A 71,443-nucleotide genomic window follows, 5' to 3' on the forward strand; every position below is an offset into this window, starting at 1 on the left:
ATTAGTTTTCAGTTCAAACGCGGCGTTGCGTGAGGAGAATGAGGGGAATACCGCGGAGCTACAGTGGCGCCCCCAGCGGAGTATGCAGCGGCTACCGTCCCGTCTCTAACCCTAAGCTGCTTCGCATTATCGTGCGCGGAACCGCAGGTGTTGCCATTCGTTGCGCAATCCCGGAGAGGAGAGGAGAGTCGGAGAGGAGAGGAGGAATGCCTCGCATACTACTCAGGGTTCCCCTACGGGAAGATGACGACGGTGGTTGAACGCGAAGCTATCTCGTGATGGATTGTTTGGTTGGTCAATCCCTGGTGGCATCCTGCCACAATCATCATCAGCGGTGCCTGGCCAGGCATGCGCAGTGGGAGTGCGGACGGCGGACAACGACAACGACGAGGGAGGGATGGATTTTTTGGTTGGCCAATCCCTAGGGGCATCCTGCCACAATCATCATCAGCGGTGCCTGGCCAGGCATGCGCAGTGGGGATGCGGACGGCGGACAACGACGATGGAGGGAGGGACACAGCCCCGAGCATGAGATGCTTCGCATCTAAAAAAAAATGCTTCCACTGCGGGACGTAAAGGTGTTGCTGGAACCGTGCTGCTGCCAGAGAGCCAGATATGCTGCATAACGAACCGATAAGAGTGAAATCTTAATATAGAAACCATTTGCTTGCATCATGCAGTGCACTGGTTCTTGTAAATACCGCCATGCACAATACAAACAGCTGAATGTAACCGCGGGGCCCTACATGCCTCCATTCGTGTAAAATGCACAAGTCTCACTATTACCGTTTCGCATATCGCAGGGTTAAAAAAATCGGCCGTAACTGTTCGCGCATGGGCGGAGAAACTTAGTGAGCATTGCAGGCACTAATCATCCTAGGAGAAAAGCTCGAAATGTGCGCGGCCCACTGACGACCCCGACGTATGCTGCCGGTTAGAGGTGAGGTTAAAGTAAGACTATGCTACAAGTGCGACGTCAGGTACCCAGCCGGCAATGGCTATACATCTGACCCCACATATTCTTCAGGTACCGCCGTTGACATCTGCGCTGAGGCATGGGTTTAAAACACAATTCATTCGGGGTTTCCCAAGGAGGTTAAACAAAATTGCGTTTCCTTACACTCCCCCTCCCCCCCCCCCCGTTTTTTTTTTTTTTTTGCTCAGGCTAGCTTTTCCTGAAATAATCCCTCAATTTATAATTATTCTACAATTTATTTATTTATGTTTTATTTTTCGCCGGAGTGGAACGGTAAGTTTTAAATGGCTATCCAAAAAGGGCACATAAAGTACTGCTCTTCGCTTTGGGAACTCCCTCTTTCACGGCAACGACTCAATTTATTTCACTTGTACCCACATATTTCGAGAGGCTGGATACCTCTATGAGAGTTGGACGGTATACATTTTCGGTCACTACTGACACAGCAAGCATAAAACGCTCTTTATATTTCGGGAACTAACAAAGTCGTGCGTATAGAAATTCAGTTGCGCTGCTGAGCACGAGGTCACGGGTTCGATTCCCGGCCGCGGCGGTCGCTTTTCTGATGGAGGCGAAAAGCAAAAACGCCCGTGTGTACGAGATTTCGGCGCACGTTAAAGATCCCCAGGTGGTCAAAATTAATCCGGAGCCCTCCACTACGGCGCGCCTCATCGCCTGCGTTGCGTCGGCGCGTTAAACCCTACAATCAATCAATCAATAGAAATTCAGGCAGCATTACACGACGTCGACGGCCCACCTGCTTACATTTAATGAAGCAGCATCAGGTTAGGTTGGAGGAAGAGCTGTGCCGGAATAATCAATCTCGTTAACAGCCTTTTCGCGCATGAATATTCATATCGTACCCAGCTGAAATTTCTCCTTCTGCTCACTGGAGGGTTGAAGATTGGGATAGTTGGTCTAGCATGGCTCAAGCTACAGCTTTTCTTTTTTTCTTTCCGCTCTGTTGAGTTACTGGAGGGCTCCGCGATGCAGTCGGCGCTTCTGCGACCCTTCAAACGAGCTTGTGCACGAATGAACGCACAATGCCATCATACGCGCGCAAAAAATTGCGAAAAGTAAACTCCCTACTTATCCAGAGTTCAGTAGCGTTACCCCAGCGGTTCAGGTTGGATTGCATGCCTTTAAATTCACGGTGGAATTCATCGTCGATGAAGCGGAACACTGGCACAGCCTCGATACAGTTGGTAACAAAACTCATTTGCACTTGCGGTCAACAATAAGCGGCGTTTCTCTAACCAGAAGCAGCGTTCATCGCCCGGAATAAAAGCCTTTGCGGAACGCGTTTTTCCGTGCGGCGCGTTTTTCCGTGCGGCCCGCACGGAAAAACGCGTTCCGCAAAGGCTTTGACTTCAGAAAACGGACTTGACGAACTGCCTGCACGGTGCGGGCAGTTCGTCAAGTCCGTTTTCTGAAGTCCCTTGAAGGGACTTTTAGTTTTCCCGCCAGTTGGGGGAAAACATGGTTTCCTACCTCCATGTAAGGGCGTTATTTGTGAGAAAACACGGAAAAAAGGTTTCGTTTCCACAACCCAAGAGTTGCTGAAGTGTCCTCAGAGTTTTTGTTTTTTGGTGTTTATAAGTTAAAAAATATAATGATTTTCTGTTATTTTATTTTTACTGTAAGAAATATATCTTTTAAACCTTGGCTAGGTCAGGCGACATTATCCAAATCCACATCTATGTCGATCCACATCTATTGGACAGCGCGAGCGCTGGCCGTCGCATTTGGTGTACGCGGTTAATTTTATCCCGCGGATTAGGACGTTTCAGACACTCGAACGGCGCATATAAGCAGGCGTGTGTAGGAGAACGCCTGCCGAAGTTGTAGGTAGGATGACCAACGTTCCGGCGGCCGCGGCGGCCGTGATCGACACGGCGGAGGAGGACGCGTCAGAGCTTCAGTTCCCGAAGGAGTTCGAGAACGCCGAGACCCTGCTGGTCAGCGAGGTGCACATGCTGCTCGAGCACCGCAAGCAGCAGAACGAGAGCGCCGAAGAGGAGCAGGAGCTTTCCGAGGTGGGCACCGCGCTCTTTTGTCTATTCGACGCCCCTCAATTGCGCTGTCGGACGCCGAGGGGTGATCCAAAGTTCAACACCTTTTACGAAAGCAGTGCCACCTTTAGTTCCAGTTATTGGCCATGCTATGTCCAGCGATAAGCAATTTGCAGTGCCCCTTTCGTGGACCGGACTACAGGGTAATTCCAGCATTATTCTGTGGACCAGACCGCGGTGTAATGTTCCGGTTTATTCTGTGGAGGGTACCACGGTATAGTCGATCATTATTCGTCTAAAGAATGCGTAGAAGCGGATTAAGAAAGCAGTTGCAGTATCATTGTTTATTCGCATAGTGGCGGTGCTAGTAATCGTCGTCATATGCATCGAAGCACTGGCGTATTTTGTTTAGGTTGGTTTGTTTTTGCTTTGCTATTGTTATTAACATTAGTTGGTAATTTTTGTTTATTGTTATTTTCTCACTTCTTTAATGTGCCCCCCCCCGCGCCCCGAAGCAAAATCCCCCGTACACCACTGCATCGGAGAGGTCGTCGTTGTCTTCGTGGAAAGTGGTGAATGCAAAGTCATCCTTAGCATTGTAGACGTCCACCAGCTCAACTGGCAAAGCTTGGACTGGGTCGCACAAAGCTTGAACAATATGTTGAAGCTGGAGATTTCTTTCTACGTAAGCACTGAAGGACACACCTTCACGCGTTGCACTATGCTAGTAGTGGTCATCGTTATATGCTCCGATATCGTCATGCTCCTCGTGCCCAGCATTACATGCGCAATAGTGCTTGACGGCAGCGCTGGAGTTTATTTTTTGCTAAAGCCACTGCGCGAGCTGGGGACTTGGCAGTCGCAACGAGGCACGCGCCCACCGCTGTGCCGAACTTTCTTGGTATTTTTTCCTGCAACACTGAACTTACGGCTTGTACAGCAGCTCCACGGTTAAAAACTTCAGGAATCCTAAAACCCGAACCCAGGGTGCCAGTGTGGAAACCCAAGACTCTACCACTGCAACACGGAGTGTGATGAGCATGGCCCTTTTAGCAGTAGGCCAAAACAGAACATAAATCCCGTGGTCGCATCCACAGTATAAAGCGGAACGTTACCTTGTGGTTCGGTCCACAGAATAGGCAGTGCGAAACATTTGAATAAAATAACAGTGCTCGCTCCCATCAGTGCTAGCACATGCAAAACTAGCTGCAGCGCTTAGCTACACTCATTCCTGAATGTGTCGAGACAACCAGGACAGGTGGTGTAAATGAGAGCGTCCAATTAAAAAGCCCAATGTCAGATGCCCATATTAAAAGAGCTTGCAGGAAAGTAAGTTGCTGCGTTTAACGACCTCCTTATGTTCTGTGTTCGAGCGTTTCCAAGTCGAAAGGATGATTGCCAGCAAGCCCGGATGAAGGCCTTGTATAACGCGTGGGTGCTAAGTTGGAAACCGCAAAAAAAAAAGCCTGTCTGTGTGGCTGTACCTGTAAACCTTTACCATTGGGGCCACATAATTACCATAATTGACCTGAACAAGAAAACTCATTAGGGTGGCTCAGTTGCCAAGCCCAAGTTGTGCTGGTGAACACGATGCCACGATTTCGATCCCCAGCTGAGTAACTGGAGTGTTTTCTTGTGGAGACGAGAGAATCACCTTTGTGTACTGGTTTGATTATATTTTAATGTTAAACTGCACGTAAAGGACGGGAGTATGATGAGAGATAGGACAAGTAAATTTCATTGAAAATACAAACACAAATATGTAATGCATCTTGCACATGCACACAAAGCTTCGACCTGCTTAAGAATTAGCACTCATTCCCGTACAAAGTAATGGTAATAGTTGGCTCGTTAACACAATTTGCACAATTCTTGCGTGTAAAAAAATTATCATCCCGTTCTAAAAAGTTGAGAGAAACGCAGACGCTTTCTAACACCAAAACGGGGGTCAAAAGTGCATCAAAATCTTCACTAGAAGTGAATCGGTTGTCAAATCTTCGAAGACCCAAATCTGCAACAAAGAACAAACCCATGCGATAATTTTTCGCACGATGTCATATGTAAATCCATCTGCGAATGATTCCAACCTATACCGATACTTGGTTAATGATATAACGTCACGATCTATGCGTGTATTGTCATATCTAGAACTGCTCCTTTTTCACGACTTTTAAGTAACCGTTTTGAACACGGTGAAAGCCCGGTTTCGCATACACGCGTCGTGTGTCTAGCGATCTTATCAAAGCTTTTCGGTCGATCAAAAGGTCTGTGGGGAAATGCATTGGTTTCGTAGTTTGAGCTACACTGGCCGAGGTTGAGCAGTTTCGCGTGGCTCCTGGGGAGCCGTGCTGCGCATGCGCGAGGTCCAGTGACGTCACACGGCGCACAGAACGTTGCTCGCTGCCCGGCGTCTCTCACACACCCCAGGCGCCCAGCGTCTTCGCCGACCTCAGTCCTGCATGTGGCGGCCCAGTCCACTTGATGATCATGCGAGGGGTTGCCGGGTGTGGAACCGATGGCTCATGCGTCGCAGCAACACCGGCATGCGCCTGTGGAACCAGCTCAGCTCTGGGGCGATTGGTGACGCTGTGTCGGAGCCACTTGATAAATATACATGTCACGTGATGCGTATACCATGTGTGTGCCATTGAAGCAGCAGTAAGCATGACAATCAAGCTAATCCTAGACAACCAGGAAAGCTAAGAATAACCAGCTGAACCTTAGCTCACGCTACGTATATCCTGGCATAGCCGAGCTAAGCCACTGCAAATATTTTTAACAGGATGCCATAGGTCCTACTAAGAAAGCTTTCGGTTGAAAAGGCAGAATGCAGCACCAAGTAGCCCAACGACATGCTGTACTGGTTTCAGGTTGCACGTCACCCCCGTAGGGACTGTGGGCTTCTCTCTGAAGTGAGCTCCCTCCTGTGCAGGTGTTCATGAAGACCCTGGGCTACTGCCAGCGGTTCAGCCGCTTCAAGAACCGCGAGACCATCTCGGCCGTGCGGCAGCTGCTGGCCCAGAAGAAGCTGCACCGCTTCGAGCTGGCCCAGCTGGCCAACCTGTGCCCGGACAACCCCGACGAGGCCAGGGCTCTGGTGCCCAGCCTGGAAGGGCGCTTCGAGGACGACCAGCTCCGGCAGATCCTGGACGACATCCAGACGCAGCGCAGTTTCCAGTATTGATGACCACTGCATGCCGACCCTCCAATCGTTTGCTCTCTTTCTCTCTCTATCTCTCTGTACAAATGCTGTTCATTAAAAGGAGTCACTCGTAAAGTACGATTGGCACTGTTTCTTTCGAGACCGCTCTGATTGGCCGAGATTGGCCACAAAAAAAGCAGCAAGACTGACAAGTTTCACAGAGCTTACTTAAAAATTAAAGGAAGCTGTTTTAAGAGCAGTGTACCCCCTTAAATTCAACTCTCGAATGCAGGATTTCCCAGCTTTCACACGTGGGATGGCATGTCATAGCAGAATACCCACTCCCACCTTGTGTAACCCGCATGCATGTGCCAGCTGTCTCAGATTCTCGCCACGCGTCGGTGCCAGCGCTTTGTGGAGCGCAACGAATACACGATTGCCGTTTCCCTTAAACGATGGACCACACTCTGCCATGTCATCACGGCCGCATTTGCTTTTGCTTCCCAAGGTGCTTTTCTCCTTGGTAGCCATTTTGTTCACGTCTGTTACGTCTCAGCATTAGAGAAAAACCCGCAGCTTTTTTGGGGTAAAATTTGTCAAGGCAGCTACAAACACTCCATTCGCTGTCCCTCTCACAAAGAAGGCATTTTGCTAAAGATGGCCCTGTCACTCTTGTCCCGTGTCCTGCTCTGCTCTGTGTGCAAACTTGAATAAAAGCACCAAAGGATCAGCTTTCACTCCTAAATTTTGCAACGTTTCCTTTGGAGATGGTACAAGTTTACTCTGCAGTGCATTTGGAACATGGAAAGAAGCTTCTGAAGGGTCATTAAATAATAAGAGCACTTTATTCGGAATACAGAATGAAGTTTTGAAGGGGCATGGACAAAATAATAGAAGCGCTTTACTGGCTTTGCTCAGCCGCTGTTGAGAATTTATAAAAATTTCTGAAGTCTTCTCCCACGCTGTCCGATCATCTTAGAGTGGAGGGAAGAAATGGGCGCCACTTCGATCCTGATGCAGCGCTGAAAAGTAGCAGAAGCGCAGTGCTGTAAAATTATTCTTGCACACCAAAATTGTCTTAAGCAATGAAGCACCAACATCAGTTTTTTTTTAATCAGCCGCAACTGGTGTGAAACCTTGGATTTGCAATATGAGCGACTGTCATTGAATTCACAGCTTTTTTTGTGAAGTTGCTGCGGCAACAAACACTACCTAATGCTAATTTGAATGCATGCAACACTATTTTTCATAATTTAAGCTAGTTGGTACTGCATCATCAATAGTCATAAGAGCAATAAATTAATGCAGTTCCACTCAACGTGACAGTCATCGGAAGAGCACAGCAGTGATTCGCCTTATGGGCTGCGGCCCTGTTTTCTTTTTGCTAGCACCCTCCGCGCTCTTCCACTCTCTGGCTTGCAGCAATTCAATTTTCCCGCCATCGCAGAGCTCGCGTGCGTTCTCCCTCCTAGGACAGCTCGCATTCTTTTCTTTATCTTTTGTTTCTTGTTCTACATGGAACAGCACAAGCAAGAGTGCTGGTCTTCTGCTTGCTTTCATCTCGCGCGTGCTGGAGCCTTTCTGCGCCATTTTCAATGCAGCGTGTTTTTTCCCTTCGTGGCAGCCACTTTCTTTCACCATCGTAAAAACCAACCCAATGCACATTCCTAACTATTTTAAATAAATGCAGGGACTGCCAGTCAATTACATATATTTTGTACCTGCAGTTTCCTTTGCGCTAAATGATGGCGACACGTATGACCAGCGGTTCCACGAGTTCCGAACGGTTCTGCGTATATAAACCTCTTGTTCAAGTGCCCTCTTAACCCTTGGCCGGAAGGTTGAATCGAGGGTATCTTTTCGAAGACTCTGTTCGAGGGTGTAACGCCTTCGTGACTGCAGTGTCTAGAAAGCGTTACAGCAGACGAACTACTACGGCAAGCTGGGCCCTAAAGTGCTCTGCACTTAAAAATTTCATATGTAAGACGTGAAGGACAGGGGCCAAAAGCGCCTGTCCTTGTCCTTCACGTCCCACATTCAAAATTTTTCCTGCTTAAATTTTAAAGGTGGTTGATCAATCTGCTAGTTTCAAGAGTTGCATAAAGGCTAGAGTTCTGCATTCTCGGGAATAGGTAACTGCCATACATAGTATAACTGCAACAAAGTGAGAAGAAAGGAAAAACGATGCAGAGTTACTAAAACTCTCACACCAATCCCCACAGAGTGACAGTTTCCTGCGCGGACAGCAACCTCTGCAGTCCTTCCACCTGTTTGGATACTATCCCAAACTATTGGATACATACGATACATTGAGTGGAACTGCTTTAATTTTTTTCTATCTGTAATGCTCGAACTCTGCATTACTTCATAAGGAAAATTGCGGTTATGTCTGTAGGCAGCTGGGATTTCTCATCTAGAGAGCATTGACGGAAGCAGAAGCAGCTTGAGCACCAGAAGCTTATCGGAATGCAAGGAAGGAAGCATGGGCGCACAGTTGTCCCATTCCAAGGAGACGAGGGTCTCTACAGTCGTCTCCTTGTCATCTTGCCGCACGTCACCGGCGCGTTGCGGGGAAGTCTGTGGCCACAAGTGGAAACTTTCTATTACATTTTCGAACTTACAAATTTTTAAATACTAGTGCAATGAGATTTGAATCCCACTCAAACATCATGTCATTCACTTCAATATTCAGGAGTTTCTAACATTCTCACTGCCCGGTACTCTGTTCCATGCATAGCATGCAATGCAGTGGAAGCTACGCAAGTAGTACAAAGCAAGAAAAAACATTGTAGCACTCTGCCTCACATCGTGGCTCACTAATGTACAATGCTTGTGCTGGGGAATAGAACACGGGTGAAGGACTAAGGTTTGAAATGCAGCCCATGATGTTTTTTCGGAAATACTTCTTTTTAAGCAATGGTAAAGCTAAGAAAAGCAACAAGCAGACAAATTAATGCTGCCTACATGGCTTAAAGAAAAGGCAGCAGAGATGAAACCGGCTGCGTTATCTGCTCAGAGTTCGGGTAGAGTCACGTGCACTCGTCTCCACACTCTGCTTGGACATGTAGCACCATCTGAGTTCCTACTTTAACAAATACTGAAAGCAAAATATACTACAGAATTTTGCAGCAGTAAACAGATGTAAGCTCAGCCTGTTCAGGCAATGCTAACAAGACCCTAATCACAATAACTGAGTTCACAGTGTTTGCAATTTTGTTGCTTTGAGCAGCCTTGCGCTTTACATTTTTCATCACTGGAAACGCCTCATTGCGCTTTCTAGCCTTGGCTGCGTTGCACGCTATGTATGAAATGGAGTAGAGCGATTGCTATTTCCACATTAAAGCGGGTATGAAGTGAATAGGGGCTTTGTTTGGATAGCTTTGAATCGGGGCAAGCATTTTCAAATGTCAACTGCAAAAATTGAACCTTATAATTTCTTGAGTATGGTTCAATGATTAGGAATAACACTCTTATAAACACTTCTGTATAGTTTAAAAAAAAAAAAATTAACAGGTTGCTTTTATCCTGACTGCACTTTACGTGGGGTAATAATTGCTCACAGACAATTTGCCTGTAATATAATCAGAGTCAATCCACCTTTAAAAATAACTGCATAGACTGGACTTGCCTACGAATAATACCTGCCTTCGTGGATTCAGGGAGACTGGTCCAATCAAAGGTGAGCATTACATCCCTAGACCTTATTTCCAGGTTGTCTCTGAAGATTCAGATGTCACATTCTGCAGTCGTTCCAGCAATTCATAGTCAGCTTCATTTTTGAGACAGCATTACGAAATGTGCTATGGGACATAGTCTGATTTTTACGGGGACCGGTTAACTTGTAGATCAGCAGTACTGTTCCTTTTGACTGGGTTCTGTGACTTTTCCTGGTTATTGACTTCGACAAGGACATCTCCTGAGGTTGGTTCCTTTGCTGCACAGTTTGTGCCCGCAACACCTTCCACGACCAGTACTGACCTCAAAGTGGCCGGGCAAGACTTGTCCATAGATTAAATGACCAAGAAACAGGCGAAGTTGTGAGCAGGTAACGGCGACAAATAAACCTCGGTGCAGACCTATTTTGTGTCCCGATCAAATATGGCAGAGTTTTCAAAACAGCATAGAGTTCGGAAGAAATAAAGGTGGGAGTTTTTGAAAGTCTGTCGAGCTTATCACCACCCCTGCACTAAAGCAAAATGCTGGAAATTCTTGCCTGGTTGTCATGTGTCTCACACGGCAGAGAAATGAGGCTCGGTTTGAAGCATTGGATTTCCACTCAATATATTTACAACACCAAAACCTCAAACGAATGCGATCATAACAAGCTCACAACCATATCACACTACACAAATAAAAAACAAGCATGACCTCACACTACCAACACTCTACTCCTCAAGTCACTATAACACATTAACTGTCTCTGTCAGATTCAAACAAATCCTATCGCCGGTACCACGGTGCGATGCCGATGATGTGGCCCAGTGGGCTTACGCGTCACCCAACGTCGCCGAACGTCGCGATGGCCCGTGCTGGTGCGTCGTGGTCCGGATGATCGCGGTGCGATGCCATGGCTTCGCTGAGCAGCACGGCTCAGCAGGAGGCCAGCAGTGCGAAGCTGCTGGTAACAAGTGGCCCCGAGCTGCCCGCTGCCAGACGGTGCGATGCCGCTGGTGCGTCGTGGGGCACGGCTCGACGGGTCGCCGGCGGTGCGATGCCGCCGGTCAGCAGGAGGCCAGCAGAGCGAAGCTGCTGGTAATAGGTGAATCCGAGCTGCCCGCTGCCAAACGGTGCGGTGCCGCTGGTGCGTTGTGGGGCACGGCCCGAACCTGCCACCGTTCCTCCCAAGACCTCGTTCCACTCTCCCTACTCCAACTTCGTCCTCTTCCTCTTCACCTCGCATTCTATCGTGTGAGGCTCCCATTTGCGGGTCCAGCTTCCCTTCTCCTCATCTGTCACCCTGTGTGTCTTCTTCATTGGTCCCTTCCAAATCCTTCTCGCCATGCCGTACGGTGATTATTCTTTCACTTCGTCTTTTCTTCAATCATCGTCTTCTCAGGCCAATCCCCCTTCGGGTATGGGCTCTTCTTACCACGTGACACTGGTAGACGGGCAAAAACTGAACTGGACGGAATGTGACCCAAAGCCCTGACAGCCACTGTTCAACGCTTTTTACTTCTTCACCTCTTTAACATGAAGCCATGGTTCGACACAGCCTATGCATCTGGGTTTGAGTGTCAGCACTCAACGTCACCAAGAGAGTGCTGTTGGTGCAAACACTCACCACAGGCCAGTGCACAGAAAATACAACGGAAGCAAACAGAGGCCCTTTACCTTTTCAAAGTGGCCCGAGAGGTCTTCCTGCCACCAAGACCGTACATGGGCCCAAGCAACTCACTCTGTGATCCTGCAGAAAGAAGGTTTCACTAGAAGTGGCAGCAGATCTACAGAGCTAACTGAAACCTCGAAGGCAGCGATACACGGTTACAGTAGTGACCATGCACTGTGATGCACGCAAGTGCAAATGTTGGCTTTCAGCCAGCCACAGGGGTAGGATAATGAACTAGGTGGAACGCCCGTCGCGGCAGAGCACGGCACGTTGTAAATTTCTGGTGCAGGAAACTGTGGCGATGGTAACCAGGAAGATGAGGAGGAGGCACAGAGAACTGGAAGAAGGGAGGCAGAGGAGGATGCAGAGCGGCTCCCATTTGGATGTTCTGTGCGTCTCAGTGTTCCGCCAGGAAGTCTTGATTGATTGTGGGGTTTAACGCGCCGACGCAACGCAGGCGATGAGGTGCGCCGTAGTGGAGGGCTCCGGATTAATTTAGACCACCTGGGGATCTTTATCATGCACCAAAATCTCGTACACACGGGCGTTTTTGCGTTTCGCCTCCATCAGAAAAGCAGCCGCCGCGGCCGGGAATCGAATCCGCCAGGAAGTCGCTCCTCCATTGCAATACAGTACCTACACACCCAATTCTTTCTCCTCCTAATAATATTCCTTGGGCTACTTTTTGGTCTGCATGTCTGCCTGTGTCTGTCCATTGATTCAGCCAACCGGCGAAAGTTGAAAGATCTCTTGAAGAAGAGGTTTACACAGGCAAATCTTTTCCAAAAGGCTAAATCTGAAAATGCTATATACTTGTCAACATTGTTAAGCAAAAAGAATAGTTGAGGCATAACATCAACACATCACTGGTAGTGCCAATGTTCTCTTGAATGAGAAAATATGTCTGCTTGACTTTCGCAAATAAGAAAATAGATGTTGAGAATAATCTTCCGACCCAAAAATACCAAATCACCCGTGTCTGAGCCGAGACATTGTGGCAGCATTCCAAGAAGTCCAACAGCAATGACAGGTCCCAACAGATGGCGTGTGGACAGTGTAAAACGGAAAAACTGAATTGACTTGAGCAAAGCTCCACCACGTTTATCGTGAGACGAGTGAGATGAGTGGGAAAAAGAATAGAGGCATTTACGAAGCAGGAGCAGCAGATGAATATCATCTTTTGAAAATATTTATAGTCAATTGAACAGATACACGTCATTTTTTTTTTTTTTTCATTTTTAAGGTTCTTCTATACATATGCCAGATTGTTATGCAAGACGAAGGCCTGGGATAACGGTACTAAAAGGCCTTGCAAGAGCAGGAGAGGGGTAGGGGGTTGCCCCATCCCAGGAATGTCGTGTCTCTCAGAGGTAGCTGCGGTTTTGATTTCAAGGTTGGTGCATGCAGAAACCACATGCATGTTCCTTCAGCTTTCGAGCACACTAGAATTAAGTCGTCATTACTAGGGGTGTGCGAATACCAAATAGTAACTTTCAAATCAAATATCGAATCAAATTTGGAAGAAAAAGCCAAATATCGAATTGAATATCGAATATCATTTTTTTTACAGGCCTCAATTTTTCATAGGTTTTTGTGCAAAAAGCAGAAGCTACTTCGAATGTTTGGGAGTCATGACATTCTTTTTTAAGCCAGAGAACGCACTTTTCAACTCGCATCAGCAGTACTCCAGGAATATGCGGCGGGCACGATACGCATTTGGAGGGAAAAAAAAAAGACCTGCACTGGAGTTGCTGTACTGTAATCAAAAGCAAGGACTACACAGCGCCCGGTAACTCAGAAGCGAGCACTTTGCAGGCATGAACAGTAGGACGCGAAACACGGCACACGATGAGGCACTTTTCGGAAGCACATGGGCAGCATGAAGCGTGAATAATAGGTAGCGGAAGGAGAGCTCACGCTACAGTCGCTGTGGACAAGACTGTGCCATAAACTGCGGCCTAAAAAACAAGTAAACAGCAGTAACCATACACCAACTGCATTAAAGACAGGCAGAACCACTTTTGATTTTAAACTTGCGGGAGCGCTGCCAAAACGTCGAAGGGTCTTTACCAGAAGCTGGGTCATTCTGCCCGCAGGCTTTTTTCTCGCAGGCTTTTTTCTCCCAAAGTGGAACGTGTCAGCACGTGCTAGAACCGGCTGCAACCGGCTTCACAAACCGGGTATCTGTAGTGCAAGCTGTCTTGTGCTCCCCCTTTGAGGCGCGGACGCACGTGAAATGCTTTCTTGGCATTATTTTGCGAGTGCCACGTGCATGCCTGGACGACGCCTGGCGCTCCTTGTGAGGGGTGTGCTCCCGTGTGCGGTAAACAGTGGAAGCAACTTTGACCCAAGGTATTCTGATGAAGCCGCACACATTATGGTCAGCAACAACTGCTTTGCTGTTAAAAACATAGTTTGCGATCGCGCTGGGTGCACCCAGGCTGTAACGGATCACAGCAGTACACCAGCAGCGGGTGACGGCTGTTTGCACAGCACTCTCACCCCTGCATCCTCACTAGGCCTGCCAGTCCCAAGAGAGATAGATGGCTGACAAAAATTCGCTTAGGCAGTGCAAATGCAGCGTCCAGCAGGTGTGCTCAGAGTGGGCCAAAGTATATACTCCTCCCTTCTGCTGGAGAGGACAAGAGCATTCCACACTCTCTTGCTCAGGATAGGGTCCTTCATCTCGAAGGAAATAAACAGCAACAGGAGTGGTGTCTGCTACGACTTGCGATTGTTTAAGCAGGACAACAGGTCAGCCAGTTGCCCCCTTTTACTCGCGCATGGCAACACGTATGCAATTGGGAAAGTCGGCACAGCTGCAAGTCTCAGACACTTCGTTTCAGAAACCCCGTGTGCTGAAACATATTTTGAAGAAAACAGAAAGGCAACAGGGATTAATTCGTGGTTTGTTGCCTCCTACAGCTAATTGGCACCTCGTCAACCGTTCTTAAACTGCACTGGTCTTGTCGTTGGTAATGTCAAGTGACCGGCTACCACAAAGTCAAAGGGAATAACGTGGATGTACAACAATTTGTGTCCACTCCTTATGTTACACCTGGGCTCTGTAATACCACAAATCAAAGCGTGGGAATTACACAAGCACGGGTTGACTGCATGTGCTGACTGCAACAGAGGGTTTCTCCAAACATGCTTTTCAATTGTGGGCCCAAATATAAAGCAGCCTTCACACTCCCAAAATGCAATGTGAAACTGTGCATTCAAGCAGCAGGCAATACAGCAGCTAAGGCCAGCAACACAACTTCCATATCCCAGCCAAAAAAGCAAAGTTTCAGCTTTCCACAACGTTTTGTTGTTTCTCACAAAGCCCATTTTCACTAGTTGAACCGAAACCCCACGATTCTTTTTGTATTACTACCAAACAGGAATAAATCAACAAAACTACACAGAAACAGGAATGCACAATCGTTTCTCTGTGACTGGAATCCCACTGGCACTCCCAAAGTGGCCACAAAAAATTCCAATCACCGCTTTCAGTGCCAAGGGTCTGGACTACAAGATGTGCTGCAGAGAAGGAACGCAAATTAATTCACACCACGTGAGGACCTTCAATGAGTGGCAGAGCCTCCAACACTAAATGCCTTTTCTTTCTAACCAAGATTAAATCCCACCCCTCCCGGCAAAGGCTATTCACAGGGGAAAACTTGGAGAAAGAGACTTCCTAAAATTATGACAGCAAATGGAGTATTTTTTTTTCTGCATCAGTCTTTAATACATTCTCGCCTTGACTAGTAGTGCAGATGCAATATTGTACAAGTACAGCAGCCCCATACAAGTATGGCACTGTCCTGCTCAAGGCATTGTTGGACGTACGGTATTTTCACGCAAATAAACCACCCCTGCATATAACCCACATCTCCACTTTCCTTTGACGAATAAAAAGAATTCATATCCTTGCGTATTGCCCCCATATTTTATATGTAAACGGATGGGCCAAAGCTACTACTCAAGCAACATTACACATTTGTTTATGCAAAACAACTTACCTAGTTGACTACGTAACTAGGTGACTTGGTGCATACTTTTTTTTTTCAGGTTGGTATATTGTTGAGCTGTGTGTGCAAAATAAGCACTCTAAATGGGATAACAGTGGCTTAGCCGCTGTTACTGCTGCAGGGGTATTACGGCCCAACGCACATTGCAGTGAAGCTACACCAAAGGAAATACCTCCTATACAATCCGCACCTCTACTTCAACCCTGAAATTTTCAAATTTTTGGTGTGGGTTATACGCGAGAAAATATGGTAGATTTACTCCAAGCTAAGTGATCAACCTTTGCCACCCCGTTCGCTGCTCTTGCAATGGTAGTACAACAACTGAGCCACCTCAAAAAATCCGTCTAGGAGAACTGCTCACTCACTCGCACTTAAATTCTGCACAAAGGTCACACTTCACTGTCCACTTTGTTTGACGTCAATATTTGGAGACCAGTTAATTTGAAAATCAAGGAAAAAAAATTCTGTAGGGTTGCCACCTCTCCCCGAAAAAAAAAAAAAAAAAAAAAAAAACGGCTCTTTGGGGGGGAGGGGGCATATAGATTTTTTAATTTGTGTTGAAAAAAAGACGCCATGTTTTTGACATGCAGTGCCATTTACTGTAGTGTTTTCTTAGAGAGAAATCAACAGAACGTTTGTACTGAAAGTGATATACAGCTTGGTTATTGCTCTGTATGTGCTTCACTGAAAAGTAATTGCAACTGCTGACCGCGGCGGCAGCATTTCATTGTTTTGTTCCTCCCTTAGGTCCCCCTCCAAGGCAGCGTGCTCGGCTGTGTATTTAATGCGCTCGTGTTTCTTTGCGTAGCTTGTCAACACATAATTATCATCTTAGTTGAATTGATGCGTATAAAATGCCACGATGGACATAATCATGGTATTAGGGCCAAAAAACCGGCCAATGACGGCCGGTTTTAAGTATGGACCGGCAACCGGCCCGCTGTTTAAAAAACCGGTTGGGCCGGTCCAAAACTGCGCAGGTGGCAGCCTTAAACTTCTGCCTCTTGATGCCTTGGCTGCAGAGATGGGTGAAAGTGCTCCTTGAAACGGAAGCGATTCATGAGAGGCAAAGTGTTTCATTTTAGCCATGACAGATGGCACTGCTGTTTTGAATATTGTTTCCCGTTCATCCACTATTACAGCTGAGGCTCCCGATGGCAAACTTGTTTTCCCTCAATTTCTAAATGACTCAGTAAGCACAGTCTCAAAAATCCAAGTGTCAAACTTGATTTTAAAATGTGCCCTATTCACAGAATTCAAGCGTAGACAGGTCAAACAGGGCCATGATTGTCAAGCACAATTTGTTTTACTTCACTGAACTAGCCCGTGGTAACAAGTCTAATCCAAACCCAAAAAAAGAGTTTTTTAACCGAACAAAAGTATTGATTACCTGACATTTTGCCCAGCTTGATGACAGCCGTGATGCAACGCAACCGGGGGACTTCCAAGAACAGAGTTGCCCGTGTGTTAACTGCACACGGCATTCGAGTGCTGTGACCAAACAAAACCACAGGCGTAGTAAATACAAGATTGCAGAGACATGCTTTCAAATGGCATTGGTTGGCAGCTGACGACTGCTGACGTCATGGCGTCCTGGCGAGAAAGTGGGTGGTGAGTTGCCACTCTTTAACCAGTGTTCCTCATGACTTAGATTTGGAAGTTTGCATTCGTATAGGTGCCAGTACTGTTATTGAGACAAAGCCGTCTTCTTTTCAATAAGCCTAACTTTAGCCCTGGCACCCACTTCAATGTGACTGCCCTCTGTTGAAGACCCTGCCTCTTCCACTGAGCTTGTGGTCGTTCAGCAGTGCGGGTGGTCCTTCGTAGACACCGGTTTAGAGAAGCGACCCTGCCTCCTTCTAGTCCTCACCTGTGCCTGTGTGCGGGTCTCCCCCTGAATGTTGGCCACCGGGGCCTTGTGGGTGGAGGAGTATCCCACCAAAGTCGCCACACACACCCACATCACGCTTCAAACAGGCATCTTGACCTGGGAGCTGTTGGCCACCACCTACAGGTGCAGAACAAGAGGCACCAGGGTGCCCCGGTTGGCCGGGGGAAGGTCCGACACGGCATGCCACAGGCCGCAAATCCGGTCTCCGCTCGGAAGCTCTGCACCAGCACAAAGAAGACAACTCTTCTCGCCTCGCTACACTTCCATAGTTTGCTCTGCACGCAATGTGTCCTACACAGACATGGCGTTCCACTATTGAAGGCAAAGCAGCTAAGGCTAACAAAGTTGTTCATGTTCACGCGTCACCTCTATTTGGGGTGATGCAGCTCCAGAAAGCACCTTGTGCTGGCAGTGTGGCCAACCAGGGCACAAAAAGAGACTGAGCATCTCGTTGACCGCCATTAGGTATTTGAGCAAAGCTCCCATCCAGTGCAGCAACTAGCCCACTGTTGGCACGGTGTCAGAAACTCGCAGCCCTCCACTATTCTGGCTCTTCTGGGGCTCAGGGTAATTGATGGAGGTCCCTCGCAAGGACACTGGGACAGCCTTCTGAAGGTAGATGTTCCTCAAAGGTGCAAGAGCACTAGTGCTACCATGTAGGGGCGTGATTGCAGTACTAGAAACGTTGAAACATTGGAAGGAATAGCACTATCCGATTCAGCCTCAAATCAAATAAGCCCTACAGTAGAATCTCCATGATCGGAATCTCACGGGACTGCGAAAAATATTCTTATCCAAAACTCAAATGAACCAACAGAGCGACAAAGAGGGGACAGAGAGCCTGTACGTTGCTGTCGCTTGCTGGCTCGGCAGTCGAGTGCCTTGCCGACTAGTTCGTATCATCCGCTCGGCCACGCAGGTCCGTTCGTAACAGCCGAAATTCTGCCCGTTGTAAACAACGAAATTTCACCGGGACTTCCCAGAAATTCATATCACCAAGATTCCACTGCATTTGAAATAGTCAAAACTGCCTACCCTTTTTGACTGCCGTGGATCCGGCGTAATACTCTCACCACTCATACTGCGGTGGATAGTTCCTGTCACCTTGCGTCTGTCCCATGACCACTGCCCTTGCTGACAACTGACCCGCATGAACAGTTGTCCAACTAAAGGAAGATCTGCGTTGCGCCAAGAGCACTCTCATCCCACCGTGAGGAACAGACCTTCCCAGTGGGCTCACTCGCTGGGAGGAGGTCCTGCTGCGTAGACTTCGAGTTGGGGTGGCCCTCTCTCCTGTGGTAACTTGGGCGTGGTAACCGCGATTCCATGCCCCGTTTGCCAACAACTGCCCCTTCTGCACGGCTCCTGCCGAAGACGCTGACATAAATCACTTGATATAGACGTGCCATTCCCTGACTTCAGCTAGATCACGACAACTTCGCGGCACAGGCCTGCATCCTGGGAGGCCCGCATACCTCCTGCAATGGTTGTGGGGGCCCCGCCACCGCTCTGTTCTGGACTTCCTTCAGGAAAACTGTGCAAACCTGTATCTTTAGGACTCTAAACTACGCCAAAGCGCATACTGTCACCATTAAAAAAAAGAAAAGGCAGCTATTGGTTTCAGCAAATTCAGGTACTTGAAATTCGGGCTTCATTAAAAGCAATCAATACCCCCAAGCACATGCCAAATACACTGTTCACAGCGACTAGTTCAAACCTGTTGAACATATATTTGGTGCCTGTGGGCACCAAGTACAGTATGTTGAGCGTTTAAAGGAGCCATAAAGACAAAACACAAGTCTGTGTTATTCGAAAAATTTCGCATTTTATAGTGCCCCCAGCGCTTGTCCGAATGCAAACGATGCTTTATTCACTGAGACATTAACTTAAGTTAAAATTTTGATTTTCCCACTAAATCGTGCGTTTTCGTGGTCTACAATGACATCACAGGGCCTTGTTTACCGCAAGTCAAACTAGATGGCGCCACCACACCGCGGCAAGCCGTTTTCTGCCTTTGGTTTGTTTGTGAACGTATTTGTATCTGACTTGTTTTGTTCATGGAGGCAATCGTTTCGTGAAGCATGGTGCTCGCTTGACAAATACGGTCGCATAAGACATCGTCGCTTGTGTCAAGCGGCCAGTGTCGTCTGAAACAACCCCAAAGCCCCGCAGTCCTGTGCAGCTAAACCAAGCATAGTGCACAAGTACCAACTGCAGTATACGCATCGGTACTTCTATGTTTACGTGTGCTTTCGTAACTTCCACTGTTTGTCCCACCATTCTTAGGGCTTTAAAAAGAATGTGCCCTAAATTTAAGAGCAAATAGCTCATTTGGCACGCTTATAAGCTCTGCCTAATTTGACTTCCCTTTTGCCACCAGCCACCAATCGCAGAGCTGGCTGGTATGACATCGTAGGTTCTGCTGTGGAAATGAGCTAGTGGGTCGCATGGCCATTCCCTTTTTTCCTAATTGTGTAGCTTATTTGAGCGAAGTTTACGTTAAAAGTGGTGTCAGTATGATTCTAACGAGGCAATCTTTATAATGAACCAAACTTGAGTTTCCTCTTCGTGGCTCCTTCAATCGCCGGCTGTGCCCACTAGCACCGACAGACTTTCCTGCAATGCACCGATGACATGCGGCAAAACGGCAAGAGCTTGTGGAGACCCTTGTTCTCTCCTTGGCAAAAGGATAACTGGGCCCTCCTGCTTGTCTGGTCACATCCTGATAACATGGCTGTGCCAAAGTGGCCCCGTGAACACTCTCCACAAAAGAAAGCTTAGCTGCATACTTGCAGGTTCAGGTCAAATTATGCGCAAAGTGGGTCTTTTTTGTATTGCCACTATTTTTCCTTCTTTCCCCCCTATAATACGTAGTAGAAATGATACACTTGCCTTGTTTTGTATCCTAAAACAGTGGGCTACAGCTTCCTTGACATGAAGGCACTGACACAACAGCACGGGGCAGCTAAGCTAGCTTGTGGAGTGACCGACCGCTGTACGTACGTTGTACTCATGTAGTGACCTCCCACTTTTCTTTTTGAGAATGTAGTTTCTTGTTACCTTGCATAAAAAATTCAGCGCGAATAGAAAAGGCACTGCTGAATGTGTTTTGTCCCGGCATGGTTGCTGATGCCATCGCTGATCGCAGTAACTTGATATCATGCCACAGTACACGTAGAAACGCTAAAAAACGCAGTCTAAAAAAAAAAAATCCTCAACAGTAGCTGGAGACGTGAGCGCGAATGCAGGCGCGAAATTTAAAAATTGCACTCTTGCGGAGTGCCGTCTTCTGCTGTGAACACAAAACATGCCTTGTTGCATATCGCGCCATGAAAACGCTGCGGCGTGCAAATAAAGCACGAAATGCACTTCGCACTCCTTCCTTGCTCTGTGCTGCTTCGCAACTTCGCCATTACGCTCTGTGATTTTGTTGTTCAGCTGTGTTGCGACCTTTCTTTTGTGCTTCTGGTGCGCAGTGTACGATGGGCCAGTGCATGAGCTACACAGGCGGTTTTAAACTGAAAGTGGTGGAGCATGCGTTGAAGTACATTGAAACTGCGCTGCTGGGCGGCACCACATCGCTCTGCCGGTCCCTACTAACCAACCACCCCACACGCCAGGCCTGCTGGGAGACACACACACGCAAGGCAGAACCATGCGGTACTCACAAAACCGACACTACACTTCAGCTCCAATCCGTTTGGAACAAAATCTAAGAGTAACTTGAACTCGTGGCAAGGTGCAGAAAGCACCCTCCCATGCACTTGGGATGGCATTCCACAGCACACTGCCTGGAGTGATGACCAAGTTAACCACGGGACCAGCCTTTAACAAATGGCAGGATATTCGGAGAAACTTGGGCTTGCAAAAGATTGATTCATATACTGGCAAAAAGACAAGCCAACAAGAAAACAAAGTTTGTAGAGCTAATCGCAAAGTAGTGAACTCACTGGTCACCTTGGTGAGCACGTCCCAGAGAGACTTGGTGATCAGCGTCTCCGTGAGTCAATGGAGGAAGTCCATGAGGAGGCTGCACACCACGTGGACGTCCGCCTGGGACTGAAAATGCAAAAAGTGGAATTGAAGTCACGTCACTGGCCCGTACCAAACCAAATCATGGCAAAAGAAAGGATAGCCATGTGGTGACGAGGCGTGCCAACGAGGCGTGCCAAAGGGGCACTTGTACACTAACAAATGTGCTGCACCCAAAGCACTCCCTAACACATCACTCCAGCAATTTCAACGGCACTTCAACACACGTAAACAACGAGTTTACGATTTCAGGAAGTCAACAGGGAAGTTATGGGCACAAGGGACTGAAAAGTCCCCCGGCTTTACGCGTTGAGCCGCTTTTTACAACAGACCACCCTGGTCCAGTCAAAGTCAGCGTAAAGACCCATCAAATGTCGTAGCTGTACAACGTCAACACGGTAGCGATCAGCTCCATACAATGGCACACGCAAAAGAAGTGCCCACAGCGGTTGAGAATCGCACGGTTCTTTGTCCGCCATCTCGTTTGAGGCTTCCCTTTCTCCACACAGCTTTTATCCACCCCCTTATTCCCCCAATCTTGTTTTCCCCCCTGCCAACTAACTCTCAGTTCCACTCATGAACCACATCCACACTTTACTGCAGCCACATGCATTAGTTTGATACAAAAATTGGCTCCAATCCACGCTGTGAAGGTAGTTGAAAACCAACGCTGTGAACGACCCCCACAACAACTGCCCATGTGATGTCACTTGAATTCACACACTTGGCTCTAGAAAGAGTGAAACCAGAGATTCTGCCAGCCGTTACCTGGGATTTTCGGAGGCGCCGTCCCGAACGCAACAGTGTCGGCCCCGGCAGGGCTAGAGTGATGGACGCCGCCGCCGTAGCCCGGCCGTACGTCGGCAGAAAGAAAACGGCTAGGAGCATCATTCAAAGGGTGACAGCGGAACCGAGCCATTCTGATGTGCTAGCTCGGGGCTACCACCGTGCGACACACGTGCAGACACCGAAACAATCCGGCATGTGAGCTCAGTGATTATACAGATTTAAACTAAATAGTTTCGTAAGTTTGAGAATTGCGAGAAAGCTGACGGAACTTTTATAATCGCTATTCATCAGAACCAGTTGCTCCATTCGTCTTTGTACTACCTGTTAAAACACAACCGAATTGGTATTCAGCAATTTAGAATACACAGTGCCATTTGTGACAAGCAGTGCGCAAAAGGTGGCGTTTTTCTAGCGGCCAGATGTCTGTAAATGGTCTCTACATCTTGTTTTTCTGCCCTGGAAACCAATCCTTAACGTATCTTTGCCGTACGACCACTTAAGTCCATCAGGTGCAGGTTACCCAGGAGGTGCTGTTGAACAAGTTAATCAGGCCGTGAGAAGTAAGTGTGAATGGACGCGAAGCTGCCCAAAACAGGCCAAACATCGTCGCTAAAGCAGACGACAAAGCCGACGGAAGGGTCCAGCTGGCGTGCCTGCTGGGGTGAGCACGGGGAACGCTGGGTAACAGTGCCCTTCGCCTCCCCAGCCGCGTTGGGAGTTTCTTGTCCCACACGCCACGAAAGAACCGTTGGCTGGTAGAGGTAGAAAGCTTTGCTTTAAAAATCCAGCAACAATTTGGCTTAGCACAGGCTAAACCTTATCGAGAAAACAATGTGCCATGCAGTGCAGCACCTGGAAACACCTATATGTACAGTCATAGAAAAATGAAACGCAATCACGCAAATATGAAGCAGAACATACAAATAGCGTGATTTCTTTCCATGACAGTCAAATTGTTGCCTGGCTTAATTACAGCCCCAAAGTCGGCTGGTAAATGCAGAAGGAAGGCAGGAAAGTTAACCTGGCTAGAGCCTAGTCCGCTATCCTGCACATGGGAAAGGGCAAACAGGCAAGAAAGAGAAAGGAAAGAATGAAAAAAATGGGAGCAGACAGGTATGCCCAGCACTGAAGTACTAAACGTTCAAGTTCAGTGATTGCCACTGGAGGCTTTCAGTCTGTAGTCTGGGGTTTAAGTTCGTCGCCTGTCGAAAGCGTAAGACTTCCTTAGACGCCTTCTGAGCGGACAACAGAGAAGGCCAGTGACACAGAATCTCCTCCTCCGAAAATGGCAGTCGAGAGTCCAGGTTCCTCAGTGCTGACGAAAGCTTCTTTCTTTCAGGCGAGTAGCGGGGGCACTAGCATAAAACGTGGCGTGTTGTCGCCGGCATGCCGCACGTTTCGTACTCCTCATTTGCTGCCATTGCAGATAAAATACAAGTTTGTTTTATTCGAACGATTTCGTGTCTTGTGGTGCACCCAGTCCTGAAGCAAATGGTGCTTTATTCACTGACAAATGAATCAATTTAAGTTAAAATTTTGATTCTCCCGCCAAATCGTGTGTTTTTGTGATGTCTGCAATGATGTCATATGTTCTGTGGAGCCTTGTTTACTGTTAGTCAACCTAGAAGGCACCACCATACCGTGGTGGGCCATTTTCTGCCTTTGTTTTTGACCGTATTTGTGCTTGGATTGTTTTTGTTAAGGTAGAAAATAATCATTTCGTAAAACATGGTGTTCACTCGACAAAAATGGTCACATAGTCGTCTGAGATAACCCCGAAGACTGAAACGCTGTGCGGCTAAAACAACATAGTGTGTGCAGTACCAACAGCAGTACGCATTGGTACTTCTATGTTTCCGTGTACTTTCGTAATTTCCACTGTTTACCCCACCATTCTTACTGCTATAAAAAGAACATGCCCTAAATGTAAGCGCAAATAGCTTGTTCAGCAAGCTTATAAGCCCTGCTAATTTGCGATTGCTTTTGCGGCCTCAGCCAATAGCACAGCAGGGCATATGACATCATGGGTTCTGTTGCAGGAAATGAGCTAGTGGGTTGCATGGCCATTCCCTTTTTTACTAATTATGTAGCTTATTTGGGCGAAGTTTACGTTAAAAGTGGGATCAGTATGATTCTAATGAGGCAACCTTTCAAATGAACCAAACTTGTGTTTTGTCTGCATGGCCCATTGTATGAGTAAGCATTTGTGAATGCCACCCCCAGCCTGAGACGGCAAAGAAGAGTTGCGTCAGACATGGGAAGCATAGTGGAAGGGGATGCTGCAGGTGCCAATACGTGCGCATGTGATTCAGAAATAGTTGCTTCCCAGGCAAGTGTGCGGAGGGCGCTAGCTGCATCCGTCCTATACAACGGAATGAGTACAGTCATCACTGTTTGCTGCGCCAACCGGGCAGCAGCGTCCGCACTTTTGTTGCCGACAATGCCGCAGTGACTGGGAAGCCACTGCAGAAGGACGTCACGACCTGCCTGGGCAGCATGGTCGTACACCATCCCTATATCTACTTCCCAAATATGCCAATAGTGTGCCATTATTGGAACTCCATGATAGGAATTTCTCAATTTTGTGTGGTCCAGTCCATATTTTCGTATTTGCATTTCATTTGTTCATGACTGAGCGGCAAAATTCATTGGGGCTTGCATGCTTTGAGGCGTACCATAGTGCAAGGCTATGCACTCTTTTACACCATTCGAGGATCTTTCACGAGTGCCGAAACAGCGCTTTATTTCGTGGCTCCATCAGAAAAACGGCTGCCACGGCCGACATTAAAAAACCATGTCCCTGGACTGGGGTGCACAATGCCACAGCCACTGAGCCACCAGGGTGAGCGGCAGTGAAAGTGAGATGGCCATAATCATTAGATTCTAAGGTGCAACTTTCTTCAGTAAAACATAATTACAAATCATATGCACTCTAGAACAGAGAGCCACCGAAACGACACCATAATGACTGCCTATCATTACCACGATAGCAAAACGACTGTAGCCGCACATTTGCCGGCAGAAAGCATCACAGACTGTGCAGCCCACCCCAATGCCAACACCAAAGTAAAAAAAAGTAGCAGCGGAGTTTCATCTTTTCACCCCAGTGGAACACTCCCACTGCCCTGCATTGCACAGAGCAGCAACACTAAAATACACACACACAAAGGTGCATGCATGAGGTGGCAATTGTGTTCCCAGTAAGATCGCATCAGCCTTAGTAGTAGCAGTGGTAACAGTACCACCATGGTACCACCACTCACCGGTACCGCCCAACCTGTGTGATGCCCCTGTGCTCTACCTCCTGGATGCAGTGCACCACCATGGCGGGCACCACTGGTGCACCACCGGTGCACCACAGGGGAGGGATTTCCCCAGCTACTCCCTGGGTGGGGATCTAGGACACTGGAACACATGGTAAGGGAACCTGCCACAGGGAGAGGGGGGCAGAGAGGGTTCATACTGGCTTATAAAACAATACTAAAGGACTTTTATTCAAGGGCATTCAAGGCTGTGTGCGTGCATTTTCAAGGACCACACTGCCTGTGTTGACGAGACCAATGTGGGGGGATGCCTGAAGCTGGGTACGATGAAAATCAAATCCGTGTTGATTTCAACATTGCCCACAATGTTGTGGTCTTTCTGGCAAAAACCTGCTCAAGGGATTTAAGAAATTCACGGCTTTTTGAGGGCATGTAAAAATTCCAGAAATATTTCATGGGCTTGAATGCAAGCTTTTATAATTCAAGGGTTTTCTAGTACCCACCTAAAACCTGGGCAAGGGAATTGTTAATATCTAAGGAGTGAGGCAATACCTAAGGGAACAAATTAGAACACAGTATGTGGCAATTAGTGAACGCTGACAAATCAACCACACGGACTGGTGGTTACAAAAATGCAGGAGATCTGCACCCTGTGACCAGATCTTGTGATGGATGCTAGAATGATTCTGTTCCACATGGGACACCATTACAGACTTGAATTCCTCTAGGATACTGTCAGCTTTGCATTCCCTGAGCCCACACATTGCCAGGGTTTGAAATGCTCCGTGTGCCAAAAGGGCAAGCAGCAAGCATTTACAGCAAGCTCTCGTTAAGGCGAACTCTGGTATGCCAAGCTTCAAACTGCCCTTTAGCTCCGCTGTGGCATACAAAATGCAAAAAACATCTGCTTCTGCTTCTCCAATGCGAGCAAAAACCAAGACGACAGTGCCGGGCAACAATTTTTGGTTGGAGGAGCAGTACGTCGTAGTTTCCCATCTTGATGATCCCCAACTAGACTGGCTAAACCTACCCACTTTACCGGGCAGAAGGCACATACCGCGTCACTGCACTTGTCGTTGGAGACGGCAGACCTGTAGAAGATGTCGCCACGAGGCCCGCAAGTCTCTGTCTTGGTCATCGTCTTGGCCACAAAGGCATGCTGTTTGGACATCAGCCTTCCGGCAGAGTTGGTTCTCCGCGCCGGGGTCGGGGATTCGCTCGGGCATGGGGAGTAGCTACATCACTGGCACACAAACAAGTTGGGTGCTGACCCTGCAACGATGTGGAACAAGATAACCCACAATAAAAGCCACTGTACTAGTCACAACAAATCGCTGTTCATGGACCACTTTGGAGTTGCGCAAACGAACCAGCTGCCTGCAGTTCTGTGTGAAACTTACCGCTTCCGCTTTTCGCTGTGTGTGAGGGTGTCTTCGTCGGCATTTCCAACACCAGTGCTTGTGGAGGGGCCAGGCAGTGTCCACACTGGGTGAGACGTGTACATCCGGGAGGTAGCAGCCAAGTCCTGGCCACCCGGGATGGTCACCGTGGTGTTCAAGACTAGCATGCCACTTACAACTGCCGTGAAAACTCGCTGCATCGAGGAATATAGTTTCTAGACCTTGCCAAAACAACGAATGACAGTTTGTGAAGCATGCCTTTAAAGGCTCCAAGGAAGAGGCGATATTAAATAACACACGCAGTGGCACATTTTAACGAGGTACGTTATACAACCTAACATACTTTCTTAGAGAGCTGGCCTACTCCAGAATTGTCCACAAAGTGCATCGCCATCCAGTCGAACCTTACAGACCCACCACCAATGCAAAATCGAAACAATGCTAAACACTACTGCTACCAACCAGTTAACTTTGGCAAAAATGGCAGCAATTGGTAGATGAGGATTATGAAGGCACACTACCAACCGAAAAACGAGCGACTACTTTCCAAACACGGGAAAGATACGCACAAGAATCATTTTTCGCACACTTTCCTATTGCTTAGAAAACTACTGACTCCAATAATTGATAAAATGATGATCCAGCAAAGCTGATCACTATCCCATACAGATCACTGGCCAATCTCCCTGAGCAAGCGAAGAGTCGCCATCACTTCATCTCCGCTAGGAGCAGTTGTAAAACAACCAGTTGTGGGTGGCAGCTGCTGCCATTGCTTAGTGCCCCATTGCGAGCCTCTGCAAGCTTTGATGCTGCTTGGCCCTGATGAGCAACTTTTCACAATTACTTCCACAACGACGCTTTGGATTAATGGAACAGAAGCACGAACAAAATGCAAGTCTGCTCATTCGAAAGGCTTCCCTGTGCGAAAGCAAGTTGTACACAACCTTCAAACATTTCATGAATGAAGGAAACACACGAGTTAAGACTCATATGACTGTGCTTTACCTTTGATGTATCTAAGTTATTGTTCTCACAGTTTTTGCCGCTCAGTCGCTCTGCTGTTGCTGGTCACTTGAATTGTATCTTTTTTATTGTTTTTACTGTGTTTCTCTTATGTACCCTGAAGTTCTTATTATCCCAGTTTTCTGCATATAGGCAAACCTTTGTGTTGTTATATTTGTTTTGAGTGTAAGTTACTACACGTTTTGTCACGACACTGTATTACTTTCTGTGTATTCCTTATTGTTGTTGATGGCCACCCTATTATTACCGTATTTTCCAGTCTATAAGTCTCAGCCCCCTCAAAACGGTGGTTCTTCCGAAAAAAAAGAAAGAACGTATATAATCGCACCCGTGTATAAGTGTGTACAAAATGCACTAGTTAATCAGGTAAACCTGTAGAGGATCAGTTCATTATAAAGTTCAACGAAAGTACATGATTGCAGCGGCTGCCACCTCTGAACGTATCCTCCGGTAAGCAGTGCTAGACATGCACATATAGTGTCCAAGTCTAGACAGAAGTTACTTCTCAAAAATGGTTTACTGATACACACAGATGGCATGTACTTACAGACAGCGTTTAGGCAAAACCATCGAAGCCTTCTTCCTCCGACTTAGTAACAGATAATTCATTCATTTAGGCCGTAGAGCTGTGTCTCTTAACGTGCGCTGACATCACACAGCATACAGGCACCTTTTCGAGTGTGGAACACGTGCAGCCGCCGCATACCGAATTAATTCTATAAATAAGTCGCACCGACGAAAATTAAAAAAAACTGCGACTTATACCCGGAAAATATGGTATTTGAAGTTTGTACCCCACTTACTCAATGCTCTCATTGAGCTTGTAAGGAATCGCTGCCCCTATACATCATCACTGGTACAAGAACACAAATGCCAAAAAATTTAACTGCGCAATTCCAGTGGTGGCCCAGGTTGCACGTAGTTGAGCTGCATGAATACTACGTACATGGAGTGAACACACTGACTAGACTGGCACATCGCCAATGATTATACCACTGGAGATGGGCAGCAGGAAATCTTAAGGCATTTGCCAAGGTTGGCGATTTATTTGTGTGTGTGCGAATACAATGTCCCTCGGGGCTGGGAGTCGAGCAAGTCATCAAAGGCTTTCGAATAAAACAAGGATGTATGTCGTCTTCCGCGGGCCCCTTGAAAGGGACATGCATTACACCGGCCCACCTTTTAGGCAAAGTTTGAAGAGGCTTCAACACAGTGTAGTGTCTAACCAGAGCAGTGTTAACAAGTGCATGCTCACGGACTTCGGAAAAGAAGAAGGGGGGGGGGGGGGGGGGGTGATCACCCTCAACCAACCGCCCCCCTCCCCCCGCAGGCTAGCATTGTGAATACTACAGACACTTGTGTCCCCCGCCAAGAAAAAAGATGAACCAAGCAATTTGAACGCCCATTTGAGAACCACGTTGTTCTGAAACAACAAACGCTGTTTGCAGACCGCTCTTCGCTGTGTAAGCATGGAAGTTATAAGGACGCCGTGAATGGACGTGAATCACCAATAACTATTTTGCGCAGGCGCAGCACTGAAGTGAGGAAGCACACGAACCTTCATTTTGGGTGGCGCCCGCTCTCTGCCGGCAGACAACGTCAAACTGGGTGACGAAAAAGTGCTTCGGGAACGTCGGTTCCGTGGCGGCGTCTGCGTGAAGAAGCAATGCGAACGCACTCGCCTTCACGAAATGGCACTGACTTCGATATGTGCGTCAGTCACTGTGCTGGAACATGCAGCCACCACGACGGCGTAGACAACGTCACATTTGGCTTTGTAAGCTAAAACTTACCGAGTGCGTGCCGTTTTCGTACACGCACGATATAAGGTATCCGTGTCGTTCTTTACTTAGAGTAACTTCACTCTTTAGCCACACACATTCAAATACTTGGTACCTACCTACTACTGTCACTGCCAAGAACGTAGAATGCTAAAAAGCACAGACAGTACGCCGGCACCAAGAAAGAAAAACAGAAGCGTTATTACTGTTGCCCGCCAGTTCTTCGTACGAATCTGCCGCTCGCGGGAGAACGCCACAGAACAGGGAGGCCTGAGAACGCGCGATTCGAGTCACGTGTTAGGTATACTCTCGAACCGAAGAAACGAGAGCCAAAAAGATTTGTTGTTTTTCTTTCATTTGTAATGTTTTATAAATGAAACTTTAAATTCTGTCAATTTAAAAATAAAAGCAAAATTTATAAACAAACTTTGTGGATGTTTTACCCAAGTGCAAAGTTACGTTGTTGGTTTCGGTTTAGCTCTTGTTCTGTATCAAACTTTTTGTGGGGGTTTCGTTTTGTTTGCTTAATAGCGTGTCCGTTAGCAGAATACTATTTGTGGTAAAGCAATCCTTCTCGGATAGCTCCTCATACTACTGTGCGTATGTCGGACTAGAGGGAATAAAGCACTGCGCAATCGGCCGTTAAGACCACACAATCATTAAGCCGAGTTTAATTTACTTGACATGGATAGTTAGTTCAGCGTAGATATATAACCGCTTCCGAATTCCCGTCCACAATCAATACATGGGCTTCTATGGGAAGACCATGGTGCTTTACCGAATGCTTTACCATGGTGCTTTACTTTGGTGATTTACTAATTGTGCTTTACCGAAATTATCTCGAATTTTACTGTTCAGCCGCCTGTATAACAATGGAAATATTTACCCCATCCGGTATCAGGAATAAATAAACCAGTCACAGTTTCAATACAAATCTCAGCTAGCCGTCGCTCCTTAATCACATCTTCCAGAATGTGACACCAAGCCACCTTGAAGCGGAACCTAGGATACAAGTGCAGTCCTAGCTAGCTCATTACCTCAAAAGTGCGCCTAATCACGACCACGAAGCAGACCAGAAAAGGTCGCATCGGGATTTGAGGTGTCCACGTTGAAACCTCCCAACAGCACAACGGGCATGTCATAGGTGCATGCTTGTTGCTGCTACATGTTTATTGATTCAAAGCAAAATGAGAACGGAAGGATGCACAACGGATATTATTTACCCCTCCATAGCGTGCCGTACGAAGGAGGGAAATGTACAAACCCGATTATAACGAACCCGGATAGAGCGAATTAGGCTATATATCGAACAATAGCAAATTCGTTGCGAAAATGCATGCGAACATATTCCTTATAGCGAAGTTCATATCGGATATATCGAACTCGGTGCGCCTACAACTGCCACCGAAATGCATGATCTCGGAGCGGCGATTGAGATGCTGATTGCCCACGATTGAGACGTTGAGCCTCGCATGGAGCGACGTGGCACTCGAAACCTTCCGGAACTGTTTCCGACGCACGGGATTCACGACGGAGCACATCCAGTCAGCGAGTCCGGACCAAGACGACATCATCGGCGAACTGCGCGAAGAGCTCGCCAACGTTCCAGATGCTGTGCCTAAAGGAGTGTCCTTTGAGGATTTCCTGAGTGTCAACGACAACTCTGCCGTCACCGTGAGGCCCTCCGGAACAGATAACGTCACTGATGTCATGGCAGCTGGTGCTGCTGAAAGTACCGAAGAGACTGAAAATGTCACGACATCGATCAGTTTCTTCGGTGCTCTAATGAAGGTTAATGAAGCGTTTTGGCCAGTCGATGTGTTCTGCCAATATTACTTCGATATTGAAGGAGATGGACTTAAACTGGAGCAAACGACGTCTCCGCCAAAACGAAAGTGAAACAAAAATCACCGCTCTTTTGTGAAATAGACAGTTAGGCGGGAAGTAGTTTTATTGCATGCAATGAATGGATTGTTTTGTGTAAGGCAATGGTATGATTTATGCCTTTCTTTCTCTACGTGAGAATGGTAGGCGGGGTCCCGCGTATTGCGAACTCGTAACCAAAAAAAATAGTTATAGACGGGTTCGGCTATATCGAACTATTGGATATATCGAACTAATCGCGGTGCATAGTACAGCTCGCTATAACCGGGTTTGACTGTATATGGGCGATTAAATAGTGTTACGTGGCGCCAGGACAAAGATGAGCCGAATGATGCGATGGATGTGAAGCGATCTATTTATATTATTTATATAGGGCTATTACAGAACTCGCGCAAGGTGCGCGCCAGGCACTTGGTCGTCGACATCATAGTTCTTGGTTCAAAGCGCCGTGAGGCATTGCCCACCTGAGTCCGGTAACATCACCCCCGAGTGCGTATATGCGTTTCCTAGTCAGTACAGCCAGCTGCCACCTGAGCTTGCTTATGGGGGTTATATCACAGCATTAACGTACCTGAAGCATACAAAACCACCCGAACTGAAATAAATAGCAGCCAAAAAAGACATGCAATGGTTGAAAACCACGGAGTAGAAAAATATTCAACAGAAAAAGCCGACCCCTACCTTAAACGTTGAAACCCGCAAAAACGTACAAGAAGCAGTAGCTGAAACTGACCAGAAGGCAACGAAAATACCCGAAATCCCATTTATAATGCATGAAGATGTCATAAATAAATTATATGCGTGAAACCAAATCTTCGTATTCAAATATGAAAAACCCTTGAAAATGAAAAATAAAAGCGGTAACGGGGTTTGAAGCCGGGTAAGGATGTTTGCTTTGCAGGAGCGGAACTACTACACTACGAGACCAAGCGGTTCTGAGCCATTAAATTGAGGGCCACATGCACGTGGACATAGCTTCAAACATGCCCCTAGACGGCGCCATACGTCGCATGACTGTAGAGTTCCTGCAAGAGTTGCGCGTTCGATTGTCACATGCCGCGGGTTCCAGTTCGACAGGAAAGACCGCTTTCAGTGCTGCGCACAAGATCCCGTATTCAGAAAGTTCTGCTCCACTGAGCATCGGCGGTTGCAAAGCGGCGGCAGCGGCGGCCGCACAGCTGATAAGCAGCCGACTATCGTGCGCCAGTTTTTGTGCCCGCCGTTCCTCGCCGCGGCCGCTGGCGCGGCAGCCCGGCGGCAGCTCGCACAAACTATGTTCATCTCACAAGCTAGCTGCAGCACTGTGGAGGCTACATTGTTATCAATAGTGCGCCCACTGAGGGCGCCTAATCCGCCGTGAAGGGGGTCCTGAAAGGACACTCCCTTCTCCCCTCTCGGCAAGTGGCACCGCACGGCCCCGGCGCCTTTTGTCGCTTCCTTCGCGGTTAGTTAGGCGCCCTGAGGGGGACAACAATGTAGCCTCCACAGTGCTGCAGCTAGCTTGTGAGATGAACTATAGTTCACTATACATGCGAGACGGGTGGCTTTCCCGCACGACCTGGAACTCAAGATGGTGGATGGACGTGCAACTCTGCTCCCCCGGGGGAGCTATACACAGTAACTCTACTTGGCTGTGCTGAGTCTGCTGACTAGGAAACGCCTATACGCCCCCCCCCCTCCCCCGGGTCGAGGACGACCGTACCGGTCGAGGCCCGGGCAGCGTGAGGATTGCGATGCGGAGGACCAGATGACCAATGCGATGGAAACATACAGTGCCTGCCACCACAGATGATGATGCCTTGATGATGCCTGGCCCCGCAACAGCGATGTCTTGAAGGCAGAAACGAACCGTCTAAGGAACTCGAACCACGTGGACGAGAGGGCTGGGCACGCAGCATCTTCGATCGGTAGGGTCTCGGCATGCAACGGCTGGTCTTGATCGGCTGCTCACGGGCTGGGGAAACGTGGCGGGGGACGTGGTCGAATGCTTGTCGTAGTGGGCTGGGGCTGCCTGACACGGCCGATGGTTCCTCGACGATTTCGCCCAAGGCCGATACGATGGGATGCGGAGGCCAGGATGGGGATGACCCCGCACACTCCACCAAAGTGTTGCATGGTGGCAGGACCAAAATGAGACGAACGATGCGAGGGATGTGATCCGCGTAACATTGTTAATCCACGTAACAATATGTCAGGTACAAAGTATGTTCGGCCGCCGCAGCCGGAGTCATCACTTGTACGCGGGGAAGCGCAGCTCACATGCCCAAGCAGAGAACACCTCAGCCACACAGCGCATGTAGCCTGGCTGCGCGTGCACGCATAAATAGGAAACTAGGGACGTGCTTAAAAGTGAAAGACATCGGACAAAATGTCTCTCAGGAAGCCTTTCAATCTGGATGGGACAGACAGACAGACAGACATAGAATTACTATACTCGAGAACAAGTTAAGAACAGCAATAGCTCATATGTGGTATCACTCCGCCTAAGCGACGGACGCTAATTTCAACGGGCGCGCGCGTTTTGAAAGGGGATTGCTAAATGCATGAAATCGTCTGCCTTTTTTCACGCAGTTTGTTTGTCGTCGCTGGGGCGTTCATAAGCATATTAAGTCCAACAAAATCAAGGAAACGGCTCGTGCCATGTTCAAAATATTCCCAGTAACACCCTACTTGCGCCGCGCGGAGTAACATATCCGGCTGCGGTGATGAGGCACACCGGAAACTTCCGTTGCCGTTCTTAAGTCAGCTCCATTCGATTCAGACGCGATTCCCTGCAACGCCTGCAACGTTGCACGGTGCGCTGCACCAAAGCGCTCGATTCGCCGCTGCAGGAATGGTGCCGTGCACCGCGTCGCTCGATTGTTCATGGTGCAGCAGCGTTGCCGCCGCGGTGCAGAGAACCGCTGCACCTGCTACGGAGGAGGTGCAGCGATTCGGTGCCGTGAGCGTTGGGGCGTTGCGGGTTGGCAGGCGGCTACCGGCAGTTGCGGCGACCGCGTGAAAATGTCCGTCGAGCTCGAAGATACGCGGGACGAACTTAGCGTCGCCGCTGATGCGTACGACGCAACCCAGATGGCCGTAAACATCCAGTTGTAGAGGACGACAGGCGAGGATGATTAGCAGACGACTATGCCTGCACCTCGCTCGATTGTAAACACGCAGGGGCGCTGCTGACGGTGCAGCCGTGATGCACGGCACCGCGGAACCACGCTGCTGCACTGCACCGGCACCACAGAAATTTCTCTGCAACGTTGCCGTGCACCCCTTCTGAATCGAATGGAGCTGTCGTAACCGAGTATATAATTGGCCATAGCCGGGGCGATTAGGCCGGCGACGGGCAGCAGGGCCACTTTTGGGCAGGAGTCCGGTGCCGTCAGCCAAGCGGGCCGGGTCTTCTGTATTTGGGAGTTTGGGTCACGCACGGCGACTATAGCGCTCCTCGTTGGTGATAGTGCTCCTCGTTGGTGATAGTGCTCCTCGTTGGTGATAGTAAGTGGGAATGTGATGTGACCGGTGCCTGGATAGTGGGATAGTTGGGGACTGTGGGTGGTAGCCGACGCGATGGCGATCTCTTAGAATCCCGCCGGGCGGGGAGGGGATGTCGTCAGTGAGAAGCGGATGCGAGCTGGGCTTGTGTCGAGCCAACCGCCATGGCTACAGCAGCCGCTCCTCTAGGGTGTACGTTGCTGCATCTGGGTATAGCGTGGTGGAGCCTGCAAGGTACGCCTTTTCAAGGGCTTTGTTGTTAGCTAATCTGAACATTGGCTCGTTCCCAGCCCACGCACAAACTACACTCTGCAGATGATTGGGTATGGTCCTTCCGAAGTAGCTGAATCAGCTAATATTTGACGGTTTTGACACTGACCCATGTACTGCATCTGTGCTGTATAACGCGTGTGTGGCGTTTTTGGATAATCCTCGATTTTCTGAATACGATTTGTTACATATATATTCAATTTTTGATCACGACGGCGCTTCACGATGTTAATTGCTCTGATTGACGCGCTATTCATTGTGCTGTAGAATGCACATGTGCCTGCTACAAATTTCGATTGCCATCCGCAAGTTGTTTTGCGGTTTCTTGCCACCACCCCGCTGTTATCCTGCCTCTAATGTAGGATGTCGGGCATTGCTCTAGTTGCAATGTGCAGCTTTTCCCATTTTACCCTATAACGGGTGTACGTTTATGAAAAAAAAAATAAACAGATTAACTCATACCTATCTAGGCGTATAGAGTGCCAGTAAATAGAGAAGAAGCTAATTGCAAGGCGTGTACTGTGCTCACAGATGTGCGTAGGGCACCCGAATCAGGCACTTCGGTGGCCGAGAAAAGAAAGTTTGGCTACACAGTCTCAGTACTATTAAGCGGCACCACCACGACCGTCTTGTGACAAGCTTCAGAAATCGCCACCACGTTGACCAGGCACCGATCAGAGAAAACCGACAAAGCCCGCCGTTGGAAACTCGCCAAACGTTGCGGAAGGCTATCGGTGTTAAAGGGACAGAAAATGGATTTTTATGGAGTGATAGCCCATATGAAAGCCGGCATTTTATATGGGGTAACCGCAAGGAATTCCTAAGTAATCGGGCGGAAATCATTTTATTTTTGCACTAAAATTTCTGAAGTCTGAAAGGTGCAGTGGGCGTAGATAGGCTGGTGATGATGACCATGGAGCTGCCACTTGAACGTCGCCTGAGGTTCCTCGACCTGGAGGTGACGTTCTTGGAAAACTACGTTTGCTGGGTGCCCGGGGCATCGCCACTCACGCGGGCGCGCACTCATCAATGCTGAGTGCACCGCCGGGTGGCTTATCAAATGCGTACGCTGTCCTCAGTCCGCACAACTGCAGCGGCACCACGCAGCCCAGGGCCGTACCCAGAAATGTTTTTCGGGGGGGGGGTTATGAATTTTGGGAAGGGGGTAGTTTTGCTGAAAGCAAGAGTAAGTACTGTTTACGTGCTGCCTGGAAAAGATTTCGGGAGGGGTTTGAACCCCCAAACCCCCCCTCTGGGTACGGCCCTGATGCAGCCTCATTCAACTGCACATATAGGTGAATACGAAGCGCCACCGTCTCCCATAACCCCATACTACCGGCGTTGCGCGGCCCATGGTTCCCAGCGCGACAAATGCCTACTATTTGTGTGCGCAGTAGCCACTATTAAGGCCAGTTCATACTTGCGACGAGAGCGATCGGCCTCTAAAGTGTGATCCGCATTGCGCGTTTTTGCACGCGATTCGTGCGCGTCGGCGTTGCGCGGTCGATTTTTTGACGCCCGCGTAGACGATTCCGCGCGCGCGGCAGCTTCTGGCTCGCTGAGAAAAAGACGCGCGTCGCGCGTGGCAGTGGGAGGAGCCTGGCGACTTGCGCCAATGTAGAGCCACTAAATAAGCTAACCTTTATTTAGTGACGCTACGCCAATGGGGAGGCGCGCGCCTCATGGCGGCGGTTTCGAAGCGTTCGAGACAGTCGGCTGGCTACGCCGGGGATGTTTAGGCTTACCACTCCGGCAGATATTGCATGGGCGCTTTCACTAGCGGGGCGGATTATGTTTTAAAGCACCGTTTCCGCCCACATTATAAGCTCCTTTACCGCACAAGCAACTAATTAGTGCGTGCCTTGAGCGGCATTTTAGACAGCGCTTAGTAGCGGTCGCTGGATCTCCCGACACCACTTCGCGGCTGAAGCCGCCGCCGGCCGCGCCGCGCGCAGCGTGCGGGTGGTTCCGCGGCCACGGCCGGACTCGACTCTAGTCCGGCCGGGCCGCGGTAGAGTTCCTGTATATAGCTCCCGCAGGGAGCTAAGAGTTGCGCGACCGACCGCCATCTTTGTTATCCGGATTGCTGCGGGAAAGCCGCCCGTCGCGAGTGAAGGAGCCTCGCCGCCACGCTTCCGATGGCGGCCGACGCGCGGTGGGGGCGCTTCGGTCGGCGGCGCCTTACGGCGGCTACGCTGGATTCCTGCGGTGCCGCCCGCGTCGGCGGCTGCGGCGCAGCCGTAGTGGGGGCTTCTCTGCGCGGCATGGATAACTGGAGTGTCGCAATCACGGCGGCGCGTGGAAAAGGGTCGCGCAACTCTTAGCTCCCTGCGGGAGCTATATAGAGGAACTCTAGGCCGCGGCAGCGTTCAGCGCGCCTGTGCCGTGCGCGGCGCGTTTTCGCGAGCAGAAAACGCTCCATGCGGTTTTTTTTTCGCTGCCGTCGCGCCGCCGCTTTTGAAGCGGAAGCAGGAGGCGATACTTCCTGACGTTATATCCTGCGAAAGCACCCGGATGCGGGGAAACTCCCGTGAAGTCTCGCTCCGAGCGCGAGACAATAACAAGAAAAGCAAAAAATCGCCGTCGCCGTCGCTCGATGTCGCGTGCAAGTGTGAACAGCAAGGGTGGCGATCGCTGTCGTCACGTCGCTTCGTCGCAAGTGTGAACGGGCCTTTAGTCAACGCTTTTATACTCACTGTGCGGATATTTCCGTCTTCTTAGGCCCTCTTGCCATTTCCTCCCGCGCTCGAAATTGTGGCAAAAAGTTCGAATAAGCATCTTTAGCTTTTGCAAAGCGACATGCACCCGCCGCGGTGGCTCAGTGGCTAAGTAGCCGTGCTGCTGAGCCCAAGGACACGGGTTGGATTCACGGCCGCGGTGGCTGCTTTTCCGATGGAGGCTAAAAGCGAAAACGCCCGTGCGTCGAGATATCCGCAGGTGGTCAAAATTAATCCGGAACTCTGCACTGTGGCGCGCTTCACAACCTAGGTGCAGCTTCGACGCCGGGAACCCCACAATAAAATTAACACAGGAATGAATGAATGGTGTTGGCATGCATCTCCACCAAACGGGACAACTTCGTTGTACACGCGATCCAAGCAGCAGTGAAAATGCTAAACGGATATTTTTGAATAAGTCCACAGCTCAGGCAGGTTTGCAGAATGCATTGAGCATCTTTATTTCGTTTTTCACTTCCTGCTGCCAGCCGACCTGGAGAGCCATCCGCAGAGTGAACCTTGTCACTAGGTTTCCTCGCAGTGGACTCGTCACATCGGCAGCGCGCCGCATCAGCGGAACCAGTAGTGCATTTTCTCGTATCCCAGACCAGAGCTTTGTCGTCGCTTCTTTTTCTCCTCGGCCGCCTTCGCTCGTTCCTGCGCGACGCGCAGATGCACGTCGATCATGGACGCCGCCACACGAGCCGTTGAGTCCCGAACACGGGCGACGAGCTCGGAGGCGACGTCGCGCTTTCCGTCAGCCGCGACGCGGGGCGGCACGGGCCCGCGCAGGGCGACCAGCTGGGACACGATGTCCTTCCGGCGGCCGCGACCAGGCACGTAGGCACACTTGCGCTCGCAGTGTCGCTCCAGATCGTGCACCGGGCCCACGAAGTCGCAGCCGAGCGGGGCGTTCAGGCAGCGCACTCGGAGACCCGTCAGCACCTCCGGGCCGACCTGTTCGAGGCGGAAAAACCTGCGGCCGTCGGCGGGGCAACGCGCGGTCGACGAGCTGCGCGGACAGTCCGAGGGCAGCGGGCGCGCGCGCACGACGTCCCTGCAGCGCCCGCACAGAGTGTGGCCACAGGGCAGACGCCAGGCGATGGGGTTCATGTGGCCGCAATGTGCGCAGAGCAGGCCTCTCGGCGGTTCGTCCAGGAACGTCAGGGGCCGCAAGTCTAGAAATCTGTCGAAGCCTCTTAGCACACGCACCACTTCCCCACCGGGCGAGCTAGCAGACGCCATCGCCAATCTCGACATGCTATCTTCAGTAATCGAAGACTCGGGACGCCGCCACGCCGTGAACCACAACCGAGGAGGTCACAACAGCAAGTTTCACCTCGCCCACTCCAGTGCCACCACAGAACAGGGAGGATTACTAGTGCCGCCACAAGCCTCCACCGCGCTGTATCGTCAAGCGGAAGTGGAGCCTTTTCGCTTTGGAAACTTCCGCCACACAAAAGAGTGCACCTTTTGTCGAAAGCTGACGATAAGCAGAAGCTTTGTACCGTGACATGCGCTAGCTGCTGGGTGCGTTACGATGATGAGAAAACACTTCTAGTCGAAAGGAAGCATCGTTCAAGAGCTTTGAAATGTTTGGTTCGGCGTTTCGTTTCCGTGCGTGTCGGGTTTTGGTCTTGGAAGGGCAGCCGACGCTGTCCAGGTGGCTTAGTTCACGCACCATTTTAACTGTTACTATCACTCTCCTGGCACAGTGCGAGAACTCCGACGGCGGTCGCGCTGCTCACGCCCTGCCAACGGCGGCTAAATGCAACCAAATACCGGCACAACGAGGCCTCTCGTCACGGCGCGGAGCAACCGCTATCCAATGGCGCACGCCGAGCAGACGACAAAAGACAAGCGGCGGAGGGGGCGAGCGTGCCAGTTCAAGGGAAAAGGGCGCTTTGCGGGGCCACAAAAAAGGCCTTTTCCTCCCTCCTTGGGTTTTGACGGGGAAGCCTCTCGCTGGTCGGGATTCGTCGTGTCGGTCCGCGAACAGGGAAAACACCCGCATTTCCCCGAAGGGGAGCATGGGGAAGTGCGAATGCACGGGTGATGCTATGAGGGGGAGTTATGTTGAACTGTGTTGGCATTCGCCCGTTAGTTGCATTTAACACCCCCGCGTGATCAAGTGGGGATTCACACACCCCGTTAGTCGTTCTCTGGAAATCTTGGTGAATTAAAGTGTATGTTCGAGGAGATCACACACACACGCAAGTAAAGTGAAACGACAGTATTCTTTATTCAGCACTTGTTGGTGTTGTCGTTGTAGTTGACGGTCATTATGACCGCCTTGTGGTCACTGAAATGTACGGTCAAGAGTTGTTGCAAGACCGCGCGTATCAGACAGTTCCTCGCAAAGGCCAGGTCGATGTAGCTGCCGTTGATGGTGGTGGGAGCCTCTGGCGGTAGGCACGTCATGGAGTGGTTGGCGAGCATGGGGAAGTGGGAATGCACGGGTGATGCGAAAGAATTCTTCTTGGCCAATCACCCTAAGTGGGTATGTGGTAAAGAAATTAGGAACTCTTCTTGGCCAATCGCCCTAAGTGGGTATGTGGTGCGGACGGACGGACGGCGGTGGACGCGTGATTCAGGGTCGCTTAAGAAGTGCATTCGCACTTAAAAAAACCTCGAGGAGCGAAGGGAAGGGACGAGGACAAGTAGCAAGACGCAAGAACGGGTGCACCCATGAATCTGCGAAAGTAGAAGCGTGAAGTGAAGGCGACTGCGGTCATACATAAAAATAAAAACGGTAAAAAGTTTCGAAAAATACCAAAATAAAAGCTACAATAATTAACAAAAGTAAATAACTAAATAATTGTCCAATAAAAAGAGATGAACAAAATCAAATGAAAGAAATTACACAATAAAATACTAAAATTACGCAATTAAATAAAATACTGCGGCTGGTTGAAGAGCTAGCTGGTTCCGTGGTTTGCTGGGCAAGAGCATATCGAAAAATTGTCGTGTTTCATATGCTACCAAACCAGTTATGTAATGCACAATATGAAAACACAAAAAATGCTCACATCGGCAGCCTTATAGGCCAGCTCTGGAAATGTTTGTATGTGTTTACAAAGCGTGATCACCTGATTTGAGCATTTCTAAACTTCGCTGTACGCGCTAAGTATTATTTTGCGAGTTGTCCGCGAGCGCGCCCTAACGTTAATAGCCACGCGTGTGCGATTTTTACCGTCCATTGTTTGCGCCATATGGCATTGATTGATTGATTGTAGGGTTTAACACGCCGACGCAACGCAGGCGATGAGGCGCGCCGTAGTGGAGGGCTCCGGATTAATTTTGACCACCTGGGGATCTTTAACGTGCGCCGAAATCTCGTACACACGGGCGTTTTTGCTTTTCGCCTCCATCAGAAAAGCGGCCGCCGCGGCCGGGAATCGAACCCGCGACCTCGTGCCCAGCAGCGCAACGCCTTAGCCACTGAGCCACCGCGGCGGGTTGCGCCATATGGCAGTTTCAACATGTTTGCTTCCATAGCCGCAAGTTAGGACATACCGAACAGGCCACAGGTATAATGCGGAACAAGTATACAATGCAGACCGCGGCAGCTCTAAGTCAGCTGACAATTATAACGCTCAGCGCTGCAGCTTTCTCATCGCATGTCTAAACACGAAGAAGCGGTAAAGGAGTAATATGCAACTTCCGCACCCGTGCAGGATTATCCTGTTTTCCAGCCCTTCATATTCATAATATAGTGGGTCTACGGCCAATCATTTTAGCGCAAGCCGGAAGGGAAAGCTTTCAATACAGGCTTTAGAGCGTTATAATACACCCAGACTTGTGTTTAATTACACGATGGTACAGCCCTTAGGATTTCATTTTGTTACTCAAAGAGAGTACGTAGAAATAGAAGAAAAAAATTCCCCCGCATTTCCCCGAGGGGGAGAATGTGAAAGTGCGAATGCACGGTTGTCGGCCCGCTTGCGGCGCTTGCGCTCGGCCCCCGCAGCCCACCGCCTCGCCGCCTTCTCTTCCATCTCTTCCATCGGGTTTGTAGTATCACGTGTACACCACGTAGTTATCAAGCCGCTATAACGCCGCTGAGTCGCCAACGCACGCCGCTGACGACGTAGTTTGAATGCGTTAAAGATATAAGGCGCGTCACTAACACTGATATCAGCGTCGCGTCCGTGGCTTGGTCGGTAGAGCGTCGCGCTGCGGCCGCAAAGTCCTCGGATCGAAACCTGGCGCCGGATGCTGTTTCTTTTTTAAATATAGAGGAGCACTGCAGACGCCGCCGCCGCCGCCGCCGGCGGCGGTGGATGGTTTGGGGTCGCTTATAAAGTGCATTCGCACTTAAAAAAAAAGTCAAATACGCCCGTCGCCACCATAGGGGCCGGGCAGCTGGACGAGTGGCGCCACCACTCGGCGCTCCCCTCGTCAGTGGAATGAGCCGGTGCATTGGACTACACAGCCTCCCGTTGTTTTTGTCGTGTTTCCTTCGGTGCTTTGTATGTTTTGGTGGCGTTGTGAGCAGACATGTGAGATGAAACGAAGTCTAAACAGATGTGTTGGGTTGTTAGATGCAGTAATGACTACGTAAACTTATCGGACGCCTCTAAAGTTGGGTATCGGCTCCAATGGCATGAGCGCTTTTTGCAGCGATCTGTGCTGGGCTCCACCCGTTCTGAGTACGAATAAAACTACTGTTATTAGCATTATTTTCTTCTTAAATGCACTAACGGCTACGCAAACTTATTGGATGCTTGTAATGCTGGGGAAGGGCTACATTGGCACGAGCGCTTTTTGCAGCGCCCTGCGCCTGGCTCCGCGCGATCTGAGTAGGAATAAAACTATTAGCAATATTAGAATTCATTTCTACCACTTTAAATTATCTTCACTGGTTTCAACGACTACGGTTTCAACGCCAGCCTTAGCGCTGGGATACCTCGATACGTGTGCTTTAAATAGAAAGGCACCTGCATACGAGATGAATTACCGTGCAGCCGTAAAAATGTTGCGGTAGTTTACACTTTCTGTAACCGTGAGCTTTGTACCTTCGGTTTTGGTGAGCGACACTGTGACAGCATGGGAGCCTGAAAGCCGAAGTGGAAATCCCACGTTTGTGGTGGTCATTTTATCGAGAGCCAAAGTTATTCACCAACTCAACAGCCCAAGCTACAAACCATCAACCATCCCTCCTCCCCTTCCCGTTTTACCACCTGCGTAGAATAAAGGTTGCCACCGATAGTTAAAAAATGTGGCAGTGTTAACGTCAGCCGGTGTTTTTAATGCTTAAGTATTCTTTACAGAGTACCTAAAAAATCGTGTAATGCCTTGTGAAGACACCAAAAACGCGCGATTAGTTGCCTCAAATATGGGTGCATGAGCACGAGTCTTCCACCGCAGACACATTTCTGACACGCTGGAAAAAGTTTCGATTTGGAGAGGGGGCATGGAAGTTCAAAATTAAACAGCAAAATCATCTAGCCCTCCGTCTAATGATTATGACGGTTGAACACAAAGCTTTCTTCGTGCGAAATCGAATGGGAAATGGTCAAAGTCAAAGACGCTGCGATCAAAAGACCACTGCGTGCTGGTCAAATTCGACGCTTAACTAGTCAAAGTTTAAATCCAGAAGGCAACCAAGGAAACCCATACGATAGAGCTTTGCGATAAACCATCATCGTCGTTAGGCGGAGGTGTGCATGATTTTTCAAGAGTAGGTGGCGGCTTGTAAACGAACATTCAGTTGTGAAGCTGAGTACAGGTTTCGGGCACCCTCCTGTCTTGCGTCCTTCAGTCACGCAGGAATTGGTTTTTGAAAAACCATTTACCAACTAGCCAGCAACCGTTGCAATTCTTATAAATCAATGCTTCTCCACGACAAGCAAAAACATTCTACTATCATGCGGTATTTATTCTATCAATGATTCCCGATGACTGCATGCAGTAAGAGCATTTCTGTGAAATTAAACACGTTTCAGCCGCAGGTAATGAAGTTACGGAAGCGTCGTCCGTCACAATTTCTGTTTTGAGGTAAATCTTCGAAGACACCCTCCAACTTTGTCTTTCGCTTGTGCACGACGTCGACGCCGTTTCGTCATCAACTTCCAGAGGCCAGCGCCGCAGCATTCCTAGATCGGTTGCACACACCGGCTTTGTGGGAGCATTTAGCGGCAATATACTCCTCGATTCGCGAAACTGCATGCAGGCATGAAAAAATTGCATGAAGCAACGAACTTTCACTTCCAGCTTGACTTCCAGCTTGGGGCATTGAGCGTCGTCTGCTATTTGTAAATACTGAGTATAGGCGCCGTGCAGTGAACAGAGGGCGACACTGAGCCGCGACACCTAAGGTCCCTAAAATCATAGAGTTTCTTAGTAAGTATACTGTAAGAAACTCTATGCCTAAAATTACTAAGGTAGCGCCATCTTTAGATCTCGCCGCCTTTCGCCCTCGCCCGCGCTCCTCTCTTACTTCGTTTTTTGCCATTTTCTTTTTCGCCGGCGAACGCCGCGCGCCATTGGCCAAGGGAAAAGTCACGTGGTTTTGTTTTTTTTGCTCCGCCGCCGGGTCGCCTCGCCGATGCCTCGCCGGCTGGGACATTGCGCAACGCCGCCGCTGCGACGCCATTGCTGGCTTCCGAGCCACCGTCGCCACCGTGCTTCAGTACCGGAATTAGCTGCTCGCTTCGAAAAAATGTCGCACCGGTGTCGTTTTAGGTTGCTTCTCGGTGTCGATGTGTTGTGCCTTAGGCAGCGCGAATATCGTCAGGCAGGGCACAAGACTTCGTTATTCCGTCCGGGAAACGCGACGCAGAAAGGAGAAAAGTTTGGTTGCATAGATTTGAACGGGCATACTTCAGGCCGACGCTACCATCACTCTTTTGCGAGGTAAGTTTCTGAATGCTTGTTCTTGCTCTGTTAAATTCTGCGCGAGCTTGAGCGGTCACTTACGAAGAAATGCGTATTCCCTTCGCGACCGTCGTCCACGCTTTGTTCTGAGTAGGCATTGCGCGCAGCGCCGAGTTCGTCCCGTCGTAAGCTTTGGTTTGGATAAGAGGCCGTGTATTTGTCATGTGCGCGCTTAACTTCCAGCATCAATATCAGCGGCGTAGCATGTTCAGTCAGTTGTCGTAAGGGTTTCGTGACGCGAGAATTGTTCACCTGAATTCATGCTTGTTTTGGCCGACGGTAGCTTGCGTCTGACCATGTATCGTGTGCGTTCCAAGTGCGTGTACGCTCTTTTTGGCGTGAAGTCATGTTTTGTGTGTTAGCTACCCGGGTGGTATTATAATCCCGTTGTTATGACATCGGAGTGATTTGCTGCGTAATATGGGCTTGGTCGGTGCGGCGCAAATTAAGGCTGTTGCGATAAAAAAAAATTGCGGCTAGGTAAAACAATTTAAGGTCAGCTAATATAGTGACCGCGCCGTTGACGTACGTTTGATGCGCAATTTCTGTTATCGCTTTATTAAATTCGCGCACGTTTGAATGAGCACTTCAAATGCATATTCGCACCGTAACGGCTGTGCGCCCTTTCTTCCGTGTATGCACAGAGGGACGTTAATTACGACTTACGTTTGCATTACACGTGATGCCGTACATTTGCAGTGTGCGCGCTTACTTCATCTTAGTAGTCAATGGCGCAGCGTGTCCAGTCATTGCGATTTGAACCAAAACACACTGGGCGACTATATTATTTTCAGCAGACGTATTTTTGTCCAGCAAAGCGCTTGCTAAATGGGTTTAGTGTAGCGAGTTGAGCGGACGCGGCACTGAGCAGATGCGCGAACACGAATTTGACCATGCTACGGTAGAACAGTCACTAACTCCCTTCTGCAATGCATTATTGCCTATATTTGCGGAGTGTTTGTGGCGCATCTCAAACTCGGTGGCGACATTTCTTTTCCCTTCTCAATAGGATTATTTCACGGATCAATTTGAGCAACGGATATTGGAGAAGCTTGGCGTTAAAAAAACTAAACCCAAATGCCACTCCCAACATTTTTTCTCACGGGAAGCCACGTCAGCAGCACAAGCCACCTGCACGACGTCATTACGGACGTTTGTTCCAATAAAATATCTATTTGCTGGCACCAATTCATTTTTGTGATTTATTGTTTTCTCTTGATAATCATCGTGACATTGGTCCTCTTTCGAATTTCTTTCGGGTGTATCCCTGTGTTAGTGCAATGTACAAATCTGCCAGAATATATCCCAGCACAAAACAATTCTGTCCAGGCGCCTCCATTAATAACGGCTGTAAACGACCGCGCCCGGTGAAAAAACGTATTGCATGATTAATTAACTGCAGTAACTAGTTACATAATTTGTACCTAGAGGGACTGTAATTTCAGTTTACCCGATCGATTGATCGCAGTCTTCTCTGGCGCGTATTCCCAGAATTACAAGTCTGCGTTTTTCACTAGGTTCGCACATGAACGTACGGCCGCGAGTGTAGTTTAGTGTATCCGGCTGCGAAGTCGGGGAAGCAGGGGCTTTTCTCGTCGCTGTACGTGCTCACACGCACAACAGCATGTGTATGTTTTTAGTCTACTCACAGCAGCCTATAACGACATGAAGGTGAAGGAAACATTTCTACAAAAACGGCAAAGCACTCTAAACTGCGCGTAATTAAGGTAGGCTGTAGGTCGTTAGTAAAAGCGGGCGCAGAGTGAACGCCGCTGAGGATACACAATTATCGCAAGAAAGGCGAGTGCAAGGACGCCAGCGCAGCGCTCGAACTACGGCATTTGCGAATGAAGCGCACTGTATACTGCCGCGAACCGTGCGCAAGACCTCTGTGCAGTGATTGCACGACCACAGTCATGCACGTGAATGCAAGAACGGAACTACCGTAACAGAGCAGTTTGAAATGTCCACGCTCGATCCTTTCGCATTCACGAGCTATCCTGAGGTGTTACAGAATGCCGCACACGTAAACAAAAACCGCGCTGTGCGTATGCGCCAGCGGCATCCGCCCCGCAAATATCCCCTTGTAGACAAAAATATAAAACAAAACACTATCACTCAGTGCCTGTTGGTAAAACGGGGCTATAGAAATCCTATAAATGCTACCAAAGAGCGATTTCGGCGCGAAAACAAGAGCAAACTGCAGCGAGCGCCCTGAAGCGTAGCGAGGGCGTCTGCTCTCAAGTGGCCAACAAATATGGCGGCCCCGCCGCGGAGTTAAAGGGACGGCGGCGCCGCGGGTGAGGGGAGAGAAAAAAAGAGGAGGGCAGAGGAGAAGAAGGGAGCAGTTGGCGCTGCGTGTTTCCGTCTCCAAAACGCCGTAACACCAAAACTTCCGGTGACGTCACACAAAAATAAAAAACAAAAAACAAATACGCAGAAGCCGTCTATGCATTAAGTAGTAATAAGGATAATCATAAAAAGTAAAAATATTGCTGCGCGTGTAAGCATTTGCATCGAAACGTTTCACGCATTAACGAAAGTGGGGCGGATGCGCCACGAGCGCCTACTAGGGGTAGAAAGCACCCGTAAAAAAAAAAAAGAAAAGAAACAATGGCGTTTTCTGCTGTGTGCGATTTGTCCACGAAGTTTGTGTAGGAAATGTTACGAATGTAGTGCATCATAAGGCTCTAAAGTCGTCTGCGCCGTGTGTGTCTTGCCAAGTCGTCATTTGTACGTGAGGAAGTCGTGGTGGGCTGTTTTTACTCGGAGCGTCGTCACCTGTCTCCTGTCGAGAACGTCCTGGCTTCATTTGTTGCTGGTGTGTTGTGTGTCTGTGTAAAATCTCCCTGATGGAATTTGAGTGGCTCTGTTCTACGACAGCAGTGGTGACAAGCTACAAGGGTTCTTTTTCTGGCTGTGAACATGGGCTCACCCGACGTTAAACGTGAGGCCTACGTAGCTGGTGTTACAACTCACATTCTAGTTCACTCTACTGACAACGGAAGGTATCCTTTACGGAGTGGTTTCGCAGGTTGCTCTGGGTGGTAGTACAATCGGAGCAACGATGCGTTTTTATCCTGTACACAATCGTCTGAGACTGCGTATCTTACAAACAAAGCAGTATGAATTAGCGCGAATATTGTTCAGGTAATCAAATGCGCTGGCGTTATATAGAGTGTTTCATGACTGCTATGGACTATGGTTGTTCGTAAGCATAAGTAGTTATGTCGGCTGTACAGATACACTGCACTGCACATCGTGTGTGTGTGTGTGTGTGTGTGTGCGCGCGCGCGCGCGCGCGCGTACGCATATTACAGAGGTGATACCACATGTTGGCATCGACGGATAATATGGCGGCACCTGGTGCTTCTGCGGGCCACTACATCTTTCCCTCCCGGGGAACAAACAATCATTAGACTAGACAGTCCTGTCTGAACAAATCACCAATACGGTCACCGTTTGTGTGCGGTGGTACAGCACGTGAAGACTCAAGTTGATCTGCGGATGAACTCGCAGATTGTGTTTGTGGCGGACCCCCAGGTGCAGTGATCCAAGTCTTCAATGGTGCAGCTCTACTTTGGTAGTTCGTCAACGGGGGCATGTTGTACGTGCAAGAATTGCCCCTTAGTTTCTTGCCCTGGTGATGCCTCTTTTGGTACCGCTGATAGCTGTGAAGCGTTCCAAGTTCTACCGTCTGCCAGATAGAAGGACCAGCGGCCAATTTTTTTGAGGATCTTTAATAGTGGTCCATAACTTGGAGCCAGGAACTGGTTTCTTCACTCGTATGTAGGTGCCAACTTGGAACTTGGGGACTCTTGCAGCTCGCTGTTGTTCAGCGTATGCCTTACTTTTTCATTCACACTCTGCGACTCTTTTTCCGAGCGGACTCATCTCCCGTGAAGGATTTGTGCTGAAGTTAGCTGTTAGCTGACCAATGATGTCCAAAGAAGTTCTCATGTGTCGGCCATGTAGAAGAACGGCCGGGGAGAGACCGGTGGTGCTGCGAGGGGTGGCTCTGTATACTCCCAAGTACTCAGTCACAGTTTCCTTCACTGGACGCTGCTCCAGCAGAGCCAGTTGAATGTATGACTTCAATACACGATCAAATCTCAACGAGATCACTTGCCTGTGGGTTGTACACGGCAGAAAAGATGTGGTTGATTCCACGGTCTTCAAGGAAGGACTCAAATTCCCTTGATGTGAAGTCGACCGTGAACAGACACTATTTCAGTAGGGTAACCCTCACGTACGAAGAGTGCTAGAAGCAACTTCGTCACCGTGTGAGTGGTAACGTCAGTGCAAAAAGCCACTTCTGGCCATTTTGAAAAATAATCAACTACTGAAATGGCAAATCGGTAGTCTCCAGGTGCACGCTGAAAAGGAGCAACAACGTCAATAGCTATCTTGTCTCAAGGTTTGTCAGGAAGAGGAATTGGCTGAAGTGGTGTGGGTGAGATCTTGGCACTTTTTTCCGCGTGCTGACAAATGGAACTGCGGATAGCTGTTTCATCATGTTTGCCTAACCAACGCCGCCTGTATTAACATTGCCTGACGCGTCGCGCGCTTTTCAATGGGAAGGGTAGGGACGCTTAGTTCAGAAACTGATCCGCTATGTGGCGCGTGCCGGCGGACATCTCGCCTTACGTCACTGCTCGCGAGTCGCGAACGCTGCACCCACTTCTACGACGTGTGTCTGTCAGCTTGCCTGTTGGGCTTCAAGGGCCGTTTCGCTTACATCTTAGCCGTGACGGGGCGCTAGTTCTGTGGCGCACTGGGGATCTCGTTCAACGTGTCGCTCGCTTCATACTTGCTGCATTTTTCCAAAGATAAAGACGGAGGCGGACTGGAATAGTGTAAGAACATACTGATTGTCGGGTAGACATACAGCTAACAGAAAAACGATATTTTCGTATGGGGCAGCCATTATTTTACTGATATTTTTCTTTCGGGAGTATTTAGAGAAGAAAAAATTGCGTGCACGCTTTTCGTTCAGGCGCTCACTTCTACGATTACTTTCCAATAATATCACGTACTTGTAAACTTCAGAAAATTATAGGAAACAAAAGGATAAGCAGCTGGGATCCCGCGACGCTGTCCGGGCGCTTCTGCAGTACAGTCGTCAATTTTAGAAGTGCGTACCGATGCGGAGTGCGAACAGCGGGGTCAAAACAGTGCCTAAATGCGGAGGGGATAGAGGTGGGATGCCCCACTCAGAAAATTTCAGGGCCTGTGATCCGAGTAGATAAGCGCGCAAAGCCGGCATCAGCTTGCGGCAGCGCAAGGGATTTTGCTTCGTGACAAAGGAAGTTTTATCAGTGACAGACCAAGACAGACAGGCATGGTGAAAAACAAGAAGGCGTAGGAGCGCCGCCTCGGGAACGCTAAACAAACTTTCCACTATTTTGCATAGTTTCCGAGAAGCGGCGCTGGCTGGCGGACACGAAAGCACGCTGGAAGGCTACGGAGCGGGGAAGGGTAGGAGAGAGCAACAGGAGAGCGGCTGTTTGGCCATTTTTCGCTCACGCGTTAGGCACTGTTTATACAGGCGGCGTTGGCCTAACCCTGGCCATCATACTTCTCTCATAGGCATTGTTTGGTTTTCACGATACGAGGGTGGGATTTGTGAACCAGCTGGACAAAAGTCGCTGAGAGTTTGACAGGAACTACGATGCGCTTAGTACGGAAGAGCATGCCATCAACTGCTGTCAACTCCTTTTGGACTTCATAGTATGGAGTCAGCTTAGGTGCCCGATTCTTGCGGGGCGGCCACGATGTCTGCACGTAACGGGAAACTTCTCGGAGAGTGTTATCCTCCACTGTCGCTTGTCTCAGTTCATCTTGATGTACAGACGTCACCAGAGACTATTTCTTCAGACTCGCGTGGTTTCGTGGTGGGCGGTGACAACTTGTTTGAGTGCTGTGGATGCATTTTGGGGCCTTGTGTCAACATTTTACTTGGTTTGTGTCAATGTTTGGCCATAGTAAGGCAGTGTAATTCTGTGCCCACAATCTGGAGACCAAAAGCTTGTACGGCATCAATACCCAGAAGTGATGTTCCACCTTTGGTAATGTGGAAGGTCACTACAGCTGTTTCCGATTTGTGCACAGTGAGGGCAGGGAACTGTCCACGCACAGGAATTTTTCGACGTGAAAAATCCAGTAATGTTGGTTGCGATTTCTTCAGCTCAACTTGGTCTCTGAATAGGTTTTGAAAGCTTTGTTCTTTCATTATCGATACAGCTGAGCCAGTGTCCACTAAAAATTTTATGATGCGCCGGGGTGATGCCAGAGAAACAGGTTGAACCCCGACATAAAAGTAGACACCCGTACGCTTAATTATCAGTGTGAACAGTAAGAATGTTCATGACTCTCAGCGTCTTCCTCTGGAACAATTTCGGCGACTCAGGCCGGGCGTCTTCCACGCCCGCGACGCAAACTTCGACAGTACTGTTGAAAGTGACCTCGAGGTGGCCACACGTGAAGCAGGTTCAACCGCTGGCTACGGAGGTAGACAGTTGTCAGTTTTGTGCGCCGCAATTTCCACACGCGGCTGTGTTTCCGGAGTACGGGATGACAGCACCACTACATAGGGCACCACAGTAGTATTCTTTACAAGTTATGAAAAAGGAACCAAAGACATTGCTGGATTTGGACCCCGTCATTGCAGAAATCTGAAAGTATGTGGCCCCGCGGCATTACTTGATGTGTTTTTGATAAACTGATTTTAAAAATCCACATACATGCAGTGTTTTATTATGCCTGCTACGCTGCTGGTTCGTTGTTCCCGTTGCTAATGAAGGTGGCATCAAAGGGGCCGACTAAGGGTGTACTTATCTCAAATTGCCGTTATTTTGTTGGCAGTGTTGGATTCTGTCTGAAGTGTTGTCAGCCATTAAAGTTATTTTGGAATTGTGCAGTGCATTTCTGAGGAATGAACCCAACAATTTATCTTTACTTTATTTTTCTTCAGAGTTTGTAGAATGACCTTCGTGAGCAATAAAAATGTGCTTTTGAAATTGTGCTTCATAGTGATGGCTGGAGTTTCATGATTACATTTTGGTGCTTGTGCAGTTTAACAGTAGAGTATAAATTTTTCCTAAGGAGTTTACAAAGTGTATTGGCAAACAGTCAGGTGTCCAGCGTCCCCTTACAACGATAGAGCCATTATTCTACCAAGTGGGACAATTTTTTCAGAGACTTCCCATAAATATAAAGTTTGTTTAGATTCAACACCTCTTCCATACACTTGGAAGTTATTATTGTTCTAGCAACTATGACAAGTTGGAGGGGCTTCAGAGTGCTGTGTCACTGATTTTCAAGCATCCACAGTTGCATCTGTTTATGCAGCTGCGGTAAGAATAGAAAATGATGCGGCATATCAGAATATTTCAGGACCTAAGTGCTTCATGTTGCTGCATTTCAAGAATATTCTGGCTGTACAGCTGCAGTAAGAATAGGAACCAGTTGCCCAGCAGGTTGCAATGGTTTGATGTCAGTCCTTCGAGGTGCTAATGTTGCTCCTTTGCAGAGGTGGGCTGTTGCTTCTGACTAGAATGCTACGGCAAGAATTGCAGACTTATGTAGTACACTGGAATGGATTCATGTGAGGCCCTCGGGCTGTAAAGCCGCTGCTTCTCAAGCGCACCTCTTGTTTACAGCCATGAAGCCGCGGTGAGAGAACATGCCAGAGACTGTGAAGTTGGTGCTTCTCACGAACACAAGTGTAATTTTTGTATAGGACCCACACCTCCACCATGACCTTTGCCAGCTCTCCCAGTATTGGCGTTTTCAATGTGCGTGCACAGCCTGGACAGCTTTCATGGTGCGGAAAACACTACTCGAACACTGCGCCATGAAATAATTTTCTTTATGTTGTGCGACGGCTTATGAAGATACGGCATCACTTTCACCTTGTTTTCATCGGGCATCTGCACTTTCGTTTTGCCTTTTAAACTTGATACGGAGGCAGTCTGCAACCGCCTTAAGCACTGGTGTCAGAAAACCCTCTGCAGAAAACCCTATGAGTCTGGCGGTCAATGTGTTCCTGGATTACGTGGACACAACTTTTCTGCAGTGCACTGCAGAAACGTAATGTGGCTATGCCTCATCAGCGATGACTCAGAGGTACTGCACTCGCCTCATATGGGGGAAGTACTGGGTTCGAATCTGCACACCGCCGGGCACCCACTGGTTTCTGTAATGGGTACAGGTGTCCCTGGTCAAGTGCGGACCTTTGAAAGGATAACTCACGCCTGGAAAGCTGCCTTTACCCGTGCGAGGGGCTTCCGACCTTTGTCAATCTGGTGGGGCCCCGGCCTTCTACAACACCGCATTGCCGATGGGAGGAAGAGTCTGGCGGCATGTCCTACCACAGGCGGTTACTGAGTAGAGTGTGCAGCGTAGCTGTGGAAGTCGCCATGTGCATTCGTGTGCCTTGGTGGTGCCGGGCACCTATTGAGAAAATAGGTACAAGCCTGGTGCTCGGCCCTTGTTACCACTAGAAGATGCTCCTGGCGTGTGACTACACTTGAAAAGTTGACCCAGCTTGTACAGGAAATCACCTCTATGCAATGAGGTGGCTGGAAAGTGCAATTTTTTTTTTGGTTTGTGTCCCCACACGATTGATCAAATCAATATAAGAAAAAGGGACTGCTAGCTCACATCTTCACGTCAAAAATTGCAATTAATAGGACAAAAAGTCTACGCAAATTGTAGCGAAAACTGGAAAGCGGCAATAAAGTACATAAGTAGTTTACTGAAACACTGGCACTGTCGCCAGTTACTGAAATTTTAGAAATTGGAACTGAGCTGGTGGTAGATAGTGGCATTGGAGCTGTAGAGAATAAGTGAAAAAAGTTTTGTCAATTGCACCTGCATGATTTCGGTGACGCAGGTTTTGGGAATTACATTCTCAGATGTAGGCTATAATTTATATTTTAAGCACCTGCAATGCAGCCTACTAGGGAATGGTGCTATGAGATGCCCCATACCCTACACTGAACCAACAAAGTGACGTGACTCTGGTCTCTGAACCACTGTTAGATGGTACAGACAATAAACAAAACCGTTCGCGAATGACAGTCAACAGGTGCAGTTTAATTTTAACGCTCTCTTTATCTACTTTTGCTGCTAACCTTCCAATTTTGACACATACGCGTTCTGGGGAAATAGAAATTTCGAGAAATGTGAGCACGGACCCTGCAAAAATGGTCCCAACTCAGATGCTGCAGTATTATTCCAATATTATTCCTGCGATTATATCACCGTTTGTTAGCGGGCTGAGAAAGAAATCGTGCAATGTACTTTAAGCCCTTGCATTTCAGAAATACAATACCCGGAACTACAACTTTTTCGGAGGCTGTGTTTTTGTTCGTGAACTTCGATTTCGAGAAAGCCCTTGCTTATATCGTTCCGTCCAGGCGGAACGCCAAACAGCGTTCCCGGCTCACAACTCCCAGTGAAGGCAGTCTGTGTGCATTTTTACCATACCGCTACCGCTCACTGTTAATTACTAAATACCCTCAATAAAAACATCGCTAATTACAGCTTCGGCGACGGGCCTCGGGGCAAGCAACCGCACTGAAATGGTCCATGTGAAAAGCTTGGCATACTGCTGAAAAACAATGCGATCACAACCATTGTCACTCGAGAATGTAAACACAAGCAGCGCGCCATCGCCTCCTGTACGATAATCGCGCTCGCCCGCTGTTTATTATTATTATTTTTTTGATAACTGCTACAGACACACAACACACCAGCAACAAATGAAGCCAGGACGTTCTCGGCAGGAGATAGGTGACGACGCTCCGAGTGAAAACAGCCCACCACGACTTCCTCACGTACAAATGACGACTTGGCAAGACACACACGGCGCAGACGACTTTAGAGCCTTATCGGCCTTATGATGCACTACATTCGTAACGGTACCTACACAAACTTCGTGGACAAATCGCACACATCAAAAGACGCCATTGTTTCTTTTTCTTTTTTTTTTTTTTACGGGTGCTTTGTACCACTAGTAGGCGCTCGTGGCGCATCCGCCCCACTTTCGTTAATGCGGGAAACGTTTCGATGCAAATGCTTACACGCGCAGCAATATTTTTACTTTTTATGATTATCCTTATTACTACTTAATGCATAGACGGCTTCTGCGTATTTGTTTTTTGTTTTTTTATTTTTGTGTGACGTCACCGGAAGTTTTGGTGTTACGGCGTTTTGGAGACGGAAACACGCGTTGGCGCTACCTTAGTTGATGATGATGATGATCTGTGGTCGTACCCTTTGTATCGGGCGGGCTCCAACATTGGTGCCCAGACCGTATAAACTGTTCACACACAAACCTTAAAAAAAAAAAACAGCACACAAAAACACACGAAAGGACAATTTCGGAGAGCTCAGTTTCGTTCTCCGGGGAGCCGGTGCGTACGGTGACGGTCCATCACGCACTATGACTCACGTGCACACACACACTGTCGTTGAGTTCAGGCTGCCTTTGCGGAGCGGTTGCTGCAGGTTCAGTTCAATTACCGGCGCACTATGGTCCACCACTCGCTCAGGCGTTTCTTGGCCACCGTCACCAAGGCCCCCGTGGTTTGCTGTTCCGAGCCGCCGTGAGAGGGGCTGTTCTCCAGTGGCTCAAATCCTAGGAGTTGCTAGAGTTCCTGTATATGCTCCCTACGGGAGCATAGGGAGCATATACAGGAACTCTAGGAGTTGCGGGAGCGTAGCGCCCTCTGCCAGCGGGGTGAACAGGTTTCGGCAGCAACGCACGACGTGTTCTGTGGTCTCAGACTCATCCCCGCAGGCCCGGCAGAGCGTGCTCGTCACTGATGCGTCGAACCGGCTCCGATATTCCAGTGTACGCAGCGCGCCGGCCCGCGCCTCGAAGAGGAGGGCGCTGCCCGTACTGTTGTCGTACAGCCGTTCAACTTTTATGTCCGGTTTGCATCGTCGGTACAGCGGGAGAGTGTCTTTTTTCTCCATCGCCTTTCTCCAGCTTTCCTGTTCCTGCTGTTGTACCTGGGCCCCAACCAGCCTGGCCCACCCGCGTGCAGTGTCTGCACGTACTTCGTTCGCGAAGAAGCCAAACTTATTTCGCAGGTGTTGCACTCGTTTGGTCCAGGCCGTGCGTATGCATTTCTGGTGCACGTACGCAAAGACCCGGCGTGCCCAACGGTGTGGCGCCATTAGGCGGAGCCTGCCATCGTAGGCCAGCTTGCTGTGAGCCTCTCGCGCCTCAATCGTGGCCAGAAACCCTTTGTATCGGGCGGACACCGAAATGTCCAAGCCAGGTGAAAAAGTTAACAAAATACATATAAAAAGAAAAAAAAAACAAAAAAAACCCGGCTGAATGCCTAAAGTCATTGCACCGTCCCCACCAGCGAGAAAGCTAAAGGTAGCAGTTTTCCTGCAGTCTTGTGCATATGGTACACTGCATGCGTATGTACGTCCACTGCACTGTCACCATTCACTGCAGTTCACTCGTGTGTTCACTGCACCGTCACCGCAGCCGCACCCAGCCGAACCGATCGCTGCCAGAGTTGCAGTCGCTCTTTCGTCGTGTGTACGTCCATGGCATTGTCGACGCCGTCCTCGAACCCTAGCGCCTGTTGTATAGTGGCGTTGACTCTGGCGGGTGGGCGCAGCTTGTGGCAGTGCAGCACCAGGTGCTCCATGCTTTCCTCGTGGTCGCCGCATGCCCTGCACTTTGCTGCTTGAACCTCTGGTGTGCTGTCGTAGTGCCGGCAGTACAGCAGCGTGCGCAGTGCCCCCGCACGGGCCTCGAAGAGGAGTGTGCTGCCGCTGCTGTTGTCGTAGACACGCATCCGGCCTATATCTTGCCTGTGGTTGCGGTACAGTTCCAGGGTAGACTTTTGGTGCATTGTGGTCTGCCAGTGAGCGCGTTCCTCTTCTTTCACCCTGGAGCGTACCTTCTCCGTGATCTTGTGCGGCGGGCCCACCTCGATCGGGCTTGTAGTGAAGCCGAATTTTCGACGGAGGTGGTAGAGGCGGTTGCACCACTGTGTGCGAACATCCTTGAATGCCATGTAGCGGAAAAGTCGCCGCGCCCAGCGTTCGTCGTTCATGACTCGGAGTCGCTCTTCGAATGCAATTTTGCTGGTGGCCTCGCGAGCCTCAAATGTTGACCATCCCAAGTCACCCTGTATGGCCTCCACAGCCACTCGGCCATGGCAGCCCAAGGCAAGGCGGCCCACCTCTCGCTGACCACGCTCGAGCCACCCCCGTGTTGGCGCCGACACACACACCACAGCGTTCGCAAAGGTGAGACATGGGACGTGCACCGACTTCCACAGGTCACGGACCAACAGGTATCGGTTGCACCCCCATAAGCACCGTCTGCGCAGGATACAGCTGGCGCGTCTCGACCTTTCTTTCAGTAAAGCCTCGTGTGTAGCATACTTGTCGCCAGTGGTGTTGAAAGTGATGCCAAGGTAACAATAGCTGTGCATCGGTGGAACTTCTTCCCCGCCAGGCAGCAGCACAATGCGAGCTTTGTCCTCTGGGTCGGAGAAGCACAGGACCGCTGACTTGCGCGTGTTGAAGGCCAGTCCCAGTGTTGACAGATGCTCAGCCGAGGCGGTGACAAGTCCCTGTAGCTCAGCCACACTTCCAGCGAGCATGACAAGGTCATCGGCGAAGACCAGCCCCGGTAGTGTCCACATTTGCGGGAGTCCATCTTCAGAATAGGGCAGCGTGAAACCAAGTCCCGACGAAATAAGGGCTTTCTCTAGCCCCGCTACATACAGCATGTATAGCAGCGGGGAGAGCGGGCACCCCTGCTTCAGCCCCCGGTGTATTGCCACTGGCTCCGTGTGGACCTCTCCGAAGCATGCCACTGCCTTGTTGCTGGTGTATAAGCGCCGCAGAAGGTCAATCCATTTGGATGGCATAGCCAGGTCGCTCATGTGCCGCAGCATACGGCCGTGTGGGACATTGTCATATGCCTTAGTGACGTCGAGAAAGCATGTCACCAGGCCGCGGGATTCTTTCCGTGCAATGTCTATGCACTGGGAGAGTACAAACAGGTTGTCCTCCACCCGACGACCCCGTCTAAATCCATTTTGCAGCTCCGTCAGGTGACCACTTTGCTCCGCCCACGCGCTCATCCAGGCCTTAAGCACTTGGGCAAAAAGCCTATACAGTACGCTGGTGACTGTGAGTGGCCTGTGATCCCTGAGAAGGCTGCTGTCACCGCCTTTCTTTGGTATTAATGACACTTTTCCCAGTAGCCAAGCCTCTGGGATGGGGTCGCCGTGGATTATGCCGGTGAGGATTGCTGCAAGGTGTGCTTGCGCCACTTCCCCCAGACACTTGACCAGTTCCGCAGGGATGCCATCGAGTCCGCTTGCCGTGTGAGCCCCAATGCGAGCAAGAGCACGTTTGAGAGCCAGCGGTGTCACTTCCCATTGGCAGTCAGCCATGTACGAGTCCTGTTCACTTGGCGGCTCTCCTACCGGGCTGGCTTTGTGCTGACGTCACCTTGGTTGGGTGTATGGTCAAAGATTCTCTCAAGATGCGATTGGAGGTGCCGACGTATATCAAGCACTGTGTCACCTGTCATTTCATCTCGGAGCTTTGGCAGTGGCGATTTGCGGTCGAGTGAGGAAACATAGGTCCAAAACTTCCGGGTGCTGTTGCGGCCTGCTGCAGTGATCTCCTCCAGTTGCCTTTGGTCGTTTTCTGCGATTTTGCATTGGACCAGCTGTTGCACTGCTCGTTTGCAGCGCAGATACTCTTCCCAGGCTAGGAGGCATTCACTGGCTGTGAGATTTTTCACTGCATGCCTGTGTGCCCGGTTCGCCGCACGCCGCTTTTCAAGGGCCTCTTTGATTTCCCTGTCCCACCACCGCTTTCGCTGAGGGCCTCCACGAGAGCCTGTGCGAACCTCGTGCTTGCGCATGATTCTCTTGAGCTCATCGACAAACTCCGAGTACGTTGCCTTCCCTGCGTGGATGGGGCTGCACTCGAATTCGCTGGCAACTGTTTTGTATGCAGGTGCCGGCAGATAGCGCTTTGCAGGTTTTCGAGGCTGTCGCACATGTTTTTGGTGGGGCGATGAGAGTGACAGCTTGATGCGATTGTGGTCACTCCCCAGGCTGAAGAGGCCGCCTTCGTCGATGTGGACCTGTCTGATGTGTGCTGCCAGTGAGGACGATATCAGTGCGTAGTCAATGCAGCTACGACTGTTGCGAGCACACCACGTAAAGTCACCTTCACAGTCTCCTCGCAGGTTGGCTATCTCGAGAGAGAGCTTCTCAGTCAGGCCAACCATAAGGTTACCATTATAGTCCTGGAACCCATCGATGGCCTGAATGTGCCCATTGAAGTCTCCCATCAGGAGCACTTGTTTGTTGGTTCCCCACCGTGCCACATCCTGTTCTATGCATTGCAGTATGCTGCAGTTGCCGTCGTGTGGCCCTTGGGTGACAGCTAGGTACACAACACCGATGATCGTGGGCTTACCAAAGATGTTTCCGGTGATCCAGAGATGTTCCCGGCACGATCCTTCCAATCTCGCCCATGCATCACCGTGTCGCCACAGCACGCCCACCCCACCACCTCTGCAGTCAGCTTCCCGGTTGCAACCCGCCCAATGCCAACTTCCATGTATCGGCGGTTCCTCAGAGCCCCGAAGGTGCGTCTCAGTTACTGCATAGATTGCAATGGCCTCCCGGTCAAGAGTTGCATACAGCTCTTCCCACTTTGAAGCTTTCCTTGCCCCGTGCAGGTTTAGGAAGCCGATGTTTACCGTTCCTGCCCACTTTGTGCGGTGTCGACAGGAACGCTTCCTTTTTTTGTTGGGCACTTTTCCGGGGGTCAGTAGGAGGTGCTCCCTCCCTCTGCGGGATGTATCTGGTCTGTTGGGTTGGGGGCTTCACGGTGGTGGCTGTGGCCTGCTGAAGAGATGGCGGTGGCGGTGGTGGGCTCCCTCGGCCATCGGTGTTGTTGCAGGTGTCTCCTACTGGGTGGGCCATTTCTTGGAGGATGGTTTCCAGGGACTGTGCGATGAGCTGAACGAGCTCCATTTGGTGCTGATTTGTCCCGCTCTTCCGTCTCTGCTGGTTTTTGTTTACCGGCCTTTTTTTGGTATGGTGCATCACCCCTGTACCTTGTTTTGGGTCTCCACGCTTGTGCCCATGCTGTACAGGCAGCTGGCCCTCCTTGGACAGCATCCTTGTCAGTGGTTTTGGTTTCCCCAGTCGGGGTGGGCCTCCCCGATCTAAAAAACGCACCAAGGACTGTCCAATGAGTCGGCTGATGAGGCGTGTGCTGTCCTCGCTGTAGTGGAAGCCATCTTTGCCATAGCCGATAGGCAGCTCTATCTTGTTCATGTCGATGAAACGTTGCCCGGTCTTCCGACACCACTTTTTGAGCTTCGCATTGGCCAGCACAATTGCAGCGCGCACCTCTCCGCCTCGGCTGGTGATCTCTGGGATGGAGCACACAGTGAGCTGTCCGCGCCGACCAGACCATTCCCGCGAAAGGATGTCTGTGATTCCCTCAGAGGTGCCTTGCAGGACGTCATGGATTCCGGCATGCAGGATGTACTGTCTCTGGGTAGATGGGGCCTTTTTCTCGAAATCAGTGGCATAGCGGACAGCATCGGCCATCGTTGCCTTTGCTCCGTATAGGAACTCAAAAGTTCCCCGCGAACCAGTCTCGGCCATCAAGGTCTCCGCCAGGAGGCTCACATTTTTGTCGCCGGCCATCACAACCTCCCTCTGCCTGCTCTGTGGTGGGCACCCCCTCGCGTTCTGGTGTCCGTGCTGGTCGTTGGCAACCTGTGGCTTATCCGGGTTCTTTCCAGCAATGGTCAGAGCCTGAGCTCCACCACTGATGCGCTCTGGGGTGTTCCACTGCGAAGCCTTGTTCCTTTCATTACGCCGCAGCTTCCGGTGCGTTTTTCCTTGCGTTCCCTTTAGCTGAGCATGTCTCAGGTCACATGACTCTTCCACATCCAGGGCATTGGGCAACTTTTCTTGGCTATTTTGTCTGAGGTTGTTCTTCGATGCGGCATTTAGTTGCGTGTCACCTTGCCCAGTCCCAAAAGCCACCTCATCTGGACTTGTTCCCGATGATTCATGTGCGGCACTTTTCTGTATACCTGGCTTACGCGCAGGGGTCCTTGCCTTTTCCTTGGTGGTTCGTCCTCACTAGAGTTCGGTGCTGCATCCAGATTCGCATCCCGGAAGCTTGTTACTTCCGGTGCTGTAGCAAGGGGCTTGTCAGCGACGTTGCTCAGGTTGTTGATTCCAGATTCATCCTGCGTACTGCTGCCCGCGCCGAGCGCTTGTATAGGAAGGACTGTGGGTTCAGCTCGCCGGGGTGGCTGCTGTTGACTTTCCAGAGCAATTTCTTGAGCACACTCTGATGGACTGGAGGGCACGAGGGCTGACGTTGACTCAGACGGTCGAGAAGACTCCAGCTCGGGTCCAGAGCTCCGCTGCTCAGAGATCACGCCACTTCTTGCGAGCTGTGTATTCAACACCAGGATTTGCTCTTGCAGTCGGGTTATCAACTCTCGCAGCTTCATTGTCTCCGTTTCCAAAGCATCCAGTTTCGCAGCAGAAGTGGCATCCGAGACGCAGAGAGTGCACATGAAGCCGTCCGCGGCTCGGGCCTCCCGGAGCGTCTTGTACCCCGTCTCGTCCAGGTACACCCACCTGTTGCAGTTGTCGCATTTTACTTGCGGCGTGTCGGCATCCTCCCGTCGCACCGTACTTCGTAACATTTTCCCGAGCGCGCCGGCGAAGAGGCGGATGGAGTCGGCGCACAGAGAGGGTTGAGCGGTGGGGGAAGAGGGAAGAGGGGAGCGTCCTTGAGGAGGAAACAACTGCCCCTCCGATGGGCCCGCTTTGCAAGGAACTGCAGCGGCGCTGTCCCTACGTCACGTATCGGGCGTCCGAACAGGCGTGCGTAGTTTTGTTGACTCCCTTTCTCACATGGGTGCACCACTTGGCGGAAGGCCGATGGCCCTGCGCCCGCGCCGCGTGAGGCCTAGCCGACCAGCACGAGAAACGAGTCGCAGCACTGTGCAGCGTACGCCTGCCGACATACCGTAGTGCATCGCTGTGGTACTGCAGTGCTCCCGGCGTCTTCACACGTAGTCACACCAGCAGCGACACACTGAGAAAGCTTCGCTAGACAGGCTCGTGCTCCCGAGCTCCGAACCGCACGAAACGCACCGCATCCACACGTAGTCACACGTAATCACCGCATCACACGCATGCCGCATCATACGCACGAGCCTACTACTTGTAGACCAACCCAGCTCCCCCTGGATGGCTTCGTTGGCTACGCGCCCGTGGCAGCCGGGGGCCAGGCGCCCGACAGCGCGCTGGCCGCGCTCCAGCCACTCGCGTGTTGGAGACGTCAGGCAAATCACAGCGTTGGCGAAAGTAAGCGCCGGGACGTGCACTGACTTCCATAGCTCCCGCACCATGAGGAAACGATTAAATCCCCACAGGCACCGTCGGCGTAGGACGGTGCTGGCTCTCTTGGACGCTTGCCTCAGGTGGTCCTCATGGGCTGTGAGGTACTTCGCTTCCGTACTAAGGTGTACCCCTAAGTACCGGTATTTGGTATGCTGTACGATTGGATCCCCACAAGGCAACCGTATTGCCGGTTCTGCGTCCTTGTCGCCCGCGAAGCACAACACTGCTGATTTATTCGCGTTGAAGCAGAGCCCCAGCCTTGCGAGCGTGTCCGCGCAGATGTCCACCAGTCTCTGGAGCTCCTCCGAGGTGCTCGCCAGCAGCACAATATCATCCGCAAAGACGAGACCGGGGAGGAAACACTGGCTCTTCAGTCCCTCGGTAGAATACTCCAGTCTGAAACCGAGGTCAGCCTGCAGGAGGTTGCGTTCCAGCGGTGCCGTGTAGAGTATGTATAGGAGTGGTGAGAGTGGGCATCCTTGTTTCAGACCCTTCTGGACCGGTACCTCGTCTGACACAGCACCATTCACTGTTGCTACTACCGTGTTGTTAGTATACAGGCGGTGCAGGACATCTACCCACGTGGGTGGCATTTCAAGGGCCTGGAGGGAGCGCAGCAGTGTGTCGTGGGGCACATTGTCATATGCCTTTGACACGTCGAAGAAGCAGCTCATGAGCTCACGTCCCTCGCTTCGCGCGATTTCGATGCACTGTGTGAGGACGAACAGGTTGTCTTCAAGCCTGCGGTCATGCCGGAAGCCCGTTTTGCAGTTCGCTCAGGTGTTTGCCAGTCTCCGCCCAGGCAGCCATCCATGCCTTTAGGGCTTGAGCAAACACCCTGTACAGTACACTGGTGATGGTCAGTGGACGGTGGTCACTCAGTAGCCCTTTGTCCCCGCCTTTCTTAGGGGTCAAAATTACCCTGCCTCGGGTCCAGTCTGCTGGTATTGGCTGGCCAGCGAGTATGCCACTATAGATATCGGCCAGCTGCTCTCTTGCCTGGTCTCCGAGGATCTTCACGATGCCGGCTGGGATTCCGTCGAGGCCTTGGGCTGTGCGTGGGCTGATGTGGCTGAGTGCCTTGTCCAGCGCTAGCCGCGACACTGTCCATTCCAAGTGGCTCAGGTATCTTGTTGCTGCGCTGGCACATCTCGGCGCATCTGGTGGGCTGGCACTACAGTCCGTCTCTTTTGGCGCCGCGTAGAGACGGCGGATGTGTTCAGTGAGGTGTCGCTGTAGGTTATCCGTCACCGCCCCGGAGTCTTCCTCACGAATTTCAGCTGCTGAAGCTCTCCTGTCCAGTGATGATACGTACGACCAGAATTTCGCCGTCGCCCCTTTTCCCGCTGATTTTATGTCCTGTAGCTTGCGGTTGTCCGCTTCCGCTATCTTTCGCTGCGTCACGACTTGCATCTCGTGCTTTCTGAGCAGATAATCCTTCCAGGCTTCCTGCGCCGCCTCCTTGCTCAGCGTCTTGACCGCCTGCCTGTGTTTCCGGTTAGCCAGCCGTCGAGCCCGTAGTGCAGCCTGTACGTCATTGTCCCACCAGCTTTTTCTACGGGGTCCTCCTCGGGAGTTGACTCTCTTTTCATGCTTGCGCATGATTCGCCGGAGCTCCTCGACGTACTCTTCGTATGTCGTCGCAGCCCGGCGCCTGGCGCTATCTTCGAACTCCTTGGCCACTTCCTCATACGCTGCGACAGGCAGGTACCATGAGGCTGGTTTTCTGCATTCCGTCTTTTTCCGGCGCCATGGTGATGCATCAAACTCGAGTTTGATTCTATTGTGGTCGCTGCCCAAGCTGTACCGGCCTTCCTCGTCGATATGCGCCGTATGCAGCATCTTGTTGAGGCCTGGCGAAATCAGCGCGTAGTCGATGCTTGTGCTGCTGCCGCGGGCACACCAGGTGATTGCCCCCTCGCAGTCCGCACGCAGGTTGACAACCTCAAGCTCGAGGTCTTCAGCTAGTGCCTGCATAAGGCCGCCGTTGTGGTCAAGGTAACCATCCAGTTCTTGTATGTGGCCGTTAAAGTCCCCCAACAGTAGGACTTCTTTGTCTCTGCCCCAGCGCTGGATATCTTCCCTTATGCATCGCGCAATGCCCACGTTTTCGGAGTAGTGTTCATGTGACACCCCGAGGTACACCACACACGCAATCACTTCGGCGTTGTGTATAAGCCCCGTCACCCATTTGTGGTTCTCGCATGCTCCATTTAGCGGTTCCCACGACCGCTCCCTGTGCCACAAGAAGCCGACACCACCCCCTTTCCGGGAAGTGTTTGATCGGTTATAGCCAGCCCAGCTCCAGTCCGGATGGAGCGGCGGTTCCTCCAGGTCCCGTAAATGGGTCTCGGCTATGGCATATAGAGACACTCTTTCCTCCCGTAGCACCTGATATAGTTCCTCCCACCTAGCACGCCTTCTGCCACCATGTATGTTCAGGAACCCCACGACCGTACTTCTCGCTTTTTTGCGTCTGCGTGGGCGCTTCGCAGTTTTGCGTGTCTTGGGGCTGGCGTGCTGGTTGTTATGAGTTCGTGATCCCGTGTTGTTGCGACAGTGGCCCCTGGTCTCTGCTGTTGGTGTGCTCGGCAGCAAAACATGGGTCGTTGAGCGGTTTACTTGCAGCTGTTTCTCCGCGACTTCCATCGATGTTGTACTTTCTCTTGGGATTGGCCGGGAGACACGGTGTCCCTCTCGCTGTGAGGCACTTTCCAATTGCTGCCTAAAGTGCCTCTCCTCCCAGACTTCTACTATGGCTGAGTTCGCCCCAGACCCTGCCTGGAGAGCACGCTCTCCAGTGCGGTCTCGATGAGCTGCGCCAACGAGTTCTTCTTGCGTCCATTTCGGTTGGTTTGTGCAGATGTTACTTGTGGCATCTGCTGCAGGTTCCGTATAGAGGGGTGACTTCTGTTTTCGTTTTCCGGATTCCATTTGGGGGTACTGCGCCGCCTGCTGGTCTGGCGCTCCTCCCGTCCATTTCGGTTGGTTTGTGCAGATGGTACTTGTGGCATCTGCTGCTGGTTCCGGATAGAGGGGTGATTTCCGTTTTCGTTTTCTGGATTCCATATGGGGGTGCTGCGCTGCCTGCTGGTCTGGCGCTCCTCCCGGGGTTTCGTCCAAGTTTGTGTGGCTGATTCGCGCCTTGGGGGACGGCATGGGTCTAAAAAACGTTTCGCCACTCTGCCAACAGTGCAAGCAACTGTCTGGGCGCCGTCTCCATCGTAGGAAAGCCCATCTTTGGCGAAACTTATAGCCACTGACTTGTTGAGATTTAGAAACCGGCTATTCGTTTTCCTGCACCATTTTTTGATTCTATAGGGACCGGGCGGCCGTTGTATGGCACCACCGTCGTTTCAGCGAACAGCGCCGCCCGTGGCGAACCGCTCGTCAGTGGAATGCCGGTGGCGGTCAGCGCAGCGTAGTTGTGCATGGTTTTCTGTCGTTTTTCTGCGGTGCGGCTTGCAAAGCGTACGTAACCCCACGTATATTGTTAAGATCGGTAAATCTGGAGCGTGGATGTGACGTTTACGAGGCATGACATGTGTGTTATTTACGCCCATACTCAGTATTTACAAATAGCAGACGACGCTCAATGCGCCAAGCTGGAAGTCAAGCTGGAAGTGAAAGTTCGTTGCTTCATGCAACTTTTTCATGCCTGCATGCAGTTTCGCGAATCGAGGAGTATATTGCCGCTAAATGCTCCCACAGAGCCGGTGTGTGCAACCGATCTAGGAATGCTGCGGCGCTGGCCTTAGGCAATTGATGATGAAACGGCGTCGACGTCGTGCACAAACGAAAGACAAAGTTGGGGGGTGCCTTCGAAGATTTACTTCAAAACAGAAATTGTGACGGACGACGCTTCCGTAACTTCATTACCTACGGCTGAAACGTGTTTAATTTCACAGAAATGCTCTTACTGCAGTAATCGGGAATCGTTGATAGAATAAATACCGCATGATAGTAGAACGTTATTGCTTGTCGTGGAGAAGCATTGCTTTACAAGAATTGCAATGGCTGCTGGCTAGTTGGTAAATGGTTTTTCAAAAACCAATTCTTGCGTGGCTGAAGGACGCAAGACAGGAGGGTGCCCGAAACATCTTCACAACTGGATGCTGCGGTCGGTTTACAAGCTGCCACCCACGCTTGGAAAATCATGCGCACCTCCGTCTAACGACAATGATGGTTTATCGCAAAGCTCTATCGTATGGGTTTCCTTGGTTGCCTTCTGAATTTAAACTTTGACTAGTTAAGCGTCGAATTTGACCAGCACGCAGTTCGGTCTTTTGATCGCAGCGTCTTTGACTTTGACCATTTCCCATTCGATTTCGACGAAGAAAGCTTTGTGTTCAACCCTCATAATCATTAGACGGAGGGCTAGATGATTTTGCTGTTTGATTTTGAACTTCCATGCCCCCTCTCCAAATCTAAACTTTTTCCAGCGAGTCGGAAATGCGTCTGTGGTGGAGGACTCGGGCTCATGCACCCATATTTGAGGCAACTAATCGCGCGTTTTTGGTGTCTTCACCAGGCATTACATGATTTTTTAGGTACTCTGTAAAGAATACTTAAGCACTAAAAAACACCGGCTGATGTTAACACTGCCACATTTTTTTAGCTATCGGTTCCAGCCTTTATTCTACGCAGGTGGTAAAACGGGAAGGGGAGGAGGGGTGGTTTGTAGCTTGGGCTGTTGAGTTGAAATAACTTTTGGTGTTGATAAAATGACCACCACAAACGTGGGATTTCCACTTCGGATATCAGGCTCCAATGCTGTCACAGTGTCGCTCACCAAAACCGAAGGTACAAAGCTCACGGTTACAGAAAGTGTAAACTACCGCAACATTTCTACGGCTACACGGTAATCCATCTCGTATGCAGGTGCCTTTCTATTTAAAGCACACGTATCGAGGTATCCCAGCGCTAAGGCTGGCGTGGAAACTGTAGTCATTGAAACCAGTAAAGATAATTTAAAGTGGTAGAAATGAATTCTAATATTGCTAATAGTTTTATTCCTACTCAGATAGCGTGGAGCCAGGCGCAGAGCGCTGCAAAAAGCGCTCGTGTCAATGTAGCCTGTCTCCAAACTTACAAGCATCCAATAAATTTCCGTAGCCGTTAGTGCATTTAAGAAGAAAATAATACTAATAATAGTAGTTTTATTCGTACTAAGAACGGGTGGAGCCAAGCGCAGATCGCTGCAAGGAGCGCTCATGCCATTGCAGCCGATATCCAACTTTAGATGCGTCCGACAAGTTTACGTAGTCATTTCTGCATCTAAGAACCCAACACATCTGTCTAGACTTCGTTTCATCTCACATGTCTGCTCACAACGCCACCAAAACATTCAAAGCACCGAAGCAAACACGACAAAAACAACGGGAGGCTGTGTAGTCCAATGCACCGGCCCATTCCACTGACGAGGGGAGCGCCGAGTGGTGGCGCCACCCGTCCAGCTGCCCGGTCCCTATAGCATTGGCCAGCACCACCGCAGCCCTTGTCACGTCTCCGCGGCTCGTAATTTCAGGGATAGAGCAGATGGTTAGGGTCCCTGGGTGTCCTGTCGGCATAGAATCGAGGGCGTTTGTCATCTCATCTGGGTTGCCCCGAATCACGTCTTGGAGGCCTGCATGTAGGATGTACTGGCGTGGAACGGAACGTGCGCGCTCATGGTACTCCGTGGCATACTTAACCGCCTCTGCCATGGTCGCACTCCTGCTGTAGATGATTTCTACGGCGTTGGGTTCGGCCACCACCTCCCTAACGGTTGCAGCCATAAGGCCGACGTTGTTGTCCCCGATTACAACTACATCTCTTAGTGTGCCCCTGGGGGGGCACTCTTCTGTATGCCGTAGCACCTGTACAGTGTTCCTCCCACGCCGCTTGCCACGACTGACGTTGTGGGTGCGCTTTGGCTGTGTGGAGTCGCTGCCAATACGGACCTTCCGCTCATTTGCAGGCCCGTCTCCGGTTTTCCGTTTTTCCTGACGGCATATCCCCGTTTGGTGACCTATTTCGCTGAGGCCATAGGGAGGGGTCTGCCCATCGCAAAGTTCTGGTTCCTCTGCCGGGACAGTATGCGCTGCAGCACCAAGCGGACACCTCTCGCGTGCAGCGTTTGTTTCCTGCTGTAGTGGCTGTGTATTGGACGTATCTTCCGCTCTAACACTCGGTGGCGCCATCTCTCGGGGGACGCCGACGAACCAGCGGAACGCCGGACCGGTTTCAGCGCGCCGCACAAGCGTCTCTCCCGAAGCCGGCGCTGGCTCGGGATCGCAGGTCGCGGTTCTCCACGATTCGCACAAGCAGAACAAACATCCCGTCGCAAAAAAATATCCCGTTTCTGAAGCCCCAAATGACAATAGAGCGGGCACTGATCATATATGCCAATCCCAGGCTATGAATCGGCACCTCAAGGAGCTTACGTCTGAGGCTTGAAAATCGGCGACAGGACAAAAGCAAATGGTCGACAGACTCTTCTTCATTACAGGAAATGCACATAGCAGACTGCGCCAGACGAGGCCTGTGGAGGTATCTATTCAACTGGGGCACATGACATCGAAGCCTAGGCTCGTTACAATCACCTCCAGGTCGCGTGAAGAGCAATTCGGTTTCCAGGAGAATTTTAGATGACAAAAATCCCTCAACGACAATACGACTGATTCGTGCTGCCCTTACACCTTCAACAATCTACGGAACCTTGCGGCGGCTAATAAAGGCGTTGTGTCTCAATGACATCGACAACAGGCCCGGAGAGTGCTACCCTTACCAGTGAATCTGCGGTTTCATTAAAGGTGATTCCCGCATGCCCAGGGACCCAAAGAAGGTAAACTTCAGTGATGTGAGGTGCTGGGCTAGAAATCGCTAGAAATCGAAACGTCCGTAGAAGAGGTGATTTTTAGGAGAAGAAAGGGCTAAGCCTATAGATAGGGAATCTGTAATTATGACCGGAGACGATATCGATATGTCAAGCTTTCGTAGTGCCAAGACAATTGTCAATAATTCCGCATAGAATCCACCAGACGAACCGAAAAGGACCAATTTAGGGAAGGGGAGACTATACCTATTCCGGATTTTTCATCTCGTTTATTTCGTTCACTTCTTCCATTCACTTTGTCATTGACATCTGGGGACAGATCTTTCGCCGATCTCTTAATTGCCGCCTGAATACATATCAAGCCAGCTCTGAAAAGCGAAAAAAAAAACTTCCAAAAACACTACGAAGTCATCTGAACAGTCCAGGCAAAAGCAAACTTTCATTGAGCAAATGGATTTGACTCATTTTGATCCGTGAAACAGCAGGATCTGGCGCATTTTTGATACGAACTACGATCTGCGTACACGTTTGCAGGGCGTTATCTCAACTATTTCCTTGCCACCCCTCTTAATGGGAATGTTGCCGAGTTTTTCTTGTCACTGCAGTTTTATCCGACTTTGTTTTGGTTTCTGGATCTGGCTGGAGGCTGCCATGCCTATGTTATCATCATCAGCCTATATACGCCCACTGCAGGGAAAAGGCCTCTCCCATGGATCTCCAATTATCCCGGTCCTGTGCTAACTGCCACCAATTTGTCACCGCAAACTTCTTGATCTCATCTGCCCGTCTAGCTTTCTGCTGCCGCCTACCACGCTTGCCTTCTCTAGTGATCCACTCTGTTACCCTTAATGACCAGCAGTTATCATGCCTTCGCATTACCTGCCCTGCCCACGCCCATTTCTTCTTAATTTCTACTAATATTATGTCTGTTCCCTGCCCACTCCGCTCTCGTCTTGCCCCTGAATGTTACACCTATCATCTTCCGTTCTATTGCTCGCTGAATCGTTCATGCCTATGTACAGTGCTCAGCGATTGAAACGCGATACTCGGAGCGCGTGGCTGCCGGTGCCTGTCGCGCCACAGGTGAGCGCTTGTGAAAGCGAGCTGGCGCATTGTGGTATACGATGAGGGTGAGAGCGTTCGTGACGCATGCTTAGTGCATCCGGGAGACAGCCCTTTAGTGTGTCGTTCTTGGCGGCGCCATAGGGGTACTACATGCCATGGCTTCAAAACGCAGCGCCTGCGTGCCGTGCGCGCCACGATAACACATCGCGATAAATGCGCATTCAAATTATTCATAACGCGCCCGGTGCCAGCTCACCCAGCTTCGCGCGGCGCGGCGCGGCACGCAGGCGCAGCGTTTTGAAGCCATGGCATGTAGCACCCCTATGGCGCCGCCAAGAACCACACACTGAAGGGCTGTCTCCCGGATGCACTAAGCATGCGTCACGAACGCTCTCACCCTCATCGTATACCACAATGCGCCAGCTCGCTTTCACAAGCGCTCACCTGTGGCGCAACAGGCACCGGCAGCCACGCGCTCCGAGTATTGCGTTTCAATCGCTGAGCACTGTACCTGGAATATATTAAACGAAGGTGCGGCGATCCAAGCGAGTTCCTCACGAAGACATGTGAGGCATTTTAACAGCGGAGCTGTTGTTACTGTCCGTATGAGTTCGCCGTCGCAGAAAAAAATACCAAGAAATGCCGAGCGCTCGTGAGCGCGTGCTTCCGGACGACCGTCGAGCGCACTCGCCACGCGACGTGGCTTTAGCCAAAAAAAAAAGGCAGAAACCCCGAGGAGCCAGAAAATGCCGAGCGCTCTTGAGCGCGCGCCTCGCGGCGAGTCCCCGCAAGTCCCTGGCTCGCGCAGAGTTTTTTGCAAAAAAATTAAAAAGAAAAACTCCAGCGTTATCAAGGCCTTCCGCGCATAAAAAAAAACTCCAGCGCTAATGCTAAAAATGATAAGACACCCTGCTTGGGAGAGGTCACCGCGGCCGCCGCATTCTCTAGAAGCCATTATGGATAATTGGAAACATGGCTACGAGTGTGCCAATCCATCCCGAGACGACGTGCAGATCCCGCCACCGCTGCCTCAAGTCGACGACAGGTGGAAGTCCATAATGCTGAGGATGACTTTGCATTTACCACTCACCGCGAAGAAAGCGACGACTTCTTCGATGCATATTACGGCGATTACTAGCACCGCAACTAGTCAAATAAACGATGATACTGAACATTAAATATATATGTGTCTGGCGGTGCTCGCACGTACAGTTT

The 71,443-nt window shown here is 50.1% G+C and overlaps 2 protein-coding genes and 1 long non-coding RNA gene across 3 annotated transcripts; 1 reads left to right on the top strand and 2 right to left on the bottom strand.

Annotated features, from left to right (window-relative positions):
- Window positions 1-2,688: 2,688 nt before the first annotated feature.
- Window positions 2,689-6,268, top strand: Polr2d (RNA polymerase II subunit D). The gene is made up of 2 exons (XM_077681120.1): window positions 2,689-3,012; window positions 5,921-6,268. Exons 1-2 carry the CDS (start codon window positions 2,830-2,832, stop codon window positions 6,170-6,172), a joined length of 435 nt encoding a protein of 144 aa, XP_077537246.1. The 5' UTR covers window positions 2,689-2,829; the 3' UTR covers window positions 6,173-6,268.
- A 10,593-nt stretch (window positions 6,269-16,861) lies between these two features.
- On the bottom strand, window positions 16,862-29,899 carry LOC144149152 (uncharacterized). Its single transcript, XR_013318203.1, has 7 exons — window positions 29,664-29,899; window positions 29,429-29,521; window positions 26,848-27,041; window positions 26,505-26,719; window positions 21,314-21,422; window positions 17,343-17,581; window positions 16,862-16,963 (listed from the first exon to the last, which is right to left on the bottom strand). It is a non-coding gene; the product is annotated as an uncharacterized LOC144149152 (long non-coding RNA).
- Window positions 29,900-63,093: 33,194 nt separating this feature from the next.
- Window positions 63,094-64,323, bottom strand: LOC144148623 (uncharacterized). Its single transcript, XM_077680134.1, has one exon. It carries the CDS (start codon window positions 64,321-64,323, stop codon window positions 63,094-63,096), a length of 1,230 nt encoding a protein of 409 aa, XP_077536260.1.
- Window positions 64,324-71,443: the final 7,120 nt, after the last annotated feature.

Source organism: Haemaphysalis longicornis, unplaced genomic scaffold (genome assembly GCF_048455015.1).
Source record: "Haemaphysalis longicornis isolate Haplotype H1 unplaced genomic scaffold, Haemaphysalis longicornis Haplotype H1 scaffold_8, whole genome shotgun sequence".
NCBI lineage: Eukaryota > Metazoa > Arthropoda > Arachnida > Ixodida > Ixodidae > Haemaphysalis > Haemaphysalis longicornis.

Coding starts and splice junctions, on each gene's coding strand:
- LOC144148623 (XM_077680134.1), bottom strand. CDS start 64,323: ATGCAGGCACTAGCTGAAGACCTCGAGCTTGAGGTTGTCAACCTGCGT.
- Polr2d (XM_077681120.1), top strand. CDS start 2,830: ATGACCAACGTTCCGGCGGCCGCGGCGGCCGTGATCGACACGGCGGAG. Junction 3,013..5,920: donor AGGAGCAGGAGCTTTCCGAG/GTGGGCACCGCG, acceptor CCTCCTGTGCAG/GTGTTCATGAAGACCCTGGG.